Raw genomic sequence first — 71,232 nt, 5'->3', positions numbered from 1 at the left:
AATTTAATGATATAAGTTAAGTTTGAGATATAGTTAAAAAATATTTTTGGCAAAAAACTCTCACTATGTAAGTAGAATGTTTGATATCACCTATCATATTACTCCATTTGTCCAATTTTATGCGACATACTTTTAAAAAAAATGACAAATCTAATCTTAAATAATATATATTTAAGGGTAGATCCAAAATATCTTATATTGTTGTGCAATTTTAGTTCAATAAAAATTAATTTATCATAATTTAATTACGTAAATATTTATGAATCCACAATTGAAAGGAAAAGAATCAAAGATGATGAAAATAATGCTAACAATTAACATGATTTATTCGATTTTTTTTTGTTTTTTTTTAAAGGTAAATAAATTGTGGACTTCTTTTATTTTTTTACTGTAGTAAAGAAGTGAAAGAGATATTAATGAATTCTTTTTAGTTTTGAGCAGAGAAATGTTGATGCTGACATAGTTAGAAGCATATTGCAGAGACTGGATCCTTCTAAGCATCTCTGATTTTCTCCAGTGTATCTACTAATTTATTTTTCCAATTGTGAGACACAAATTATAAATAATTCAAAATTTTATCAGCTCAATTAATTTACAATTTAAATTATAATTCTATTCTTTCATTTTTCATTTTTCCATTCCATTTTTTTTTATGTAATAATACTTTCTCCGTTTAATATAAAAATAACTGTAGTGTCCATTACAAAATAATAAATAAAATATACAATTTATTAAATTATCTTATTTGATAAATATAGATTGGTTGTTTCCTTTTAAGTGCAAGCATTCTCTATTAATCTTAAATCCTTAAAATGATACGTAATTATTATTCTTGAACAATTTTCCAAGCTGAAATGATAGTTAAACTGAGATCGAAGTAGTACTCCTCTATTTATTTAATTTTATTTGTGTCGTTTCACTTTTCGACAGTAAAATATCATAAATTTTAGTTTATATTTTTTCGTCATATAAAAATAAGAAAGAATATTGGAAGTTGTAACTTGTAATATTTCTCATACAGGTTTAAAATATTAACGTTTTAAAACATTGAACGGATTTAGTTCAATTTAGTTTCAAAAATTAGTTAAACAGACTCTCGTAAAAGTGAAATGTAACAAGCAGAAAATGAACTGAGTAATTAATATAATAATATAGAGAAGTATTGAAGACATTCTTAAACTCGGTGCGTATTATTAGTTTCATCTTCGAACTATTGATAGTTTTAAAAACACCTCATAACTTGACTAGCTGAACCTAAACACACCTTTAACTTCACAACACGAGTAAAGTACATTCTAAATTCTCGCCAAATTTTTGAGTTTTTCAACACTCTTCTCAATTTTTCGTTAATTAAAACTTCATAATGCTACAAGAATTTCATATCACTTGATATGTTATGTGATAGATCAGATATGTATCTAAGTATGATTAATCAAATAGAAAATCATTGACGGTTCGAATATTAAAGTAGTAATTTATATCAAATTTTATGAATACTTTCATGTTAAACGAAACACAACAAATAAAAATAAACTAAATATATATAATAATACAAAAAAAAAAAGGAAGAAAAAGAAACAAACAAAAACTAGTGAGTGATGTTGAAGTCTCGTTACGGTTTCGTTTCAAAAAATTAGACACAACTCTCACCTTTTTCTTCTTATCATTAACTCCTCTTCTCCCCTCAACCCCCTTTTTATATTTCATTTCCCCTCTTTATAACCATTCTTCCTCACTCTCAAAACCCAAAAAAAAAAAACTTGAAAATGGAATTTGACCTTGAAAATCCGTTACCATTTTCTCATGATGAAACACATTTTGACACAATTTCACCTCTTTTCAACATTGAAGCTCATCATATGCCTTCAAAAACTTACTTTCAAATTCTCATAAACTCGAATTTTCTCATCAACATTCGTGAAGCAACCATTTCAAAAATCTTACAAATTTCTCAACCCTTTGATAGTCATTTTCTTCCATATCTTGCGATTAATTATCTCGATCGATTCTTATCCTTCCATTCGCTATCGGTATAACTAATTTCATTCAACTTTTTAACAAGTAACGTTACGCAGAAAAAAAAAATGATTATGATTTAATTTTTGTTGCTATAGGATGCGAAGCCGTGGATCTTGAACCTAATTGGGGTTTCTTGTGTTTCGTTAGCATTTAAAATGAAGAAAACAGAGTACTCTGTTACTGACATTCAGGTACATTTTTCGAATAATGCTGAATTGAAACCGTCGATATTTGTATTTATGTACAGACTCTTATTGTTATCAATTATTATTTTTTTACTAGTACAGCAAGATGCTGGTTCGATATTTGATATCGAGACGATAAAGCGAATGGAGCTTTTGATTCTTGGAAGCCTAAAATGGAGAATGCGTTCCATTACTGCATTTGCGTTTATAAATTTCTTCATATCGTCGTTTAAATTTAAAGATCTACCCTTCCAACAAGCTCTCAAAGCTAGAGCTACTGAGATTATTTTCACTTCTCAAAATGGTAAGTCAAATTTGATAATTATTTTTATATTATCGATTTAAAAGTTTTAATTATATTTTAACTTTTTTCTCTTTATTTTAGAGATCAAGATTTTGCAGTTCAAGCCATCTACAATCTCAGCGTCAGCTCTTCTATGTGCTTCTCATGAGCTATTTCCTTTACAATTCTCATGCTATAAAACAGCAATCATAAACTGTTCATATGTACATAAGGTAAACTCAATTTTTTTTTTCTATTTATTTAAGCACATTGATTCCATGCATTTTGTTCTTTTCAGAAAAAAAAAAATAAAGAGGAAAAGACAATAATGGTCATGTTTTTTTTTCACCTAAAAATAAATACTAAAGCAAAGTACATGATAATTATAAGTTGATTGACAATAAATGTTATAATTGTCCATTAACCCTTCCTTCCTTCCATATTAATTGTCATAATTTTTTCTTTTCTTATACTACTCCATACTATGATTAAAAAAAATATTTTAAAATATTAATAAAAAATAATATCATTTAATTTTTTTTAAAAAAATAAATATTAACAATTATTTTGAAACGGGAATTTGTACGTGAAAAATCTAGCGGCAGAGCTTTCCACACTTCACGGGTCAAATTAAGGACTTTACTATAATATTTATATATTAGCTAGTATGGACAAAAGAGTCCAAATAATATTAGTATTCAATAATTTATCGTAACAATAATAATGAGAACAAATTACATTAATGTAATAGTGTAGTTCTAGACAATGAGGTAGTAACTTTTATTTTAAAATTTATAAATAACTTGATTTTTTTTTTCATATACAGGATGATTTGTTAAGTTGTTGTAACGTAATTCAAGAGATAACGAAAAAAGAATATGAATCAATATTAGAGATTGTATCAAGCACAAGCACACCAGTTAACGTGCTTGATGTGCAGATGAGTTGGAGTTCAGATAACGAGCCAATTGAAGAAGATAGTTCAGTTAATGCAATTAGCAGCAGGCAAGACAATTTAACGAAACGTCGAAAGATTATTACTACTATTATTGATGACAACACTTAATTTAGCTGCGTATATAGAACCTTGATATTGATGTTCCATTAAAAAAAAATTAACTTATCTTTATTTTTTTTCTTTTAATGAAAACGAAGCAGTAGTACGTGCCCACTAGAAGGGTTTAAAAAGTACATTAGGAAAAAAAAAAGAAGAAGAACTTAATAAAGCCAAGTTAGTACCCTTTTAATTATTTTTTTTTAATGATTTTTCTTTTTAATTTTGTAGTATTTAAAGTAGAGATATTTATTGAAGTGTTGATCTGATTTTATATATGTTGTGTGGAGAAAATTTAAAAAGTAAAGTAAGTTTTAAAAAAATTGAAAGAATGAGTGTATGTAAATTAATTTAATTTTAAAATGTCTAGCTTATTCTTTAAAGAAATAAATTGCGTCGCACAATTGTTTACTTTTTTTTAAAAAAAATTACATAAAGTAATACATTTTAAAAAATAATTACTGATTTTAGCAATACTTTTTATTTATTACCATTTATAGCAAAATTGTAATAAATCTGTAATATGTATTAAAATTGAATTATATATGAAATATAATAGTTTTTTGAAATATATCATGTTTGTTTGGTTAAAAATTGTCACATTGTATTAAAATGTATGATAAATATACTATTCATCATTAAAATTTGTATTATATGTGAATAATAAATTGGTCTTTATAATATGTATTAAACTTGTATTATAAATGAATTAAAAGTGATCAAGTGAAAAAAATATTGTTACTATAAATGATAAATATTTTTTTATTATAATATATTTAGGTAAGTTTCCCTAAAAATTTTATGTATAATTTCTTAATTTTCCTATGATAAACTTGGTAAAATGTCAAGAATGACATTAGAAAAAAATAATTAAAATTTGATGAATTTATTCAATCTTATCATCTCATAGAGTTGTCTAAATTGCAACCAAACATGAAACAACTTTTAAAAGGTGAAAAAAAAACAATACATATCCATCAGGTCTTTTTGTCTTCCCAATAAAACAAAAGGAAATAAAATGAACTCATTTTGTTCTAATTTTCCCTCTCTACTCTCTTTTTACTTTTTTCAACTCTTTTTCTCCACATTCATACAAACTAAAGTCACCAAACATGAACTCATTTTGCTTCTTTTTTTTCTCCCCTCAATTGCCCTTATAATAGCTATGGCCTTTTTCTTTATCTCTTTCGTTTTTAGTGTTTTTTTTTTTAATTTTCATTTGATATTCGTTATTATATTGGAGTCTGATTAAATTTGAATTCAAATAAAAATATATCTCATATGAAGGAGTAAAGTGCACCCTAACAAAGATTGACTTTATACTTAAGAAGATTCAAATTTAAAATTTCTAATTAAAAATAGAAAAATACTATTTACTCTTACCACAATTCTTGTTTGTCATTTTCATTTGTTTGATGGTGCAAAAAGCTAAGCTAGTGTGACTCTTCAAATGGACCACCACTTATCCGAAAAAGAATGACTTTCTTTTCTTTTTGATTTATTTAAAAAAAGAATGATAACTTTTTTTTAGTAACATTTTAATTTTTTACATTATGTGTTTAAGGCCATAAAATCAAACGATAAATTTATATAATTGACTTAACTTTAATTTAGGACAATTAAATTCAAAAATTTTCTTTATATTCTTAAACTCCACGTCAAGTTAAATCAGATAATTCTTTGTAAAACAAAGAAAGTAACATTTATGTAGTACAATTTAACTCGACATAAAATATTTTTTTAAAAAAACTTAATCGTCAATATTATTTTTAATTTGAATTATATATGTTTTATTAGAAATAACTAAAATATACGCATTCAGATATTATATAACAAATAATATTAATCATTCAATCGTCTGATTTAAATAATACTTTAAATCTTTAAGTGCAAACTTAGATATCTTAATTATAATATGAATAAATAGGACTTCAGAATATGTCTTTAAATTTTTTTGCAATTGATATGTTAAAAGAATATATAATTCTAACCAATATTTTAAGTTTTTATTTTTTATTTTATTGATATGAAAATTTACAATCTATCCTACTTTACTTTTTGTATAATTTCTTAATTGATAAATTTTAATTTAAAATATTAGAATAATTTTATTAAATTTAGCTTCAAAGATAAGTTCACATTATTTCTTGAAAAATGAAATGTGATAAGTATTTTGAGATGAATACAATATATATTTTATGAAAATTGCTTTTAAATATCTTTTATAACTAATACAATAGTGTAAACACTTACTTATATATTGTTAGTTTTTAAAAGCATAACTCAATAATTATTACTTACGTTCATTAATTAATTATTAGTAGTAATAAGTTGAGACTTGAGAAAAGAGAACAATAAGGAAGAAAATCACCACTTATTGCCCACAAAATAAGTCGCTTATTTCAAAGTATTTTCGTTTTAGTTGACCAAATTACTGCTTTTAACGACATTTCCTCATTCTTTTAGTATTTTGTGTTAAGCTTTTAGATGTAAAAAGTCAAGTATTAGCTAGTTTCTTTGCATCTTTTTACTTTTTATTCTATGGTTTCGATTTATACAGTATAATTTAAATATTTTTTAAAAAAAAGATATTATTTGATCATTATTTATGTTCTTTGAATATATTAAATTGTTAATTATGATAACATATAATACTTTTATATATTTTCTTCGTCCAAAAATGTTTGTCATGTTGCGCTTATCAAAATTCAATTTGACTAAGTTTTAAAGATAAATTAGATCACATTAATTTGATATTGTAAACAAAAAAATTAGATATTCTGAAACTATATGAAAAGTACTATAAATTACAATTTTTTCATATTAATATGATGAAAAAAATACATTTTAAAATGTAAGTCAAAATTTTTATAGTTTGACTCTAAAAATAGAAATCATGACAAATAATAACGGACGGAGAGAGTAGTTTATAAACTTCTAAATTATTTTCAAAAACAGTAAAATTTATGTATCCGAATTGACTAGTTAAATTTTTTAAAACTCAACTCTTAAAATTCAAATTCTATCATATAAATTGGGGAATCAAAACATTTATTTTATTTATTTTTCTGGTGGGTGATTTTTCGAAAAGAAATTGAAAGACTGAAAAATCAACATTGCTTGTATAGTTGTATTGAGATAATTTGTCAAAGACATAATTATATTCAAACAACTATTTAAAATTTAGATGATGGTGCGAGTTTCACCGCTCTTATTAAATTATTGTGTAATTTAATATATAAAAATAAATCAGATATCCAGCTGAAGAACATATAAAAAATATAATTAAAAAATATGCTTGGACTATACCAAGTTAAACTTTATATTAGATGGTTACAAATTAAACTTGTACTAACAAGTTTTCAACTATATCTAGAGGGAATTGTACTCTTGTAGCTTTTAGGGCAAAATAATGTTTTTTTTTTTTTTTTTTTGTAAAAGCAGGAAACAACCATTATAGCTAGAATTGGATAGAGCTTAATAATTGAATAAAAAGGAACAGAATTCATAATTTGCTTTAAAAAAGCATTATAGCTAGGACACAATAGTCTTCCAAAGTATAGTCTTTCGTTGAAGGGGATTTAGATGAATTTGATCTCTTTTAACTCTGTGATTCTTAATTTTAGTAAATTGATAATATTTGTTCAATCTTTAACATGTTATAGGTTTTAAAATTCAACATTGAGTATGAAAGTCGACTTAACTAGAGATGATCTTATAGACACTATGAGACTTTGAGTATACATATAATTTAATCGAATTTTAACACGAGTATTGAGTTAGAAAGAGAGAAGAAAACAGTAAAAGAAGTCAATATAAGTATTAGTCAATGAAAAATGTATATCCTGGTTGCCTAAAAGGGTTAATGTATCGTTCTTGTCAGTCACAAGCACTGTGGTGTCTTCATCATTGGATTCTATAGAGAAAGAGTCGGATTTTATGCGTAAAATAGGAATGAAATAGAAGGTCACAATGTCATAAAATAGTTCCCAAGAAAATAAGATAAGGGAAAAACGTAATTTAGTAGCTAAACAACAAAAATCTTATAATAATAATAATTGTGTATTTAGCTGCATACTCCATCCGTTCATTATCTGTTTGTCATAATTTATATTTTTAGAATTGAACTATAAGAATTTTCATTAATATTTTAAAATATATTTTTTTATTATATACTCCCTCCATTTTAAAAAGAGTGACCCAGAGTTTAACTTGACACGGAGTTTAAGAAAATAACGATTTTTTTTTAATCTTGTGGTTCTAAATTAAAGTTATGTCAAATGTACAAAATTACTCTTTAATCTTGTGGCCTTAAACATGTCACTTGGATAGTCAAAATTAAAATGTTATAAAAAAAAAGAGGTCATTCATTTTGAGACAAACTAAAAAGGAACGAGGATTATTCTTTTTGAAATAGAGGAAATATTTTATATTGATATATGAAAAAAATGCAATTTATAGTACTTTACATATAATTTTTGAACACCTAAATTTTTTGCTTAAAAAATAGAATTAACGTAATCTAATTTAACTTTGAAAATTAGTTAAACTAACTTTTAAAAAGCGCAATATGACAAATAAAAGTGAATGGGGAGTAATATTTAATTAATCAGAAGCTTTTCGGCTACAAATTAGATGGGGATTATCGATAAATTTTGTAGTTGTTTAACTGTGTGACCATCTCATATAAAAATTTAAGTTCTTAAAAAGAACATACTTTCATTATTAAATTATATTCTCGACATGCCCCTCACGTGCTGAAATAATTTTTTTCATGAATCAAACACGTGAAAGTTCTTTTTAATATGAATTATGGTGATATTTAATCTCAGAACCTTTTCTACTCTAATATTATATTGAAGTGTGTAGCTGTATCACACACTTTGCTAATTCCATAACTTTTTATTAGCGGCCACCTTCGACTTGAGTTGATTGACAACCTACTATTTTATCGATAAGAATTTGATTTCTGATCGATCTTATATAAAAAAAAAGCATTAGAATGTCATTTTTCACTCTAGTTATACAAACCATGACATTAAAAATATGGGAAACACGACGAGACGACTCACTAAAAAAGAGTAGATGGGGTAATGTGAAGAAGCCAACCAAGCAGCTTTAAAGTTTTTGATTGCTTCGAAATGCCTTTGAACAATGTTCCTTTTTTTTCTTTCTTTTACTATGTAGTGAGTAATAATTATATTTATTGATATTAAGATTGCCCATCTCGTACGTTTTCTCTGTTCATTTATTCATTTATAATTATAAATCTTATAATATTCTATTCATGTTGTAATGTTTTAATTTTATTTTTAATTATTTTTTTCCCTTTTTAACAAAGCAAAAGGATTCCCTTCCCATGCATGGATAAAAGAGAAAGTTTAAAAGAGACCTAACCGCCTTCTCCGGTGTAATGGTCGTATAGTCTATGGTTTTTGTGATTATTAGTATTATTTTAGTTTCATATATATATTTTTTTATTTATAAAAACTATATGATAAAAATAAGGGCTTTGGCAGAAAGCCATCAGAGGGATAGCTTGCACGCTTGAATGATGGTGTTGAAAGATTTTGCAGATTTGTATAATACTTTGACATATGGCTCTCAAAATTTTGACAAATGCAAAAAGTTTTAAAGGCCTACCTAAAATCTTAGGGTTTGTGTAGATGTGTTAATTCTCACTTTAAATATTAAAAATATAATTAATTACTTTTAATATTATTAAAACATACTTGATGAAATTTCATGTAATAGAATCTAGATAGTTACATTGAATACTCATAATCATAGAGTTGATTACACCCCATATGAGGTATATATATATGTAACTATGTATATTGAGAGGCCGATTGATCACTTAAGTTTCCTTGTTCAACTTTTAATATTTTTAGTATTGAGGTAATTGTATTTCCCAAACTATGGTTCACACCTATTATTTAATTTGTTGCAATTTTAGTATCTCTTTAAATACATTTATTTATATCTCACATTAAGTAGTTTCAAATGAGCTAGGTACTTACATGTTGAATCCACCGCTAAATTAATTAGTATATTATCATATAGTCATTAAATGATGAATTAAAACTATAAAATTATTTTTTTGACGTATGATGATAATATAATATGTACTTAAATATAGAAATAAATTTATATAGCAACGGATGAATTTGTCATGAGTAATTATTGTACTACTATGAATTATGCAATCACTAAAACTTGATGGCTTTCTTTAAAGTAAGAATTTGTTGATGCTCAAAGGAAATAATTGCTCTATTTTTTTTCGTACAAGAGGTAGTAAAAGAGGATCGACATGGATAGAGTCGAAATTTTAACTTTATAAATTTGTATTCTATATTACAATTTCATACAAGTGATAATAGCTGTGTTTTAAATTTAATACTTCAATATTTAAATTTTATTTAACAAAATTTTTAATACGAAATATCATCTAAAAGAAACTATTGAATAATTCAGTTAAATTTATATTCAGACTTCTAACTCGACCCCTCAAATTCGAGGGAGGAAAGAAATGCACATGATGAGTGCGTTATTCACGCCATTCCCCCATGCAGAGATAGCACCATCATTGTTGTTTCTGCAAGTATTATTGTAGGGAATGAAAGTGGCCCTTCTATATATATATATACTTATTAAAAATAATATTCTTTTCTTCACTTGGGACAAACCTATAATTTTTACTCCATTATTATTTTATTTTATGTAATGTAATTTTGAACTCATTGCTCAGTGTAGCTGGCCCTGCCTGCTTATGTTATCGTGGGGCAAACCTAGCTTACATGTCCACACATCTTTCCATTAATATTTTCATCCTTCAGCAAACTTTATATATTCATAATATTCACCTTTTCCAATATTATTTCACTTACCTATATGTGGTACTTTAATTAGCTTTTAAATTTGGGATAAAAGTACATGTCACTAGTATAGAAGATTTTTCCATCGCGAATTAATAAAAAAATTGTATTATAAAACATAATTCTCCCACCCAGCTGGCCCAACTCTGATCAAGTCGGAGCTTATCACAATCGAGCTATAGAATATTAGTTGTAATGAAAAATTTTAATCAAATTTTATCAAATGAAATTTAAAATAGATCGCCCAATAAATTAAAATCACCTATATTAACAGTTAGTATATATTATTCATATTTTCAACCTTGTGGTGTACTGACACAATCGCTTGTTTAGTCAATCACATAAGCCATATGATCATATGCATAAGTTTGACCTCAATATTGATCCCCATTATTATTAATAAACCATAGGCTATAGAAAATTATTTTTTTATCTCCGCCGTACGACCAATATATTCCGCACTAATAATCAATTTAAAATCATAACAACATTCTCTAAAAAAAAATGTAAAGAAGAGAACAGAGTAATTCCCTCATGTTTTATTTCAGAGTGTATCTCTATGTGTATATATATAAATAAAATTTTATATTTTGTCTATTCTTTTACTTATCACGTTTCGTTTTATCAAAGTCAATTTGATTTCTTTCAAAACTAAATTAATTTGAAATAATTCATAACTTTAAATTTAAAATATACATACTCTAAAAGTATAAGAAAAATAAGAAGTTAATAAGTGAAATATAACAGGTAAAAGAAATAAAAGTGAATTATTTTTAAAAACCTACACCAACCATATCGGCAAACATCACTATTTTTTTTGGCTTTTGAACACACACTACACCGGCCTAAAGAGCACACGATGTATTGATTAATTAATACAAAGTATAATTAAACATGACGATGAATCAAATGAATGTTCGACTGATAGGCAAGAAAAAATAATGGAGATTTAACTAAGTTGTCACTTGTCAGATAGGGCGTTATAATTATGTCAAATGTCCTAAGTATAATACTTTTGTTATTAAAATTAAATGTGGCAGCCTATGAGTGAATCATAATTATGGTCCGTGCCTATAAGAAACATTAATTAATTACATACATAGCACATAAACTAAACCAAAAAGAAGACCAAATAATTGTAGTACTTAAACTCATAGCAGTCGACCTGTAAAACTACATTAGTCTATAGGAAATCATTAGTGATATCATAAAAGTTTATCACACATAATTAACATCATTAGATTTTGGGAATTATCATGTTAAATATTTGCCAATTATTTCCCCTGAGCCCATCATTGGATGTCATTTATAGGTGGTTGCCTCATTCAAAGAAAATAGAATATTAGGTGATTTTTTTTAATCGAGATTTGGTCGTGGAAGGTTAAAAATATCTCGTAAAATTTAACGAGATCAGTATAAATTTGTTCGAGTACGACAATTATAAAATATGAGTATATATTGAACGACCTCTTGCATTATGATTTATCATCAACCAACCGATGATACACCGAGAGTTGCTCTTAATTACAAGTTGATCGAAATAATTAATTAAATCCAATTATTAAAATCAATTGCATTTCATAATTTGAACCTTGAAGAAGTAATATAGTGGTGAAGGAAATGATCTGAGCTTCAATGAACAATTTTATGCAATTGCGCATATACTTTTTGTATACTTAGATGATGTATATTTTTATAATTCGATTCAAAATATACATTGATTGTGACAGAGTAACTTCGATATGTATACATAAAGATTACCGTATTTATATACATGGGGTAATGACGAGGATACATATACTATTTAATTAGCTAATATAGCTATAGTTTTCACTAATTATCACTCTCAACTTAACTTAAGCTATAATTACGTCGTCTCTCTCCTTTCTTCCTCTCTCTCTCTCCCCTCATTTGTACATATAAAAATACAAATTGTACACATACATATACAATTATATGACAAATATACAAATGCACAATATGAGCTGCGGTGCAATGGTGGAATTGCTCCACCCTTAACCAGAGGTCTGGGGTTCAAGCCCTGAATATTGAGAAAATCTTGATGGGAGTGCCACCTCCGAATGGGTCCTTTGAAGCGCGATCCAGATGTAGTTAGGGCATCAACGGGGCTCCGGAAACCAAGTGGGCAAACTCCAAAAAATAAAATATACAAATACAATTAGCCTTTCTCCACGCTCTTACTTCTATCACTCACCTCTCTCCTCCCTCTCCCAAATTCGCTCGCCATATATACAAATGTATATGTATATCGGTCACATATATACATATACAATTATTGATATACATATACAATTCGCCTCTCTCCTACCTCTCCAAGTCTCACTCGCCTCTCTTCTCCCTTTAACATGTAGCGACGAATCGTAATTAAAAAACTATATTTATTTTATTGGCTATTTGTGAAATTTCCTCTTCATCTATTAATATACATAACATAATGTGACAAGAGTAACTTCGGTGTGTGTATACATAAAAGTTCCTGTGTCTATATACATTTATTAGGATACATAAAGTCTCTCTCGGTTCTTCGAAGTTTGAAAACCACATTTTAACATATAAGCTATATTTCGAGTGAATAATACTGCAAAAGATTTGTATAATAGTGTATAATATTGTAAAATACATTGAGTAGTCTGAATGTGAAACTTAGGTGTTTTGAATGGATCTACGGAATAAGACGAAGAGCGTGCTTGTATAATAGTGTATAATATTATAAAATAAACTGGGCATATAAGCACTTCTTATAATGTTGAATAATATTTGTATATTTGGGGGTATAATATTGTATATAGAGTTTGTAAACATTGTTGTAATTTTTATAATGCTATTTATCGAGTGTATAATAAACTTAAGAGTTTTTTTAAACACTTGGGTAAATTATCCGATTGAAAATATAAAAACTTAGATAGGTAGATATAATGTAGTGTTGTGGGTTGTACCAATTATTCCTTATTTCTTTTCATATATGTAAAAGGTAATTAAAAAAACAAAAGTTATATTACTAATAATTGTACTAGTATAGTAGAAGATGCTTTAAATTTGTATCACTTGAATAACCAAAGGAAGATGATGTAGGAAAGCAGATGACAAAAATTGTACTAATTTCTTAGCTTTGATTTTCTTATGTTGTGATATCTTTCGAAATTTTTAGGGAGAATTACACTTAACTTCAGTGAATATTTACAAAAAATAAATAACATATACTTAAATGAATATTTACAAAACAAATACATATAGCCAAGTGCAACATTCATAAGATTCATTCGAGCAAAAACACATTACTTGATAACTATTTTCATAAACAAGACAATAAAGTAGAATTGAAAAAGTTAGGCAGAAAAACGAAAATAAAAGAATTCAATGATTCATAATTATAATGAAGTAATGAACTTGGGCTGATAAATTTTTTTAGTGGTGGTTGATCCTAACATGTAAAAGATATGAAAGTAATATAGCATTATTTTATATTGATATTTCAAAAATATTTACTGACAAAATCTTAACAAGTAAAACATTAATTAAAAAAATATATAATAAATATTTTTAAAATACACAGCCCGCGAAATGACTTTTAAGGCTTGCGAATTGGCTCTACGAGACCAACAAACTAAATGAAGGTGGGCTAAAAAAGCATCTTTTTCAGTTAGCTAGGTTCCAAATATTTTTGGCTCAATGTGCATGTACAATGCCACAAGGCCTATTGCTCCAAAGACCAAAAACGTAACGCTTGGCAAAGAGAAAGTAGTGAAAGAGCATCGTTTCTTCCGAAAAAACTTGATCAATAAAGCCTCATCTCATCCAACAGCCAAGTTAATGGCTCTAATAGTTACTTCTTCTCCTTTTCCTACTATGGAAATTGATTATAAAAAAGGTGTAAAGTACTTAGTTGAAAATTCAAAGAAGATGAAAATGGTGCCTTCCCAGTTTGTTTTGCCAATTCCAGAAGATGAAAGGCCATCATTGGCCATTGAAGGTTCCACTCCAGTTATAGATTTGAGTGGACTCAATGGAACTGATGAACAAAGACTATCAACTATACATGCCATCTCTTCTGCTTGTGCTCATTGGGGATTCTTTATGGTACGTAATTTTCCAACTCTTTCTCTTTTATAAATTATACTATTGATTTTTAGTGATAATAAATACGCACATTAGGTGAGTAATCATGGTATAAGGACCTCTATCATGGATGAAATGCTTAAAGTGGTAGAAGAGTTTTTCAATCTCCCGTTAGAAGAGAAAATGAGATATTGTTCAGAAAATGTGATGGATCCAGTTATATACGGAACAAGCTTCAACACTACAGGAAAGCATGCCCTTCATTGGAGGGACTTTTTCAGGCACTATGGTGGTCTAGTTCCACAAAGCTATCACTTTTGGCCAGATAATCCTCCCACATACAAGTAAGTTATTTGATGATATACACAAATACATGCAAAGTTTTTCCTAATGAATTTGTACATGTATATGTGTGAAGGCAAGTTGCAAAGGAGTACTTAAAGGAAGTTTGGCAACTAAAGATAAAAATATTTAGAGCAATATCAGAAGGATTAGGGCTTGATCCAGATTTCATAGAGAGATCACTTGGAGATGAAGGGACTCAAATGATAGCTTCAAATTATTATCCAACATGTCCTGAGCCAAACAAGACATTGGGACTTGCTCCACATTCAGATCAGAGTGGTCTCACTATTTTAATGGACAATGGCGTTCCTGGCTTGCAAATTAAACACAATCAAACGTGGTACTCTGTCCCCCATGTCCCTGGCACTTTTGTTGTCAATCTAGGAGATTATTTGGAGGTTAGTCTCATTATTTTTCCTTTCACTTTAACTTATTGATCCTCTCAAAATTAGACAAACTGAGTGAATTATATTCTCAGATATTGAGTAATGGCAAGTACAAGAGCGTAGAGCATCGAGCAGTAGTCAATGCGGAGGCGGCTCGGGTTTCTATAGCAGTGGGTCATGGCCCAGAAATGGACACAATAGTTCAGCCTGCAAGCCCACTTATCAAAGAGAAGAGTGAAAGCAAGTATCGATCCATTGTTTACAAAGACTATGTTAGAGCCCAACAAAGCACTACTAAGAGAGGGAAGGTTACCTTGGATGAGATTATGAACAACAATATATAGACCATAAATTTTGAGGACAAGTCAATCGTTGTAGAGAGATAATGTCGATAAAGACTTTAGCACTGTTGTTAATGTGCATATTATATTTGTGTCCTCTTTCCATTGATGAGATTTTATCAAATTGAACTAAAAAATTTAGTATTTTCATGAAGTAGAGTTTGTTTATTGATGCTAATTCCAAACGCTGAACTCACAATTGAAAGAAAATGATTGAAATATCTAATTGAAAGGTCTCAGGTGTACTTGTTGGCAATGCTAAAAAGAGAAGTATAAAGCTGTTGGGGCTTAGACATCACGGTCACGTGGTCAGACCTTGGATCACTTTCATTTCATCTGGTGGATTCTTTTCAATCATCATTTGGAAAATTCCTTCTTCGAAGCTTCATTTTCAGAAGTAACAATGAACACTCATTTAACTAATCCATGTTTTCTGCTTGAAAGTACTATCTCTGCGCTGTATAAATAAAATGGCCTTACTAGTGTAGTGGCCAACACCAAACCCTAGGGAAAACCCCAATTTAAATTAGTTATTAATTTCAGTAACAGTACTATTATGATTTGCTTACCTCAATAGGCTAAGATGGTAAGCATTAGTTTCCAAGAATTTGAAGGATTCTCAGGTCCATTGTGGTATATAACTCGATAATCAAGTTCACGTATTATTGCTTGATTGTCTATAATGAAGTATCTATATATGAATTTAGTTTTCATGGCTTTAGAAATGGCAAGTCCACCAACGCTATGGCCAACAAGAACTATATTTTTCATCAGCAGAAAGTGAAGTCATGAACTCCAACTCAAGAGCTGTGACATTATGGCCTAGCGTATGAACAAGCACAAAGTGCTTCTTAGCTTTAGATTCGCTAATTTTCTCTACATCTTTTTGCTAGCCGGATCTATGCATGGGTATTATATAATAACAACAATTATTATTGAGTCATACTACACACTGTCTTAAGAAACTATTTCAATTATGTAAAATGTCTCCTCAGAACTAAACAAGTCTGCTCTACAGAAGTAACACAGACAGCAAAATATAATTGCTACAAGACAGGAAGACTAACTATTTAGCTGCTGAGTAAAATTATCTCTTCCTTTTGTAGTAGCAAATACTGAATTTTTTGAAGTGGAAAAGGAAAAAAATTTGTGAGAATACATGTGCTAACAACTTTATCTGGTGAAATCATGTGCAAACTTTATCTTTATCCATAAGAATATGTTGGTGATGCTGAGCATCTTAATATTATTAATAATTTTTATTAAAGTGACTTATCCTAAGTTTTTTTCAAATGTTACATTTTGCTGCATTTTTCATCGACATTGATGACCACATAATGCCTATTATTGTGAGGTAAAATGTGATATTTTATTTTCCGCTCCCAAAGACATTAGAGCCTCATCGTGGGTAGGTTAAAAGAGCATTCAAAACAAAGCGGCCTTTCATTTCCACCCCACCCCACCCCACGGCACCCCCGACTCTGGGGACCAGAGTTTGATAACCACAGATGGTTGTTGCATAAAAGGGTGGTGCCTTGACTCACCACAGGCGGACTCACGGTAGTGTTTTTGGATTTCGATGTACTTCGTTCAAGATCAAAACGAGCTAATAACTCATATAACCATGAATTTTTCATTTCACTCATTATTCTATCTCATTATATGTTGTAATTTATGTAACTCCTATAATATTGATACGACTTTTATTCACTTCACAAACTACCAATTCAGTATAGTCAAAATGCAAAAAAGTTGACAAGTTGCGAAAATTGATTCATTTACAAGACGTCTATCATCTGCAAATTAGATCTACAACTTTAATTTCGGAACTCACACAACTGTATTTCAAATGGAGTAAAGCAACATAAGTGCCACCAACGGCCATGAATAGAGGAAGTAATGACAATGTTCAATGTGGCAATGCAATATTTTTATAATATTAAAATGCCTACACTAACAATCCCCCACTCATATTAATATTAGATAAGAGAGTCTATCAGCTAAAGGAAGACTACTATGCATAATGAAGGTGTGCTCTGCATTGAACCTCCACTTAGTGAAACAATAATTTTTACTCCCGAGTCGTAGTGATCTCAGACTTGAACTATGACTGCTTAAGGGAAATAAAATATCACTGCTCACACATAATAATTAAGGTGTTGACATGAGCTTTAAAGCCAACACGTTATGGTCATATGTTATTCCGGTTTCATGAGTGCTTTTGAGAATTAGCCAAATTCTCATACGAAGTGACCTACTTCCACACATCACATAGGTAAACTCTGTCGAGAATGCTCCTGTAAGCTTAACACTCCACCCATGCGGGCTACATATATTCATTAAGAGTTTTATCAACTCAACATTCACAAACTACAGGAAATAATGCACTCACATCATAGGGAGGGAATAAGAAAATAGTGCATTTTTTCACAACAAGTCATCATATGATTGATTTTTTCCTTTGAACTTGGTTATAGGATCTCGAGTCTTCAGGTTGGATTTCCTCATATATGACTTAAGGATTTATAGGCTTTAATCCCATTCCTTTCGATGTGCTCCAAACCTTTTCTCTTGGTAAGACTTTAGTAAGAGGATCTGCAAGATTATCACAAGATTTGACATAATTAATATTAATGGTACCACTTGTCAAATATGATCTTACATTACTTTGTTTCCTCCTTATAGGTTTGGATTTACCATTTTAATAACGATTTTGAACTCTACCAATAGTAGTGGTGCTATCATAATGAATTAAAATAGGAGGAAATGATTTTTCAAAATAAGGTATTTGAAATAATAAATCTCTTAATCAATTCGCTTTCTCACTAGATGAAGCTAAAACAATTAGTTCAGTCTCCATGGTAGAGTTAACAATTATAGTTTGCTTTTTTAATTTCCAACAAACACCATCACCACCTAAAGTAAAGATATAACCGGTGATAGAACATGATTCACCTAATAAAGTGTTCCAATCTACATCACAAAACCTTTCAATTACATCATGATATTTTTTACAGAACAAATCACAATTTTCTTGTTCCAATTAAATATCTCATAACTCTTGTTACAACATGCCAATGTTCATTACTTTGCTTGCTTGTAAACCTACCAAGTACTCCTACTGCATATGCAATATCAGGCCTAGTGCAATCAGTCACATATCTCAAACTTCCGATTATACTAGCATATTCCTTTTGATTTATTACATCATTTTCACTATTAACAGGAAATAAGTGAACACTTGAATCAAAAGGAGTAGCAACATGCTTACAATCATGAAAGTTATATTTTTTTAAAATTTTCTCAACATAATATGACTGGTCAGGGAAAATTCCATCACATGTTCTTGCTATTTTTATTTCAAAAATAAAATTTGCCTCACCAAGATCTTTCATATCAAAATGGCTTCTAAGAACATTTTTAGCTTCATCAATGACATTATATTAGAGCCAAAGATCAATAAATCATCAACATATAAACAAATAATCACATGTGAATTATTCCAAGACTTGTGATATATGCACTTATCACAGTCATTTGTTTTAAAATCATTTTCAATTATGCAGGAAACAAATTTTTCATACTATTTTTTTGGTGCCTGTTTCAAGCCATATAGGATTTAGTGAGTTTACATACTTTGGTTTCTTGGTTTGTTAATAAAAAATTGCAGCCATAGCAATTAAAAGTCTTATGGATGTAATTCTTGTTACCGGAGAAAAAATGTCAAAAATTTCTAGGCCTTCTAGTTGTTTAAAACTTTTTGCAACTAACCTTGTATTTATCAATAGATCTATCCGGTTTCAACTTTTTTCTTCAGACCCATTTGCAACCAATAGTTTACAATCCGGTGATAAATCAACCAGTTTCCAAGTTTTATTAGAAATTAGTTATTCTATTTCATCATTTAAAGCCTCTTTCCAAAAAATAGAATCATGTGAAGATAATGCTTCTTTTAAAGTGAGAGGGTCCTCTCCAACATTAAACACATAAAAATCACGATCAAAATCTTTTTATACTCTAGCTCTTTTATTTTTTTTATCTCAAAATCATCAACTTCTTTATTTCTCAAAGTAGAAGTAGAAGAACTAGGTAGTGACAAAATATTTTGTTCAATCCTTTGAACCCCACTATTTTTAGAATCAAATGAAAATTTATTTTCATGAAAAATAATTTCACCGAATTCTATTACAATATTATCTTCAAGATTAAAAAAATCTATAAGCTGTATTATTTGAAGAATAACCAAGATAAGCACAAGTAGTAGCTTTCTTATCCAACTTTGTAATCTTGGGATCCATTAGCCTCACAAAGGCTAGATATCCCAAACTTGACTTGTAACCTTTCTATAATTCAAAAGGTGTCAATTTAGACTTTTTATGAGGCACACGATTCAACACATAACAAACAGTTAAAATAGGTTCACCCCAAAAACTTAAAGGTGCATGTAACTCAATAAGCATGACATTAGTCAATTCAACAAAAGTTTTATTTTTTCCTTTCCGCTACTCCATTAGACGAAGGAGAGTAAGGAAGAGTAGTTTCATGAATTATTCCCGATGATCTAACAAAAAAATTAAACTCATTTGATTCATATTCACGGCCTCTTTCACTTCTAATTCTTTTTACTTTTCTTCCAAACCGATTTTCAACTTCACGGAGATAAGCTTTGAAATTTTCAAAAGCATCACTTTTAATTTTCATTAAGTAAACATATGTCAACTTAGAAAAATCATCAATGAAAGTGATAAAATATCTATTACCTCCACGAGTTAGAATTGCATCAAGTTCACAAATATCAGTATGAACTAATTCTAACAAATCATTTTTTTCTTTCAATTTGAAAATGAGGTCTTTTAGTGATTTTAGCTTTACTATAAGCCTCATACTTTTAAAAATTCTTTTTAATCATTGCAATTAATCCTAAGCTACTTATGATTTCAGCATAATGATCATTAATATGACACGAACAAGCATGCTGAAAATTCGTAGAAGAAAACATATAAACATAAGTAAAAATTTTATTCATCTTAACATTCAACTTAAACATTCCATCACATGCATACCCATTCCCTACAAAAATACCCTTCTTCACTATTATATATTTGATTAGATTCAATAATTAGTTTAAAGCCTGCTTTATTAAGCAGAAAACTAGATATCAATTTTTTCTTGTAGGAGTATAAAGTACATCTTTTAAAGTTAATACCCTTAAAACACAATTCGACATCTCCCTTTCCAAGCACTTGAGTAGTATGAGCATCACCAAACATGATGGTTTTGGGCTTTTCAAAATGAGTATATTTTTTAAATCAGTCCTTGTCATAACAGACATGACGGTTTGCACTAGAATCAGTCCACCATCTATCAACATTCTCAACCATGTTTATGTCGGTAATCACCACCACAAAAGGTTCTTCGATAACGTTTGTTTGAGGGTTAGGATCACGTTTTCAGAATTTGCAAAATCGAGCAATATGCCCACTCTTGCCACAAACAAAGCATGGTCCTTTTTCTTGAACTTGGTGATTTTTTGTGCTTGGTTATTTTCACCATTATTTTCTTGGGAGGTCTACTATTCTTTTTCTTGAATTTTTTTTCTTTTTTGGCTTCAAAAAAGTATTTTTGTGAGTTTCAAGAGTAGCACTATTCGAAGTAATTAAATTTACCTTCGTTGTGATGTTGTTCTCTTCTGTTTGTAAAAGTGCATCTTGGCCCCTTGCTTCTTCTTCCATGCAGATTTTCACCATCAAGGTTTCCTTTTGTTTGTGGGACATAGTTTTTTTGAAATTTCTTTCAAGACGGTGGAAGTTTATCCACTATGCCACAAACAATAAGGTTATCTAATTTTTACTTTATCTGACTAAGCTTTCCAACAATCATTATAAAGTCTTGAGCTTGATTCACCACTGATTTGTTGTCCAATATTTGGAAACGAAAAAAAATCTACTAGCTGCATATTTTTTCGCTCCAGCCTCTTCGGTATCATACTTACTCTGCAATACTTTCCAAATTTTCTTTGCACTAGCATAAGTTCTATTATAATAATCATAAAAATTGTCAGATAGACAATTAAAAAGATAATATCGACACTTATAGGAATCACCATCGTATTTTTGCACTTTCTCTCGAAGAGAAATAGTTTCATCATCATTCATAGAAGTGATGTCTTCTTTATAAGGATTCTTCTTAGTTAAAACATAAGAAATATTGAGGAGACTTAAGTAGAAAAATACTTTACCCTTCCATCTCTTAAAATGGTTATCATTGAACCGAAATGGCTTGTTAAGATCTCCCATCTTGACATCCGTAGTTTTTTAATTATAGTCATGATGATTCTCCTTAAAATTGTTAGTGAAAACTCACAAGATGATCAAGTGAAAGAAATGTTATTGCTATAAATGGTAAATATTTCCTTCATATAATATATTTATGTAAGTTTCCCAATATAAATTATACATATACATATACAGTTATATGATAAATACACCAATATGAATTATGGTGCAATGGTGGACTGCTCCACCCTTAACCAAAAATTTGGAGTTCGAGCCCAAGATATTGAGAAAATCCTGTTGTCAGTGCCACCCCCAATGGGCTTTCCAGATGCAGTCTGGGATTTAATGCGGCTCCGAACACCGGGTGGGCAACCCAAAAAAATAAAATATACAAATAAAATTAGCCTCTATGCCCTCTATCTCTTGCCTCCTCCTCCCTCTCCATATCTCCCTTGCCAGATATTCAAATACATATGTATACGAGTTACATATATACAATTACCTGACATATATACATATGCAATTCGAAAAATATACATAGACAATTCAACTTTCTTCATTCTCTGCCCTCTCTTGCACCCCTCTCTCAATCTTGTTTGTCTCTCTCCTCCCTCTCTTAATCTCACTTGCTAGATATAAAAATTCATATGTATACCAGTTACAAATATACAATTATCTGAAAACGTATACAATTCACCTCTCTCCTTTCTCTAACATGTAGCTACGAATCATATTAGTAATTAAAGCTATGGAGCATAAAATAAATTTATTTTAATAGCTATTTGCAAAATTTCCTCATTTATTAATACACATAATGTGACAAGAGTGACTCCGATGTGTATACAAAAAAAGTAAAGTTACTGTGTTTATACACATTTATTAGCATATATAGGGAAATTACAGAAATACACACCTTTTGTTTCACTTATTTCCATTATTCCCTATTACTTTTTGAAATCTCCAAAATTCCTTATTTCTTTAATTTATCTGAGCTACATGTTATGTATTTGAACTAGTTTTTAATGTATCTAAACTAATTTTTAATGTACGCGAGACAATATTTTACTGTATGCGAGCTACATACTCTACAACAAAAACGACATTTGGTGGCATTAAATATTGACACTAATAAAGAGTGCTAAAGTCTTTACCGACATTAGTTAAGTGTCATTAGAACCAATATCGCTAAAGACTTTAGAGACATTTACAAAGAGTGGCAATTGCCGCTAAAAATACATATTTAGCGACAATTAAGAATTAAATGCCTCTAATGATCATTTTTGTTGTAGCGATATTCATGTATCAAGCTTCAATTATTGTATCCAATCTTTTTAATTTTTAAGGGATTAGTGTAATTAGAAACTTATTAGGGATGGACTGTAATTTCATACAAAAGTTATGGTATTTATGTAATTTACACCATATATGCATTGCTACTATATATATTTATTTTAGTGGTTTATACAATCATAAACGTATACATCAAAGTGATATTTCCTATTCATTCAAAAAAGAAATCTGGTCATGCCTTTGATCAGAAATTTTTCATATGTGTTTCTCTGTGATTTCAGTTGAAGAACAAATCTGAAAAAAAAAATATAAATGTAATCTGCGACTCTTCGGTCTGAGGAGCTTGAATTCATTGAACAAAATTTGTTTGAAGCTAAAAAGCATGGTTAACCCATCAATTTAAGGATGATAACGCGAACAAGAAGCAAAATCTTCATAATCAGCTATTGTTCTTCAAAGTTTAAAAACCACATTTTAACAAATAAGCTACATTTCGAGTGAATAATGCTGCAAAAGATTTGTATACTAGTGTAAAATATTGTAAAATAAATTGTATAATATTGTAATATACATCGAGGAGCCTGAATGTGAAACTTAGGTGTTTTGAATGGATCCAAGAATAAAATCAGAGTTTTATATAATGCTATACATCGAGTGTATAATATTGTATACTATGTTTTTAAACGCTTAGGTAAGAAAATAGTGAATTATGCGATTGAAAACATAAAAACTTAGATATGTAGATCTAACATAGTGTTGTGGGTTGTACCAATTATTCCTATTTTCTTTTCATATATCTAAGGTAATCTGATGGACAAAAGTTATATTAATAATAATAATGTGTACAAGTAAACCATAGAGTATATATATCATCCTAACAAGGGCTTATCAATGGATCCTGTGACTACGTTAATCTTCCATAAATTTTTATCTGCATCAAGTGTTTATATCAAAATAATGTAATTTGTTATATTCATACACTGATGCATTTGTTGATTTGAGACGTATTTATTGTTCTTGGCTTTGATTTTCTTATGTTGTAATATCTTTTCGAAATTTCTAGGGAGAATTAACCCATTCACCTAATTGTGGATGAAATTGTTTTTGTCTAAGTTTAAATTTTCAAGTTCGAACTTTGAGTATGAAAATATTTTTGATAGTGATAACTTCCCTCCGAATTGAATTCTACACGATACGAATTCAGAATAATTGAATTTCAATATAGATACTCCGCGAAAAAAAGAAAAACTAGTGAAAGAGCATCGTGACTTGCGTTAGCTAGGTTCCAAAATTTTGGCTTAATCTGCATGTACAATGCCACTAGGCCTATTGCTTTAAAGATCAACAACGCGTGGCAAAGAAAAACTTGATCAAAAACACAAAAAATAAAGCCACATCTCATACAACAGCCGAGTTAATGGCTCTAATTACTTCTTCTCCTTCTTCCTCAATCTCCACTAGCATTTCAACTAATACTATTACTACTCAAATTGATTACAAAAAAGGTGTAAAGTACCTAGTTGACAATTCAAAGAACATGAAAATGGTGCCTTTGGAGTTTGTTTTGCCAATTTCAGAAGGTGAAAGGCCATCGATGGCGATTGATGGTTCAATTCCAATTATAGATATGAGTGGACTCAATGGACCTGATGAACAAAGACTATCAACTATACATGCCATTAGTTCTGCTTGTGCCCATTGGGGATTCTTTAGGGTAACTTTAATTTTCCCAACTCTTTCTTGCATTATATTTTCAATTTTAAGCTTAATGTACCTGTGGATTAATATTGAGTGGAGGATAGTGCAAGAGACGAAACAAACATCCCCACTACCAATATGGGAGAATAAACATCCATGTATTTTCTACGTCTTAAGCGTGGACAATATAACATAGAATAAATGAATCCTTTGTCCAAGCATGTATATGGAATAATATATAGGGCAAAATGTTTACATATTTATTTATGATTAAAATTATTTAATCAAATCTTTTTAAAACATAAATATTTAGTTGCAAATTTTACAGGTGACTAATCATGGAATAAAGAGCTCTATCATGGATGAAATGCTTAAAGTGATAGAAGAATTTTTCAATCTTCCATTAGAAGAGAAAATGAGATATTATTCAGAAAATGTGATGGATCCAGTAAGATATGGTACAAGCTTGAACACAACCAGAAAACATAACCTCCATTGGAGGGACTTTTTGAGGCACTATGGTGGTCTAGTTCCACAAAGCTATCACCTTTGGACAGATAATCCTCCTACCTACAAGTAAGTAATTATATATCACATCATGCTTAATATTTTCCTATGATTTTAAAACGGCTAAGCCTACATTACATGCATGCAATAGTACTTGAAATTACTATCTTTGGCCAATTTAGCTTTTAATACAAGATCATTCAAGTCAAGTATTTTTAATTTTTGGAATAAGTGAATTCTTACAATCAATTTTGTACATGTATATATGCATGTGTGAAGGCACATTGCAAAGGAGTACTTAAAGGAAGTTTGGCAATTTGCTACAAAAATATTTGGTGCAATATCAGAGGGATTAGGGCTTGATCCAAATTACATAGAGAGTTCACTTGGAGATGAAGGGACTCAAATAATAGCTGCAAATTATTATCCAGCATGTCCTGAGCCAAATAAGACATTGGGACTAGCTCCACATTCAGATCATGGTGGTCTCACTATTTTGATGGACAATGGCATTCATGGCTTGCAAATTAAACACAATCATATATGGTATTCTGTCCCTAGTATACCTGGCACTTTTATTGTCAATCTAGGGGATTATTTGGAGGTTAGTGTCATTATTTTTGCTTTCGCCAATTTAACTTATATACTTTGATAGTGAGATAAAATGATTGTCTAGAACGATTTAATTAAAATACGCGAAATTACATCCAATGAACTTAGAAATAAATGATTTTGAGCTTTTGACCCCGCTTGTCTGATTTAGCATAGGCAACAAGTAGGATCAAATGTTCAAGACCACTTGCCTTCAAAATCATTTTGTAGGATACTTGGAATGAGATGAGATGAGTCAAAATGGCTAAATGGGTTATTATAACTCAACCTTGCCACTTCTACTTATAAGTTCCAATTTCTTTACTCTTCTTATAATTTATTTAATTAAAAAGAGACTTTTTTTTAAAAAAATTCTATGGTTCATATAATTTGTGTAAATCAGCCTGCAAGCCCACTTATATATCAAATTTAGACAAATTGACTGAATTATCTTCTCAGGTATTGAGCAATGGGAAATACAAGAGCGTAGAGCATCGAGCAGTAGTCAATGCGGAGGCGGCTCGGATCTCTATAGCAGTGGGTCACGGCCCAGAAATGAATGCGATAGTTCAGCCTGCAAGCCCACTTATCAAAGAAAAGAGTAAAAGCAAGTATCGGCCCATTGTTTACAAAGACTATATTAGAGGCCAACAAAGCACTATTAAAAGAGGGAAGAGTGCCTTGCATGAGATAATGAACAACATGTAAAACTTTTTAGCAGTTTTTGTTAATGTGTATACTTATTGTCGCTAAACGTTGTTTTTGTTATAGTGATTGAGAAGGCTAGACTTGTTCCCTAGCTTCTTGGTTTGCCAAAGTACATCCTACCACATGCATTCCACTAAATGCTACTATCGTCTTGTGTAAGCAGTGCTTAATTTTGTGATTATCTCATCTAACAGTTAAAGTTATCAATATTAACATCTGTATCGTCTTCCCATTGATGAGATTAAATCAAATTGAACTAAAAAATTTCAGTAATTTCAGGAAATAGAGGTTGTTTATTAATACTAATTCCAAAAGCTAAATTACAATGTAAACAAAATGATTGAAATATCAAATTGAGAGGTCTCAGGTATACATACTTGTTGGCAATGTTAAGAAGAGTAGTGTAAAGCCGTTGTGTATAATGCTATATATCGAGTGTATACTGTTGTATACTAAGTTTTTAAACACTTAGGTAAATTCTGTGATTGAAAACATAAAAACTTAGATACGTAGATATAATGTGGTGTTGTGGGATGTACCAATTATTCCTAATTTCTTTTCATATATGTAAAGGTAATTTGATGGACAAAAGTTATATTACTAATAATTGTACTAGTATAGTAGAAGATGCTTTAATTTGTATCACTTTGAATAACCAAAGGAAGATGATGTAGTGGGAAATCAGATGACGAAAATAAAAATTGGAAAGAGGACAGAAATTCCAAGGATAAGTAAACCATAGAGTGTGTATATATATATATATATTATCCTAACAAGGTCTTATCAATGGACCCCGTGACTACGTTGATCTTCTACAAATTTTTATCTGTATCATCAGGTGTTAACATTAAAATGATGTAATTTGTTATATATTCATACATTGATACACTTGACATGCCATGCATTTGTTGATTTGAGACGTATTTATTGTTCTTGGCTTTGATTTTCTTATGTTGTGATATCTTTTCAAAATTTCTAGGTAGACCCCACTTACCTACTTGTGGACATAGCTGTCAAAATGGGTTGATCCAATCCTAACGGGTTAGAAAGTTAAATGGATTGAGATGGACTGACATTTTTAATTAAAGGTTCTATTAAATAACAACCCAACTCAGCCCCCAGCAGGCCACAGGTCTGGACGGTTTGACCCTTCGACTAAAAAACAGACAACATTTTCCTTACAGAAAGGATATGAACGTTGATTTTTGATGAACATGACACCAATACATATATAAATTCATTCACAAATTGCACATATTTCAATGAATATTTACAAAAAAATACATAATAGTCAAGTGCAGCATTCATAAAAATCATCCGAGCAAAAAATCATTACATGATAATAATTTTCATAAACAAGATAATAAAGAGAAATGCAAAAGGATGCAGACATGATGAGTACAAGTATGTGAGTATATCATCAAGACTAAGAGAATGTCCACAAATACAATAAGAAAATTAAAAATAAAATTAAGGAATATAATATCTATACTAACAAATCCACAATGTCCATAGACAGTGACAATACTATTTTATATCAATACGCATACTTAATGAATTGTGAATACTATTCAATTTCAACACGCCTACTATTTTATATCGTTGAATAATTATTGATTTAGTTGGATACCTCTTGTAATCCTCTTAGATTCGACCACTAGAGAGTGATTTTACGGTTTTCAAACATTAAAAGAAATTGGTTAAACAAAAATTCTGAACGATTTAAACAAATAAAAAAATGATTATATGTTATATTCTAGGTGTTTTGATGATCCTCACAAATGCGGAGACCTGATCCCTAACAGAGTGCTCTCGTCCAGATACAAATAGGGTACAACTGTAAAGCTGTCATGGCAGGTGGTAGGTGAAAAAGGCAGTGTCCTACACCAATATTAAGAGTGAATGGGATTGTATATTTCAATATCTCACAAACGCAGGAACCTAGTCCCATGCAGAGTTCGCTCCATCAAGTGCATAATGGGGTACAACTGTAAAATTGTCGTGTCAGAGGTTGGTGAGGCTTCAGCATACCACACCAATTAGAATGGACACATTTGTTTGTTACGGTCAATAACTCTTTATGGTTGACTTAGTCAACATGACAAACAACAATTAAATTCATTTATCCAAAGAAGGAAGTCAGCCAACAAAACTTTTCAAGAACTCACAAAGAAGTTTGCAAGGGACCTGGTCCCTGCTAGACTCGAAAAGGTGACAAGATAGTTGTCAAAAAAGTTGTCACCTCTGATGTGGTAGGTGCACAAATTCTCCAACAGCAGGCTTTCAGCCAATGAGATGATCTCAACGAATTTGTGGTGATTTATATTATCTCTTTTCAACAAACACAAATTCAAGATTTTGCAAATTATACTTGGATTTTTTCTGTGAAAATTCATAAGCTTGAAAAGTGAAGGTCATCTTCAAAGAAGAACGCTGCTCATATCAACAAAGGACCAGATGGAGTGTTAAAGAGTCTTGTTGTATTTACAACTTTGTGTCTATGTGCTTACGTTGTAAATCTGATCCTAATCTATAAAGGATTCAGATCTTGTTTCGGTTTCTAGAAGTCTAAGTCATCTAGAGTTTGGTGATTTAGTGGGCAACATTGTTGTTGCTTAGTCAAAATCTAAATCGTCCAGAGGGTGGTGGTTTAGTGGGCAACATTGTTGTTGTTTAGTCTAAGTCAATCTCGTTTCCCTTTCCCAATCTCACTTGTCATACATAAATTATATTGCATATGTATAATATACAATTATCTAATCAATATACATATACTATTCTTGCTGAGTCAAGGAACCTGGTCCTTGACTGATTGGTGGGTGCATACATTCCCACAATAAACAAACCTAAAAATTGGATAAAAATGCATACCTTAATCTAGTGAATTTTTGTGAATATCTCTAAAGATATATATTTTTTCAATTTATGAAGAAAACAAAATCCGGAAAGAAACGAAGACAGAAGTGGGAGTTGAAAGGTGAAAAATAATTGGAAGAGGAAAATTAGTGAGAGAGAAATACTTTTTTTTTTTTAAAAAAAAACAACACATGTGTGAAAATGAGTTGGAAAACTTTAATTAAGGTGAGGTAAAATAGGAACTAAATTAGAATACATAATAAATTTTGTAAAATATTCACATTTTGACAATTTTATTAATATTTCTAAATTATAGATGTTTAAATAATTATGTTATAATTGTTGACCACTTTCCTAATTTTCCCATAAAAAGGATTTAGTGGACTAGTGATCCTAACAAATAAAAGATATGTAGAAAATATAGTATTATTTTATATTGATATTTTAAAAATATATATTTACAGAACCTAAACAAGTAAAACACTATTTAAAAAATATATATAATAAGTATTTTTAAAATACACAGCCTGTGGGATGACCTTTGAGGCTTGCGAATTGGGCATACGAGGCCAACAGACTAAATGAGGTTGAGCTAAAAAGTCTCGTTTTTAAATGGGTTTAAAAAAGTATAAATTTAAGGAATCCCATAGTGTAATACAATAATTACATTCTGTCCCAATAAATTTAGTATTTACTAATAATCCCTTAAAATTGTTGTGGCGTGATACATTAGTATGTTGTGATACATGGTAAATGATACACAGTAACTTAAAACTGTTAAGACTAAAAGGGGAAAAAAACGGAACATTTAAATTTGTTATCTAAATTATCTTAAATTACGGTAACAATTCATTAATAAGCATTAATTCAGCACGTAATTAAATAACAATTTCAAATTTTGAAAAATCAAGATTATATCATCTAGTTTGAAGACATTTTTATGAACATCCAGTTATTAAACTTATTGACTGATACATGATAACAATTTTCAAAAACTCGTGATACATAGAAAATCATATGATACGCATCAAATCCATGTATCAATGCATCGACACTATAACACACTGAGTCGATATGTATCAACAAACACACTTGATGGCGCAATTATTAAACTTATTGACTGATACATGATAACAATTTTCAAAAACTCTTGATACATAGGAAATCATATGATACACATCTAATTCATGAACCAATGCATCAACTAACACACTATAACACATTGAGTACTTATGTATTAAACTTATTGTGTGATACATGATAACAATTTTCAAAAATTCATGATACATATGGAATTCCTTTACTAAAATTTTTACTAATTTCAACAACAATGGTTGCTGCTTCTTTTCTCCTTTTTTTGGTGTATTTTGTCAACCTTTAATTTAGATTATTCGCCAAAATCTTTGTTTGAATCCTTCCGAACATTCATAGGATCATGCAAAGACTTTTTTCTATTTTGTTTCCAATTTTCATCGTCCGAATCATAAATCCTTCTATTAGTAAAATGATCCATTAATATGATGTAATAAAACAATGAACAAAAACAAAAAAAATGAAAAGAAGAACGGATGATGGAGTAAGAAGAAAAAGAAGACTTAGAGACGGCTGATGTGATATAACAATGAACAAGAAGAAAAAAAAGAAGAAAATAAGAACAGATGATGGATTAAGAAGAAGAAGAAGAACTATAGACGGATGATGGAGTAAGAAGAAGAAGAACCAGAGAACAATGGTCGAAATTTCAAACTTTTTGAATTTTGAAATTCAAAATTTCATATTAAATGTTGTGAAACGTTTTTAATTAAAATTAATAATTGAAAATTCAAAAAGTGATTCAGAAGATTGAGTGTTTTAGTGGAGAAAAAATAGGCATGATATTGGGGAAGTGTGTGTTATAGGAGAGAGAAGGCTATGTATCTCTAATCTTCTACTAAAATTTAAAAAAAAAGAGAATTATGTAATATTTAAAAAAAGAAGGGAAAATTAGAGAATACTAAACTTATAGTTGTGTATTTAAGTTATTTTTCCTTTAAAAAATATATATAATAAGTACTTTTAAAATACACAGCCCGCGGAATGACCTTTGAGGCTTGCCAATCGGGCCTACTAGGCGAACAGACTAAATGAGGCTGGGCTAAAAATTCTCATTTTTAAATGACTTCAAAAAATTGAGTCAAACCCCGTTCAAAGAGCATCTTTTTCTGTTAGCTAGGTTCCAAACATTTTTGGCTTAATGTGCATGTACAATGCCACTAGGCCTATTGCTCCAAAGACCAACAACGTAACGCTTGGCAAAGAGAAAGTAGTGAAAGAGCATCGTTTCTTCCGAAAAACTTGATCAATAAAGCCCCATCTCATCCAACAACCAAGTTAATGGCTCTAATAGTTACTTCTTCTCCTTTTCCTACTATGGAAATTGATTACAAAAAAGGTGCAAAGTACTTAGTTGACAATTCTAAGAAGATGAAAATGGTGCCTTCCCAGCTTGTTTTGCCAATTCCAGAAGGTGAAAAGCCATCGATGGCGATTGATGGTTCAATTCCAGTTATAGATTTGAGTGGACTCTATGGACCTGATGAACAAAGACTATCAACTATACATGCCATTTCTTCTGCTTGTGCTGAATGGGGATTCTTTAGGGTACGTAATTAATTTCCCAACTCTACTCTTTCTCTTTTATAAAAATAATAATACACTAGCATATGCACATTAAAATATTCTACAGGTGACTAATCATGGTATAAAGAGCTCTATCATGGATGAAATGCTAAAAGTGATACAAGAGTTTTTCAATCTCCCATTAGAAGACAAAATGAGATATTGTTCAGAAAATGTGATGGATTCAGTCATATATGGAACAAGCTTCAACGCTACCGGAAAGTATGCCCTTCATTGGAGGGACTTTTTCAGGCACTATGGTGGTCTAGTTCCACAAAGCTATCACTTTTGGCCAGATAATCCTCCCACATACAAGTAAGTTATTTGATGATATGATCAGATACATTTATATAATTGATATTGCAATCATTTTGTATAGGCACGTTACAAAGGAGTACTTAAAGGAAGTTTGGCAACTTGCGATGAAAATATTTGGTGCAATATCACAAGGATTAGGGCTTGATCCAGATTACATAGAGAAATCACTTGGAGATGAAGGGACTCAAATGATGGTTGCAAATTATTATCCAACATGTCCTGAGCCAAACAAGACATTGGGACTTGCTCCCCATTCAGATATGGGTGCTCTCACTATTTTAATGGACAGTGGCATTCCAGGCTTGCAAATTAAACACAATCAAACATGGTACTCTGTCCACCATGTCCCTGGCACTTTTGTTGTCAATCTAGGAGATTTTTTGGAGGTTTGTCTCACATCATTATTTTTCCTTTCACTTTAACTTATAATATACTTTGATATTAAAGGATTATATATTAGCTAAGACGGTTTAAAAATACACCCGATCGATGAATAAACTTGAGCTCTTGACCCCGCTTGTCTCATTGAGCATAGGGCAAGTAGGGTCAAAAGTTCAAGTTCAAGTTCACTCACCTCCAAAAGTCATTTTTTAGGTTACTTAGCTTGAACCAATTAAGATGAGCTAAGTCAAAATTAGACAAACTGAGTGAATTATATTCTCCAGATATTGAGTAATGGCAAGTACAAGAGCGCAGAGCATCGAGTTGTAGTCAATGCGGAGGCGGCTCGGATCTCTATAGCAGTGGGTCATGGCCCAAAAATGAACACAATAGTTCAGCCTGCAAGCCCACTTATCAAAGAGAAGAGTGAAAGCAAGTATCGACCCATTGTTTACAAGGACTATGTTAGAGCCCAACAAAGCACTACTAAGAGAGGGAAGGTTACCTTGGATGAGATTCTGAACAACAATTAATTTTGAGGATATGTCAATCCTTGCAGAGAGATAATGTCGGTAAAAATATTAGCACTGTTTGTTAATGTGCATAGTAGTTAAACTTTGTGATTATTTCATCTAGAAGTTTAAGTTATCAGTATTAACTTATGTATCCTCTTCCCATTGATGAATCAAATTGAACTAAAAAATCAAGTAATTTCAGGAAATAAAGGTTGTTTAATTTTTTTATGCTAATTCCAAACGCTGAAATTACAATCGAAAGAAAATGATTGAAATATCAAATCGAAAGGTCTGAGATGTACTTGTTGACAATGCTAAGAAGAGTAGTATAAAGCTGTTGGGGCTTAGACATCATGGTCGTGTGGTCAGACCCCTAGATCACTTCCATTTCATCTGGTGGATTCTTTTCAATCATTATTTGCAAAAAATTCCTTCTTCAGAGATACATTTTCAGCAGCAACAATGAACACTCGCTTAACTAATCCATATATTTTGATTGAATACTATCTCTGCACTGTATAAATATGTATTGGCCAGCACAAAATCCTAGGGAAAACCCCAATTTAAATCAGTTCCAAATTGGTTATTATTTTCAGTAATAGTACTATTATGATTTGCTTACCTCAGTTGAGCTCAGATGGCAAGCATTAGTTTCCAAGAATTTGGGACCTAGGATGACAGTAGTTGGAGGATTCTCAGGTATTATTCTATAATGAAGTATATATATGTAAATTTAGTTTCAAATATGTAAAATTTCAAAACAAACATAACATATTAGAGTTGAGAATATGGAAAATTGATGGTACCTCAGTGTAGACGAGCCTAATGTTTATACTATCCATGAACTGCCAGAATGTAAAAGGCTCAAGAGTACACTGAGTTAGGCGAGATCAAGATTGACATATTTATTTCATTTTCATTAGTATAAGTTTGTTTGAAGGTGGGTACCGTGGAAGGGTAGGTTTTCTCTGAAAGATTGACTCGGATAGGAATAGAGAATAGAAGCTGACAACAAGCATTCTCCTCCGGGCTTAAGTAGGCTGCAGGAAAGCAGGTAAGACAATGACGAACTCGGACATGAAATGAAGATGCACTGATATTTGGACCACTAAGAAATACAGCAACAGCAATCTTTCCAGGGAAGGTTTCCATGGATTTAGAAATGGAGAGTCCACCAATGCTATTGCAAACAAGAACTATTTTTTCATCAGCAGGAAGTGAAGTCATGAACTCCAAGTCAAGAGCTGTGACATTATGTCCTGAAGATCTTATAATTTTGTACCAGGACCAGGCTCCATGCCTAGCGTATGAACAAGCACAGGGTGCTTCTTAGCATATGTGAAATACTTTATAAAGTGGAGTTTATTGACTTTGATTTTGTACATACATTTGAATTCCTATACTTTTTGCTAAAAGATATAATGTTTATTGCCTTATTGGCAAAGGCTTTGTCATTAAAAATATTCATTTGTATATTGGTTCTCTTTATTCTTAGTATTCTCGATATGTATAATGTTTGTTTTCTAACTCGAGAGTAATTTCTCTCGCTAGGGTATTAATTTGAGGTGATAAATCTATCACTATAATTTATCGAATACTAAACGAAAAATTAAAAGAAAAATCATCATTCTTATTCATTTGTTTTATCCTTTTTTGTTCACTTGATTTTCACAAGAAAAAATCAATAGAACATGGTAATGCCCACAAACATAGCTTATTCAAAAGGGACAAGAATGGAAAAAATATATGTCGTGCAATATTGTTGCTATCTTGAATTGAAGTTACCTTACAACGACTAATTGAAAGAATACTAACACAACTAAAACTTTTGAACAGTTAAAAAGTAACTGATACATTAACAAGAAATGTAAAAAGTAAACTAAAGACTATGCCTAAATTTTAAAGAAACTTAATGTTTTAGCTACAAGACGTGCTTTCGAGTAACAAATTATAAAACGTATTAGACAGTAATGTTTTGATGCTTAAAACGTTACCACCAATAACGTTTCCTTATTTAACGCCGTTAGCGTCAATGTTTTTTTAATAAAATATTTAGCCTAAAACGCTACTCAAAATACATTTATACTAGTTCTGTAAAAAATTTAAGAAATATATTATTTTGATAAATTGATTTAAATAATTACTTACTTGATAAAAAAAATTCAGAGCATCACTTCTGTTAGCTAGGTTCCAAGATTTTGGCTTAATATGCATGTACAATGCCACAAGGCCTATTGTTCTAAAGACCAACAATGCGTGGCAAAGAAAAACTTGATCAAAAACACAAAAAATAAAGCCCCATCTCATCCAACAGCCAAGTAATGGCTCTAATTACTTCATCTCCTTCTCCCTCAATCTCCACAAACAATTTGACTAATAATATTACTAGTGAAATTGATTACAAAAAAGATGTTGAGTACTTAGTTGACAATTCGAAGGACATGGAAAATGGTGCCTTTGGAGTTTGTTTTGCCAATTCCAGAAGGTGAAAGCCCATTGATGGCGATTGATGGTTCGATTCCAGTTATAGATATGAGTGGACTCAATGGATCTGATGAACAAAGACTATCAACTATACATGTCGCTCATTGGGGATTCTTTAGGGTAACTGTTGAATGCCTTGAATCGGACCCGTTACAACAGAAAGGACGTTGTTAGAGCGCAGCTTAGCACTATATATAGACGCTATGGCAAACCCTATTCTGTATTCTGTTTTTGCCTCTCCATAATAAAACTGCTCCCTCTCTTCCCCGTGGACGTAGCCAATTTATTGGTGAACCACGTAAATCTGTTGTCTTGTTTTTCGCGTTTATATTTTCTCGTATTATCTCGAATTCCGCACAACAGTAACTTTAACTTTCTCAACTCTTTCTTGCATTATATTTTCAATTTTAAGCTAAATGTACTTGTTCATTAATACTGAGGGGAGGATAGTCCAAGATCATATAAGGAGATCGAACAATCATCCACAACCAATGTGGGAGAATAAACATCCATGCATCTCAGAACTATACCTCTGAAGCGTGGACAATATAACATAGAGCAGTCAGGATGGACCTGACTTTAATACTTATGGTTTAGAAAATGTATCTTGGGTCCAAGTATGTATATGAAAATCCTTACGTATTTATATATGATTAAAATTATTTAATCAAAATCTTTTTAAAAGATAAATATTTACTAGTTGCAAATTTTACGGGTGACTTATTATGGCATAAAAACCTCTATCATGGATGAAATGCTTAAAGTCATAGAAGAGTTTTTCAACTTGCCATAGGAAGAGAAAATGAGATATGATTAAGAAAATGTAAGATATGGAACAAGCTTGAACACAACCAAAAGCATAACCTCCATTGGAGGGACTTTCTCAGGCACTATCACAAAGGTACCACCTTTGGCCAGATAATTCTCCTACCTACAAGTAAATTAACTATCATCATGCTGAATCATAGTATTTGATATCAGATAGATACGATGAAATTAATTTCAGATACATGAAATTGATATTGTTTACGCAAACACACGAAATTAATATTGCATACACAATAATGTCATATAATAATTACCACCTGAGCAACTCCTCTTATGTTAGCGGAAACGTGTAATTAAAGAACAAGGAAGAACAATAATATTTAACGTGATTCGGATCAAAATGATCCTACGTCCACTAAAGAACAACTGCACTAATATTTATTTCATTCTACAAAGAATACAAGTGAAATATTACATTGAGAGAGAACACAAATGCCTTAAAAGGTGAGAAGGCAAGTGAGAGGATGATATGAAAATGAATTAAGAGCTACATATTTATAGGAATAAATTCATCCTATTGATGTCATCCATGACATCACTATATGTCAAAAATGTCAAGGTAAATCAGCCTGCAAGCCCACTTATATATTTAGACAAATTGAGTGAATTATATCTCAGGTATTGAGCAATGGGAAATACAAGAGCGTAGAGCATCGAGCAATAGTTAATGTGGAGGAGGCTCGGATATCTATAGCAGTTGGTCACGGCCCAAAAATGGACGCAATAGTTCAGCCTGAAATCCCACTTATCAAAGAAAAGAGCGAAAGCAAGTATTGACCCATTGTTTACAAAGACTATATTAGAGCCCAACAAAGCACTACTAAGAGAGGGAAGAGGGCCCTGCATGAGACTATGAACAACAATATATAGATCATTAATTTTGATGATACGTCAATCCTTGTAGAGAGATAATGTCAATCCTTGTAGGGAGATAATGTCGTTAAAGACTTTACCACTTTTTGTTAATGTGAATATTTATAAACCTTAAAAGTTGTTTTTGTTGTAGTGATTGAGAAGGCTAAGCTTGTGTTTTAGCTTCTTGGTTTGCCAAAGTACAACCTCCACTTGATGCTACTATCATCTTGTGTAAGCAGTGTTTAACTTTATGATTATTTCATCTAGAAGTCTAAGTTATCAGTATTAACATTTGTATGCTCTTCCGATTGATGAGATTCAATCAAATTGAACTAAGAATTCAGTAATTTCAGGAAATAAGAGGTTATTTATTGATGCTAATTTCGAACACTGAAATTATAATGTAAAGAAAATGATTGAAATATCAAATTGAAAGGGCTCAGGTATACTTGTTGGCAATGTTGAGAAGAGTAGTATAAAGCTGTTGGGGCTTAGACGTCATGGTCGCATGGTCAGACCCCTCGATTACTTCTATTTCATTTGGTGGATTCTTTTCAATCATCGTTTGGAAAAATTCCTTCTTCACAACTTCATTTTTAGCAGCAAAGATGAACACTCTCTTAACTGATCCATATTTTTTGCTTGAAAGTACTATCTCTTTAGAAACATCTTCCGCACTGTATAAATAAAATGGCCTTACTAGTGTAGTAGCCAGCGCCAAATCCTAGGGAAAACTCCAATTTAAATCAGTTCCAAATTTTGTTATTAATTTCAGTAACAGTACTATTATGATTTGCTTACCTCAATTGGGCTCAGATGGTAAGCATTAGTTTCCAAGAACTTGGGACCTAGGTTGAAGGTCGTTGGAGGATTCTCAGATCCGTTGTGGTATGTAACCCGATTATCAAGTTCACGTATTATTGCATTGATTGCCTATAGTAAAGTATATCTACAAATTTAATTTCAAATATGTAAACAAATATGGAAAATCGATGTTTACCTCAGTATAGACGATTGATGCACTAATATTTGGACCAGGCATTACACCACTAAGAAATACAGCAACAGAAATCTTTTCAGGGAAGGTTTCCATGGCTTTAGAAATGGCGAGTCCACCAACGCTATGGCCAACAAGAACTATTTTTTCATCAACAGGAAGTGAAGTCATGAACTCCATTAGCGGACTCAAGTAATCAGAAAATTTTGGAATTTCGAGGGCCTGTTTCGGGTTGATTCCTGAACCACCCAAGTCTAGAGCTGTGACATTATGTCCTGAACATCTTATGAGTGCTACAATTTTGTACCAGGACCAGGCTCCATGGCCTAGCGTATGAACAAGCACAAAGTGTTTCTTAACTTTAGACGCGCTTTTCTCCATATCAACTATGTAAAATGCTTCCTTAGAACTGAACAAGTCTTCTCTACAAAAGTAACATGTACAACAAAATATAATTACCACAAGACAGGAAAACAAACTATTTGGCTGATGAGTAAATTCTTTGAGAATTCTTCTCTTCCTTTTTATAGTAGCAAATACTGAATTTTTTGTAGTGGAAAAGGAAAACATTTGTGAGAATACGTGTGCTAATTTTATCGAATTACTCTATTGTATTGTATTGTATGGTAGATACAATGTTTGACTAGACTGTATAGATTGTTTTTGTTTAATAACATTTTAATTGTTTGATTTGATCGTATCATACTGTATTGCAATTTATAAATTTACTAAAATATTCTTAATTATTCTAGGGTAGGAGGTTTGATTAGATTTAAATAATTAAGATAAAGGGTAAAGTAGTATTTTGAAATATTATGTAAATATATAATTGGAAAAAAAAGTTAAGTAACAATGGGAACACACCAAATTGGGTGTTTCATAAAATAGGGATTTTCATTGTTACGTAACAATGAAATTTAACAATACAATACAATACAATTTAAGGAACAATCAAAACAAACGTTATAAATATAATAACGATACAATACAATATAATGGATAACAATGATCCAAAGTATGAGTGTTTTTGAATGTTGCATTGTGTTGCATTTTCATCGACGATGATGACCACATGATGCCTATTATTGTGGGGTATAAAGTGGTCTTTTATTTTCCTTACAACTCCTATGGCCTCCCATTTTTCATTTCATGTATTTTTTTACCTTATTATATTTTGTAATTTATGTAACATTTAAGTCATTTATCTAATTTACCTATATAAATAGTGTGGTCTTAATCTTTATTAGATACGAGAAAAAGTGTGTAAGAAAAGATGAGAAGTGTTATATTGTGGATAAACTACTAAAGTCACATAAGAGCTATTATTATACGTGTACGTGAAGCCCCACGCTCAAAATTGAAATGATTACGTATCAAAATGTCTTTATATTGATTATAAAGTTTTTTTTAAACTAAGAAATTTTTATTAAAGAGTACAAGTAAGGGAGGCTAGACCACCGATCCTATTGCAATAATAAAACTCTATTACTTAACAAGCATGAAGAAAAAAAGAGCTAGCGAAAACTAGGTATTTGATGATCATAATAGAGTTTATAGTATTTTCTATAATGATATTACAAATGAAGATACTTTTAAGTCATGCAAGAATCTAAAAGTAAAGAATAAGATTGAGTTATTAGCCTCAAACTTCAATTTATACATGTATGAACTAAAAAACACTTGATAGTTCATCAATTCTTCTTGGATTTATTGGATCTTGTTAAAGTTGTTGACACTGTCATATTCTTCTATGTTAGTCGCATTGGTAGGTGTCTTGGAACAAATTTTTGAGTCACCTTACCATCCCAACTGTGTTGCCTTCCATGTACTTTTTTTTTTTAAAAAAATTGTTGCTTCCACTTCTTTGTTGTCTTGATGAGATATCCCCTTCCTTCGCCACCCAAACAAAGCATATGCTCAACATCTCTTCCTCGTCATACCCATCGGACATGTTTGTTCCCAAGTCAAGATCATAACTTGCAGTTGGACTAATTCCTGAAACTATAACTTTTGGATCATGACTCTCAACCAATACTCCAATATATTTGGTTTTTATGGTCAAACTCTTTTTAAAGCTATCAACGGTCGTTGTCATAGATATTTGCCTTACTTGTAGGAACAAATTCGAGTGCTTGAGGGCTTAACTTCTTGTAGGAACAAATTCGAGTGCTTGAGGGCTTAACTTACTCATAGGAGGTGAAATAAAGTTTACCTCTTCCTCGACTAAATCTGCCCATTTAGAAGCACTCGTTTCCTTTCGTTTTTCTTTAGAAACATTCAAACCATTTTTAGCTTTCTCTGAATTCGATACAACCATGATAGGTGTATTTGAACTGATTTCTTTACCAGTTATCCCCTCAGTAGAAATGAACTCATTTTCATGTGTCAAAACAACTTTTTGATCAACATGCTCTCTATTCTTGTTCAATTCTTGAGAAACAAGACTCAAATTGTTAATGTCTTTGTCAAACTAGGCAAAATTTTGTGTATGTTAAAGTACACTTGTGACAGGTTGGGATTGCCTAAAGTACTTCCAAATTTAGTAGATAAAAATTGTAGCTTCTTCAAAACTATTTACAACAGCTCGATCAATAGTAGCATCCCTGACAACCCCCAAATTATTTCCAGAATCTCTTCCTTCACTAGAATTATCATCAGAGACCAACTGTTGTTCTTCTTCTTTATTGGTTTTGCTTTGAAATTTAGCATTTATAATCTCCCTTTCATCACCTTGATATTGTTTTCACATTCGTACGTTTATCTGTTGCATCATTTTGATTTTTAGCACCGACTTTGTTGAGAAACACACGACAACTATTTTCATCATGCCCTTGTTGTTTATAGTGCATACAATGGGAGATTATCATAAACAAACTCTTGATAATGCTGAATAACTTTGCCCTGAATCTTTGTCCACGAAGAATAACTTTATTTTTTTGGATGCTTATCTAGTAGATCTAGAAGTACTTGGCCTGGTACGTACCTGAGTGGCTTTATCTACAACAACTGATTTTCCAACGTCTGAAGCAATTGATAAAAGTGATTTTTTTTGCAAATAAACTTGGTGGCTGATCTGGAAAAGATATCCATGTCAATGATTTCGATATTCTTCCTAAGGATTGAACCATATAGTCCAAAGAGACGTTCTAAATAGAAACTCTTCACCATTGAATTTGATGCAAGACAAAACTTGAGTCTTCATATAAATCAAACATGATCAATTTATGACAAAACTCAAGTTGTCCAATGTTACAATGACCTTAAATATCGAATTACTCTGAAAAAACCTTGCGCAATTTATGTAAATCTAGTTTTCCGAAAGAAAATTTGAGAATAACGGCTTGATGTAGTCCTTCCTCTATGTAAATTCATTAACTTCATCCATGTGAATTCGATGGTTGGCTCTCCATGAATGAATTTAATTGGTTTCAACTCAGTTTTGGATATAGGCCTAGTAGAAGAATTGGCTTGAAGTTGTGCACCATATGTTGGTTTATGTGTTGATCGAATCAATAGTATTTTGGATATGTTGTGGTGGTGTTTTGTCCCCAGTATGAAGCTGGGACACAACTAGAACAACCAATATTTTATCATCCAGTTGAGCCCTATTTTCTCAGAGTTGAGTTGAACTATGTTTCTTTAGTTGAGTTGGGTTGTAAGTTGAGTGAGTTAAGAAGAGTTAAGTATGTTTCTTTTCCATTACTTCAAGCTTATGTTTATACATCAGAATCTCTCCTTACATGCTCTTACGTTCCATGTATCTTGTCATTTGGCCAGCGTCGTTTCATGATACAAATAAAGGTATTTAGGATCATCAGCAGGTATTTCGTTGAGGTCATAGGATATTCTAGTGGGCTTTGGTGAGCTTTCTTACATTGGGGAAAACTTCATCTTTATCTTACAGTTAGTAATTTTGAGATGTCGTGGGTCTTGTCCCGATATCCTTATATAATAGTAGAGGCTTCATACATATACAAAATTGAGTATCAAAATGTATCTTCCTTTTGAATTGTTTTTACAAAATCTGAGTTATCTATTGAGTATTGTTCAGATTATTTTAAAGTTGAGATTACTAAATTTAGTTTAGTCTTTAAGCTTTTGTATGTTTGAGTCAGTCTTCCACTTGTAGTCAACCCGGATGAAGGTTTGCTTGAGGACCAATAATAATTCTCGAGTGCCGGCCACGTTCAAGGTGTAGATTCGGATTGTAACAAATAGTATTCAAGGGAAAAGTTTTCATCTAAACCCATAAAAAAGAAATGACTCTAATGGAACAGTTAAATGCCACTCTAGCTTTTTTAATTTGTTTTTCAATTTGTATTTGGTCCCTAACATAAACATTATATGTTATTGTAAGAAAGTCGTACACCTAAAGAGGAAGGCATAACAGACAATCAGGGATCATGACAAATTCCAACTGAACAAATTAACATATTTTCAAATTACTGTCATATAAGCTCATTTGGCCTCAAAAGAAAATATGTGTGCGCGCGCACGTGCGTGCGTGCGTGTGTATGTGTTGTGCGTGTGTGTGGTGAAAAGGTTAATTGTAGTATAGGCATTGGATGAGTTTGGATGCTTAAATTTAGGGTGAAAAAGCACAATTTATATGTTTCAAGTTAGCCAATATCTTTGGAAAATATCCACCCCTAATTATTGTTATAGCCCTCAATAAATTACCTGTTTTCCCACTCTACATAAGTTATTTTTATAGCCCTCAATTAATTAAATCTAAGTCATTAATATCAATATTAGACACGTGACAGTTGCCACTCATTCAAGAAATAATTTGGGGAAATAAAGATGATAAGGTAAAATAAAGATAAATATGGATAAAATGTAAATAGTACAACTTAAACAACATATTGTACAATTATGTATTGCAGTGTTAGTCTTTTTTGTTGTTGGCTTATATAACCTAATTTTGAATTGCAGTTGTAGTCAATTTCTTTGTAAAATAGTCACCATTGATTATTGTTATAGCCCTCAATTAATTGTTTATTTCTCCACTCTACATGAATTATTATTATAGCCCTCAATTAATTGTTTATTTCTCCACTCTACATGAATTATTATTATAGCCCTCAGTAAATTAAACCTAAGTCATTGATATCAATATTAGACATGTGATCGTTGACAATCATTCAAGAAATAATTTAGGAAAATACAGATGATAGTTAAATCATTTTCCTATAAATATGCTTCCCCTAACACTATAAGAATTGATTCATGAATTTTGATAACGTAAAATAAAGATAAATGTGGATTAATATAAATAGTACTTCTCACGTAATTAACATATTGTACAATTAAGTAGAGCAGTGTTAGTCCTTTTTGTTGTTGGCTTATGTATAGCCTAATTTTGTATTGCAATTGTAGCCAATTTGAAAATAGCCACCATTGATTATTGTTATAGCCCTCAATTAATTTTCTATTTCACTCTACATAAATTATTTTTATAGCTCTTAATTAATTAAACCTAAGTCATTGATATCAATATTAGACCTGTGACGGTTGACATCATTCAAGAAATATGGTACTCCCAAAAACTTTCTAAGTTAAGATCTGAACATTTTTTATTTATGTATACGATTATGTCGGGTGATTCTTGAATTATAATTAGGTGTTAAGGTCAATTTTTAGCGTGAGAATAGATTTAGAGGTGAATTAAGGTCAGTAGAATCCCCTAGCACAAAATTGAGTTGAAAGTTTTATTACCGATTAATTTTGAACGTAAGATTATACATAGGTCAACTTAAAATGACCATATCTCTTAGAATATAAAGATTTACGTGGACCTTAACCTATAAAATTGGAAGTATTTAATCCTTCTTTCCAACGCAACCAATTTCAAAATAATTTGAGTTTCTAGTAAAAAATTATGACGATTTTAGTAGTTTGATACAGTGTAATGAGACGAATAGTCGATGGATAAAGACTTCAACACTGCTTGTAGAAAGATAATATCGATAAAGACTTCAACACTGTTTGTAGAAAGATAATATCGATAAAGACTTCAACACTGTTTGTTAATGTGCATATTTATAAACCTTAAAAAGTTGTTTTGTTGTGGTGATTGAGAAGGTTATGCTTGTGTTTTAGCTTCTTGGTTTGCCAAAGTACAACCTACCACATGCATTTCACATGATGCTACTATGTCTTGTGTAAGCAATGTTATATTTTGTGATCATTTTATCTAAAAGCTTAAGTTATCAACATTAACATATGTATCCTCTTCCCATTGATGAGATTTAATCAAATTGAACTAAAGAATTCAGTAATTTCAGCAAATAAAGTTTATTTATTGATGCTAATTCCGAACACTGAAATTACAATGTAAAGGAAATAATTGAAACATCAAATTGGAAGGTCTCAGGTATACTTGTTGGCAATGCTGAGAAGAGTATCATAAAGCTGTTGGGGCTTAGACATCATGGTCGCGTGGTCAGACCCCTCGATCACTTCTATTTCATCTGGTGGATTCTTTTCAATCATCATTTGGAAAAATTCCTTCTTCAGAGCTTCATTTTCAGCAGCAACAATGAATACTCGCTTAACTAATCCATATTTTTTGCTTGAAACTACTATCTCCTTAGAAACATCTTCCGCACTGTATAAATAAAATGGCCTTACTAATGTAGTGGCCAGCACCAAATCCTAGGGAAAAACCCCAATTTAAATCAGTTCCAAATTTTGTTATTAATTTCAGTAACAGTACTATTATGATTTGCTTACCTCAATTGGGCTCAGATGGTAAGCATTAGTTTCCAAGAACTTGGGACCTAGGATGAGAGTCGTTGGAGGATTCTCAGGTCCGTTGTGGTATGTAACCCGATTATCAAGCTCACGTATTATTGCATTGATTGTCTATGATGAAGTATCTTATAAATTTAGTTTCAAATATGCAAAAAATGTAAACAAATATGGAAAATCGATGTTTACCTGAGTGTAGACGATTGATGCATTGATATTTGGACCAGGCATTACACCACTAAGAAATACAGCAACAGAAATCTTTTCAGGATAGGTTTCCATGGCTTTAGAGATGGCGAGTCCACCAAGGCTATGGCCTACAAGAACTATTTTTTCATCAGTAGAAAGTGAAGTCATGAACTCCATTAGCGGACTCAAGTAATCAGAAAAATTTGGGATTTCGAGAGCCTGTTTCGCATTGATTCCTGAACCACCCAAGTCTAGAGCTGTGACATTATGTCCTGAACATCTCATCAATGCAACAATCTTGTACCAGGACCAGGCTCCATGGCCTAGGGTATGAACAAGGACAAAGTGCTTCTTAGCTTTAGACTCAATAATTTTGTCCATTTTTATATTTGTTGGTGGCAATATGAGTATATATAATAACAACAATTATATAATTATCATATATTCATACCTAAGTATGAGCAATGCTTGAATTGTGCTAGACACCATTTTAAGAAACTATTTCAGAATTTTTCCTCTATTAAACCAACAAAACACGAAGACAAACTATTTGACTGCTGATTTGGTCTTGTATTCTCTGACAATTCTTCCTTTTATAGTAGCAAATACTTAATTTGATGAAGTAGAAAAAGGAAAATATTTGTGAGAATACAATTGCTAACAACTTTATCTTTGTGAAATCACGTGCAAACTTTATCTTGAGCCAGGGATATGAGTATTTTAATGTAATTACTTTTTATTAAAGTAACTTATCCTAAAGTATTTTTTGATGTTGCATTTTGCACTGACATAATTGGTGACATGTAATGCACCAATGCCTATTATTGTAAGGCATAAGGTGGTCTTTTATTTCCCTTACAACTCATATAACCTCCAACTTTTCATTTTATTTCATTATATCTTTTAATTCAATTTAGATACATTTAAGTCTAATTCTTTTGTCCAATTTTATTTTTATATTCACAGCAAAAAGGAATTACTCACTTACATAAATAGTGTGGTCTTATTCTATATTGAATGTGTGTCCGTGAAGCTCCAAGCTCAAAATTGAAACGATGATATATCAAAATGTAAAAAAGTTGACAAGTTGCAAAAATTATTTCATTATAAGACCGTTCTACCATGTGATTCCATATCTATTACATTAAGTATGTAGGTGAACCGAGTAATTTAGAAGTGAAGCAATACAATATTACTTTAATGCTCTCAGTTCAAAAATTTTGTGATACATAAAATTATTTTTTAGTAAATGAAGAGATTATAGTTACATTCTCATCATTATGTTGAACTAGATAACTTAACCGTGCGGTATATTAGTAGGATTTGAAAATAATCTTCTATAAATTAAGTTCGAAATAAATGAAAGAATTTATTTTGCTTTAGACATGCAACATTTTCACATATCAATATATGATACCAAAAAATAAAATGAAGCATTAAAATAAATTAAAACACCATAGTCAACATATTAATATATGATACCAAAAAATATAATGAAGCATTAAAATAAATTAAAACACCATAGCCAATTGATTGGGGTGAGGATTCTCTTTATGAAGATGAGGAAGACAATATGTTAGATATATGCTTTGACAAAGTGGCTAGAGAAGGAGATATATCACCTAGGCAATAAAGAAGTAGAAGCAACAAAAAAAAGGCACATAGAAGGCAACATAGTTGGAATGGTAAAATTTTGTTCCAAGGCACCTACAGATGCGATGGGCAAAGCAGAACCATCTGACAGTATCAATAGGTTCAAGAAGATTCAACAAAATCCATAAAGAAAGTATGAATTATCAAGTCTTGTTGGATAGATTTGAAGAAGAAGACAAAAGAAAAATACTTCAAGTTACTTTTAATGATCAATTAATCTTTTTTAATTTATGTGCTTTTGAAATAGAAAATTTGAGGCTGATAACTCAACTTTCTTCTGGATTGACATATTTTTATATTATTTAAGCATCCTCATTTGTAATATCATCATGGAATGTATTACAAACTCCGTGGTGATCTGAAAATATTTAGTTCTCTCTATCTATTATTTTCTTCATGCTTGTTAGGTAGCAGAAATTAAGTATTTCATTAGATTTAGTAAGGTTAGGCCTAATCCTCCTTGCCTCTACTTATTCCATTGATATTCTTTTATGTTTAATAAAATGCCGCTAGACACTGTCTAGTGATAAATTTATTTTTAAAAAAAAAGCAAAAACACCATTGAAAATAATCAGAAGAAAAGATATTGACTTTTTTTTTCTCAGGATATGGTATGCATTAAAATTTGATTAAGATTAATTATTGGAAGTGATGAGTTTAATTAAATAGTGCAATCATTCTTACTCGTGGACAATATCAACTAATCTCCATTTTATTCTAATTAATAACTTTTGAAAACAAAAGAACTTAAATTAAGATGCAATATTGTTAATTTCATTTTCTTGACATGTAGTTAATTTAAAATTATCAATTTTAGAATAAAATAGGAGATAGATGATATAGTTGAACACGGTTACCTTCTTTATATTTTTGACATATGAATAATAATCTCATTATTATCTAAACTTATATCAATTTATATAGATGAATGATAGCATGAAACACATTATCTCATTGAATCAGAAAAAATATGTATTTTTTTTAAAATATTCTTTATCTTATTTGGAAAAAAAATATATTATAATGAAAATTCCAAGGACAACTTTCCAACTTGGTATTTTATTTTAAATTATTTTTTTTAATCGCACTTACCGCTTTTAAAAATGTATTTAATCAAGTACATTCAAGTATGCACATTAATATTCCAAAAACTACTTGCAATTAAGTATAACAAAACATATTATGGAGATTTGGGCCTTCTTTTTTATATGTATAATACTATAGTCATTTTGTCCTCCCTGGACAAATAAAGTAATTGTTCTCCTTCTTATCCAAATTGGATAATTTCTTTAAGGAAACGTAAGGAATCTGATCATTTAAGTTTTATATTGCTTTCGTGCATCACATGAGGGTGATTAATTTGCCAGTCTTCTATCAGTTATTATATCACTATAAGAAAACGGTAAATTATATAATATCTTTTTTATAGTGTATATGAAATTAAAAAGATATCCTACTTGATACTTCTTATATGTATAAAAAAGAAAAGGCTAAAAATACCCTTTACTTATTTAAAAAGATTTAAATATACGCCTTATTCATGTACTGAGTTAAAAATATCCTTCAGTCTACCTTTTGGGTTCATTTTTACCCTTAAAATTAACAGTCTTCTTTTAAATTATAAGTGAATATAGATACATGAGCGAGATAATGTTCTTTATGCGTTTTTTGTGATCTTAAGGAAGAACAAGCAAAAATAGTATATTTGATTCACAAATTTAAATTGAAAAATGTTAAACCTTATTTGGGATGTAAAAGTAGTTTTACAAAATGAGAGTTAAAAAAAATGACATGAACAGCCTTTTCTTTAATATCAATAGCATAAATAAGTCAAACTTTAACCGATACATAAATAACTCTTTTCTCAAAATTGTTTGAGCCTTTTCCCCTTTATTTATTACTCCTTTTATTTTAAAAAAGAATCACTCTATTTCCTTTTTAGTCCGTTTGAAAAAGAATAACCTCTTAAAAAGTCTTTTTTTTTCCTTAAATCATTTTAAATTAAACTAGATAAACCTTTTTGAAACGAAAGAAATACGGTTAATAAAGTGCTACTCATCATCCAATATAATACTCCTAAATCCTAATAATTAAAAGTAAAAATAGACATTGGAAGGAGAGAGAACAACGCGGCAGATATTATTACTATTGTTTAGATGCAAAAAAGCTACCTAAACCCACTTTATTTTCCTTTTTCGTCAGGGTACCAATATAGTAACGAAATCTCTTTTCAAATTTGGAATACAAAACTCAAAACTTTAACTTTTTGCACGTTAATGATCCACATATAAACCTTTTATTACATATCTATGCAAAAAGCATATTTGCCCTTAATCATTTTATTCTCCCCATACTTTTGTGTAGAATAATAATGAGGGAAAAGGGTCTGATATACCCTCAACTTTGTCATTTAGAATTGATATACCCTTCGTTATAAAAGTGGCTCATATATACCCCTATTTGTAAAATAAATGGCTCACATATACCCTTTTCCTCTAACGGAAATGAAAAAAATAGTAATTTTAATCTAAATTTTTATTCTTTTTTTTAAAAAAATATAATCCCATATGAGTAAATTTAATCCTTGTCAAACATATTTTTTTGACTTTTTTTTTGTTTTAATGACTAATTTATAATTATTATTTTGATAATCAAATTTATTTATGTTTCACTAATATTCTAGTAAAACTTATTATAGTTGACCAAATTTTTTCTTCGAATACGAAATTAAATTACAATACATACAAAAAAAAAATAGTTTAAATTTTTTTCTTTAAACTAAGGAATGAAAGAAAAAACAAAATAAGAATAAGAAACTCAAATAATTATAATAAAAGAAGTCAAAAAATAATTTATGTTTGAAAAAATTAAAATATACCTTGAACTTTGATAAAAGAATCATATATACCCCTAAATAATTTTTAAAAAAAAATTAGAAGTAACAAATATAAATTTAAACTAATTTTTTAATTTCCATTAAATGAAGGGTATATGTGAGCCATTTTATAACGGCAGGGTATATGTGAGCCGTTTGTATAACGGTAAGGGCATATATGAGCCACTTTTATAACGAGGGGTATATCAGCTCTAAATGACAAAGTTGAGGGGTATAATATTAATAATAATAATAAATAGAAATTAGATCTTTTCTTTGAAAACTATTACAATGGCAAATTTACTTCAACTCAACCGGTGGAACCATCGTATGTTAATGAACATGTACAATCCAAATAGCAACAACATGCGGCAAAGCAAAATTCGGTCAAAAATAGCCTATAAGCAAACCCCAATCTCTTCCAACAGCCCAGTAATGGTTCTAAATAATTGTAATATTGATTACAAAAAAGGTGTGAAGTACCTAGTTGACAATTCAAAGAACATGAAAATGGTGCCTTTGGAGTTTGTTTTGCCAATTCCAGAAGGTGAAAGGCCATCGATGGCGATTGATGGTTCAATTCCAGTTATTGATATGAGTGGACTCAATGGACCTGTTGTTCAGCAAAGACTATCAACTATACATGCCATTAGTTCTGCTTGTGCTGAATGGGGATTCTTTAGGGTAACTATTAACTTTCTCAACTCTTTCTTCAATTATATTTTCAGTTTTAAGTTAAGTGTACTTGTGGATTGATAGTTTCACGCCATTAGATATAATTTATTAACTAGATATGGTCACTTAACCTTGTTTTTTAACTCAAAAGTTATTCAGCGAGAAGGGTGATTAGTAGGGGTGATCGTGGTTCTGTTTGGATCGGATATTGATTAAAATCAAAACCAAACCAATTTAGTCAGTTTTTTAAATTTCTAAAACCAAATCAAACCAAACGAAAAAAATTAACCATCGGTTTTGGTTATTGTCAGTTTGATTTGGTTTGGTTCAGTTTTTCTGGTTTATTCGGTTTGAAAGTAATAATTTTTTTGAGGACGTACATATCTCGATAGACACAAATACCAAGTACATGAACAATCTACAAAAAAACTAATGTCGGTTCAGTCAAGCAATCAAGCAATATTAGAGTTATAATTACACGAACAAAGTAATTTATTTAAGATAAAGTGTGACTATTTTATGTGAAATACAGTAAGTAAAGAATAAAATGGATTTTGATGGACTTGGATTTGAGATTGTTATACCTTGGCTAAAGTGTTAGGCTTGAAAAAATGATAAAGTTAAAACCTTAAACAAAATATTTTTAATTTATTTACGAATGATATATAAATAATTATAAAATTTATATATCTAAACTATCGGTTCGGTTTGGTTATTCTTGCGGTTGTTTTTTAGTAAAACCAAAACCAAACCAAATAGTATCGATTTTCAAAATTTTAAAACCAAACCTAACCAAGCCAAACTAAACCAGATATCAATTTTTTTTAATCGATTTGATTCAGATTGCAATTTGATTTGATTGTTAACCATAACCATGAACAGCCCTAGTAATTAGTATGAAGAAAAATATTTTTCAAATTATCTTTTTCAACCTCACACCTCAAATTTTCACCGATTTCCACTACTAATCCAGGATTTGATTCCTAATTCTCAATTTAGAATCTAACTCCCAACCTCGACTTGTGACCCAACTTTTGTGTCCTTAGTCGGATCAGGTTGGGATCCCCATTTGCGTGAGAGGAAATTTCATTAATGACAAAAAGATTAAACTTAGGGTGTGTTTGGTATGGAGGAAAATGTTTTCCTGGAAAACAAGTAGATTTTGGACTTATGTTCTCATGTTTGGTTGGTGAGTAGAAAATATTTTTCGGAAATGATTTTTAATGTTTGATTTATGAATGAAAAATTTTTTTGAGGAATATTTTTTATTTTTACTAGAATACAAAATAATTTATGAAATTGAAAATATTTTTAAAAATATTTTTTTTTTGGGTGGTGGTGATAAGGGGTGGGGGTAGTGGTGGGGGGGGGGAGCAGAGGGAGGAGGTAGGAAAGAAAAAATAAAAATTTGAAGTTGATAGTATTTTTAAAAAATAAAATTAATTTTTTGGGGTTAGTAGGGGTGGGTAGGGGGGGGGAGGTAGGAGCTTAAAAATAAAAATTTGGAGTTGAAAATATTTTTAAAAAGTAAAATTAATTTTTTGGGGAGGGGGTGGTGTTGGGGCGGGGGGTAGAGGGGGAGGGTGGTCAGAGATCGGTGAAAAAATAAAATTTTGAAATTGAAAATATTTTTTTAAAATTTATGTTTTTCCAAAAAAAAAAATGTAATTTAAAATTGGAGGAGAGCTTTGAAAAATGTTTTCCTTAATTTTTGAAGGGAAGTCATTTTCCTTAATTTTGAGGAAAATGAGTTGATTTGAAAAACATTTTCCAAAACTTTTGCCCCAACCAAACATGAGAAAATTGAAAAATATTTTCCAGAAAATGTTTTCCTTCATACCAAACACACTCTTAATATATCTCTTTAGTTAATTATGATTGCCTAATTACGCAATTTTGTTTGTGGGGGTATTTTGTTTGCATAATTCACTTGCCATCATACAAACATGATAAGTATATATATATATATATATATATATACAAATATTGTATTTATATGTTTAGAAAATTTAGATTTTATACGAATCAAATATATTAACAAGGTAATTATATACAAGCTAGGGTAAGGATATACAAGTTTTAGATTTATACAATTTGGAAGATTTTGGATTTATACAATTAGCAATCAAATTATACAAATTTTGAATTTATACAATTAGCAACCGAATTATATAAATTTTGAATTTATACTATTAGGAACCGAATTATACAAATTTAGAATGTGGGTCACATAATTATGAATGTAAGTTAGTGGCAAATGATAATTTCATCAAACTATAGTTGTGTTAGTTAGTTAACTTGTATATGTTTACTTATCCACGTAATTTTTTCGAGTCAAGATGAAGGTCGGTTCCAAGGTCGGGTGTCGGGGTTGGATCACTAGTCACGTGTCGAGGTGGGGTTTTGACTTAAATGTCAGAGTCATATTATAGGTTGAGAGTCGAGGTCGTATCCCAAGTCAAGTATCAAGTTTGTTTCCAGATTAGTCATAAAAATCAAGTGTTGAGGTTGGATATCGATTAAGAAGTCGGGTTTCTGATTGAAAGTCACGGTCGGATCTCGACTCAAAAATCAGATCTTGGGTTGAGAGTGGGTTCAGATCACAAAGTAAATGAAGTACTTTAAACCCTGACATTGTCACACCTTTGTAAACAAGTAACTCCCTCCATCCAAGAATAGTTGTCCACCATATAAAAAAAATTCAACAATACTTGTCCAATTTAAACAATCAAGAGATAATTTACTTTTTATGTCTATTTTATCCTTACTACTAAATATTAATTATCATCTAACATATTTTTCAAAATATTAAATTTAATAAAGCCAAAAGATAATATAGTAATATTACTCTATTATTTATTTATTTATTGTTTCTTCATAAAAATTTAAGAATTTATTCACATTTTGACAATAAAAAGTTAGAATTTCCACAGGTGACTAATCATGGTATAAAAGAGTCCCTCATGGATGAAATGGTGCAAGTGGTAGAAGAATTTTTCAATCTTCCATTAGAAGAGAAAATGAAGTATGGTTCAGATGATGTGATGGATCCAGTAAGATATGGAACAAGTTTGACCACTACTAGAAAGCATGCCCTTCATTGGAGGGACTTTCTCAGGCACTATGGTGGTCTAACTCCACATACATATCACCTTTGGCCAGCTAATCCTCCTGCCTACAGGTAATTATCATGATATCTACTAAATTTTAACGAATTATTGTGTATCTAAAATAAATTATACCTAATTTAACTCACATATATATTTATCTAGCGAACAAAAGGTGATACAAATTTTAATTTGATAAACTATTATGATCAAACGTAATTATGATCTGAACTAGTGAGATATGTATTATTTAAACAAAAATATACTATAAAGGAAAAATCATTGGTCAATGATGACTCTCCGTAATAATTATACTCCATATGATCTTTAATTAGCTAATTTAGCTCTTATAGGTGATCATCATTCATGTCAAGTATTTTTTGTTACTCCATTAAGAAAGCCGAAAGGTGAATCCTTATAGATCTATTATCCCTTCAAAGAATAGAAAATGATAATTTTTAATCATCTAACTGAAGCAAAAACAAAAAGAACCAAAACGATTATATATGATACCTATGTTTACTAACATAAGATAAAATTTTAAGTTTGGTAAAAGATTACGTATGTACATTCGGGATAACTAATCTCGAGATAAAATGGGTAAATAATAAAAATATCTCTTTAAACCCTTTTTTATAATTTATACATCACTTTTCACTTTCATGAAGGATATTCTTTAAATAAATAACTTGTTCTTAAAATTTATGCGATGGATATTATTTTGAATATAACAAACCAAACGCTGAATAGAAAATAGTGTCAACATAACTTAATCAAACTACTTTGGTTTTAATTCCTTATCATGCCTCATAATCGGAGGTAGATATCAGTAATTACCACCCGAACAACTCCTCATGATTCTAATCAATTCTTACGTGTATATGTGTGAAGGGACGTTGCAAAAGAGTACTTAAAGGAAGTTTGGCAACTTGCGGTAATAATATTTGGTGCAATATCAGAAGGACTAGGACTTGATCCAAATTACATAGAGAGTTCACTTGGAGATGAAGGGACTCAATTGGTAATTTCAAATTATTATCCAGCATGTCCTGAGCCAAACAAGACATTGGGACTTGCTCCACATTCAGATCATGGTGGTCTCACTATTGTGATGGACAATGGCATTCATGGCTTGCAAATTAAACACAATCAAACATGGTACTCTGTCCCTAGTATACCTGGCACTTTCGTTGTCAATCTTGGAGATTTTTTGGAGGTTAGCGTCATTATTTTTGCTTTCAACTTAACTTATATATTTTAATCGTGAGTGTCAATTGATTACGATACTTGAGACGGGTTTAAAATACAAGAATTACACCAAATCAACTTAGAAATGAATGATCTTGAGTTCTTGATCCCACTTGTCTGATTGACAATGGGACAAGTAGAGTCAAAAGTTCATTTTGGTATTATCAAAAAGTTACATGAACTATGATGAGCCGAGTCAAAATGGCTAAATGAGTTATTGTAACTCAACTTATCCACTTTTACTAAGTTTCGATTTCTTTACTTTTTATTCTTGAAGTTCAAGATCTTTTTTGACAATATTTTTATGAGTCAGTTGGGTCACATAGAGAGCATAAATCAGCTCAACTTTCTGTCAATTGAATTGAGTCTGTTAAAATAAATTGAATCGTTATTAAGTCATATCCTCAGGTATTGAGTAATGGAAAGTACAAGAGTATAGAACATCGAGCAATAGTCAACACGGAGGCAGCTCGAATCTCTATAGCAGTGGGTCACGGCCCAAAAATGGACGCAATAGTTCAGCCTGCAAGCCCACTTATCAAAGAGAAGAGTGAAAGCAAGTATCGACCCATTATTTACAAAGACTATATTAGAGCCCAACAAAGCACTATTAAGAGAGGGAAAAGTGCCTTGGATGAGATAATGAACAATAATATATAGACCGCTAAATTTTAGCATACGATCAATCCTCGTACATGGTCATGTTTCTAATAACATGGTCTCGTTTGGTTTGAATTCGATAAGTTATGTTAAAATTATTCATATATCGTCTTTACTAAAAATAGATGGTGCTTAATATTTGTTATTTTATGAAATCAATGCATATATATCTTTCTATTTACCCTTGTGAGTTAGTATTAGTTTTGACTTTTGAAAGTGTTAATTTGATCAACATAGAAAAATTAAATGATTAATTAATGTTCATTGGTCAATTTAATTAATTAAAAATAAATTAATTCATGGTCAATTATATAAAATTTCATTTCTAGGATAGGATATACTCCTTATTTAGTTGTCCACTTTACGAAAAGACACACATATTAAGATAACAATAATTAACATAGTAAAGTTACAATTTTACCCTTATTAAATATGGTTTCAAAAAGAAATGAAATAAAACTTAAAAATTTTCAAAAAGTTTAAATTAGGATATAATAGAAAAAAATTTGTCATTTCTTGATTTGTCAAAATGGACAAATAAATAGGAATATCTAAAAGAAGAAATATGGATAAGTAAACAGGAACAGAGGGAATACTATATTAGAGTACAATAGTAAATTTACATAGTTTCTTAAGGGGCGTAGAAAGCATTGAACATCGAGCAGTAGACCGTAGTCATTGAGAATTTGATATTTGGAGATTAAAATTATATTTGAATTTGTACTCCATTTGAAAAGACGTCAAACTAAATATTGAAACTCGAAAAACTCAAAATTTAATATTTTAAAATTATATAAAAAGTATTATATGTCATAATAATTAATAAATATAAAAATTATAATAAAAATAAATATATTTGAAACTCAATTTAAAAAATGCTAGACCGCAATTACATTTTTATTTATGTTATATTCAGTGAGTAGAAAAAAGTATTTTTGTAAAATATATGTACATATGTATCGCAAAACGAATACATATGTACATATGTATCGCAAAACAAATATATATGTACATATTTACCCTTATAAATAAGGAGTGAGATTAATATAGTGGGAATAAAAAAGAGATACTGGATTAAGAAACAAATAAATTTAATATAAATAATTTATTTAAATTACTTTTGAAATTGATGTTTTTTAATTTTATAGGTGTGTAAATTGAATATTGAAGGGAAAATTATTGTTCCGATAGTAATTGACTAGAAACATGTTATTATTCCGATTATAATTGACTACAAACATGAGTATTCAACTGGTTACACACGAAACGAAACTAGCTTTACTACCTCACGCTATTTTAAATCAAACGGCAGATGACAAAATATAATTCTACTTAGAAATAATGTAATTTTTTTTTTAAAAAAATTAATGAAAGAATTTATAACTATAAAAATATCCATGGTATATAAACCATAAATTATAAAACTTCTCTTTTTATAAAAAAATATCATATGAAACAATGTTTCGTAAATTGAAACTAAATTACATACACTATAAGGATCAAACTCAAATATAAGGCAATCTATTGTTGAGCTACTACTTAATTGCTTACATTATGCATGTCTATCTTCTATATATTATATATATATTGCTGCTTGATCATCAACGTAAGCCATTTTCCTTGTACAAATTAAGATTTGATTGCACGTTATATATGTAAATATCCATAAACGTTCAACTACCAACTACCTAACTAGGTAGTAAATTGCTCATCTTGCAAAGTTGTTATTTAGTGGTGGTTCTATTGCTACATGTTGTGTACGTTCTCGATCTATATCTATCTGAAATGCATTCATATAGTTGTAACAGAATCAAGCTTGCTTTTCACCAAGGGGTTCATCATCTATTACAAATTAATCTTGTATGTACAATATGATTTAACTAACAATATACAGATTGTTGCAAATAGGAAATATAGTACTCATTATAACAAGCTAACCTTCATTGATATGTCAAAAATGTTTTCATTATCAGCTCTATAAGTTACTAAGTCCTTTATTTATATATGGTAACATCTGAAATAATACTTTGTAATCCTAAGATTATAATCTAAAGATTAAAGGGAGTACTCAATGGCTAAATAGTTTTGTACTTCTTGGACCAATAAATCAATAAATTTTGAGTTAGGTTTGTGTAGGGTTAATGAAATAATCTAAATTAAACTTGAACCAGTGAGACAGATGAATTAATTAGTGAATATATATATATATATATATATATATATATATATATATATATATAAAATCAATCAAATAACACTGATTGAATATTGTGCTTTCAAATAACAATACGGGGAACCGATACATATTGCATGGCGTTCACCCATAAGAGGTGTCAATGAGTCTTTAGCTCATTAGTTTATCCTTCTTCTTGAACTCTAACCCTTATAAATAAAAGTGATTTATTTCTTTTGTGAGAACTTCGATTATTAGTGACGTGAATTATGATGATTGCATACCTCTAGGGATGGCAATGGGGCAGGGCGGGATGGGTTTAAGACTATATGGGCGGGGGCAGGTTTAAAGTTGTGTGGGGCGTGTCGCATATTGCAGGACGAGTTTAAAGTGGGTTTTTTAAAAATTATTGTGGGGCGTGATTTTATGTGGTTCAAACTTAATTTTAACTTTTTACTTGTTATAAGAGGGAGAGATCAACATTAGATATTAAGATAATTTCATCAAAGCTACTAAAATATTAAATGAAAATGGTTCAATAAAAAATAACACTATTTCTTACATGTTTTCCAATTGACCTCTAAAAAATAAAATTTTAAGTGACTATCCTATTAATTAAATTAATACAGTGAATTTATTTTTAGTATCAAACATAACTAAAAAAAATTATTTAAAAAGTTATGTGGGGCGAATTCTTGTGGGGCAGGGTGTTGAAAATAGAAAGAGTTGTTGCGGAGCGGGGCGGGTCGAGGCGAATTAAAAATTTTACGGATTAAGCTCAACCTATACCACACCGCCCTATACCGCCTCATTGTCAACCCTACTTATGTAGGAGAAATCTATAAGTTTATTGAACTAGCTAGTATGTCGGACTCCAAATTACTACAAGAAATATTTACTCCTGGAAAGTAAAAATATCTCTACTTTCATAAATGCCTTAAATATAAAAGTAACTCTTCCATGATTTCTTAGTTAGGTAAACCTTCATTTATTTATAAAAGGATAAAAATTGAATGAAAAATAATGATAATATTTTATAGGAAACATCATTTATTTTGAAATAGAAAAAATATGTAGTAAAAACACCATATGTATCAAAGGATAAAAAAATACCCTCTTTTTCATTATTTATTCCACCAAAGAGCTGATAGATTAATCTTATTTCAAATATTAAGAGAACTATATTATATATATTACAACAACTGCAGATTGTTTTGACTTATTTGTCTGAAATTTACAAAACAATCACAAATGCAAATACATACATAAACATGCACAAATCCAAACATATATTCTTCTTCTTTTATTTTTTAATTAAAACACACTTTTTCTCAGCAAACCTTCTGCCGACTCCTTAATCAACTTCCAAGCTGAAATTACATGTCTGTCCTCCGTGAGAGTAGCACCTACTGCAAACCTTAACATGTATATTCCACCAACTATTGTGTGAGTCATGTAAACTAGACCCGTTGAATTAACACTATCAAGTAATTTCTTGTTTAAAAACTCGATATACACCGGTTCATGTTCCTTATTAGGGTTGAACCGGAAGCAGACGAGTGAAAAACGTCGTGGCACGACAACTTCAAACCTCGAATCAGACCTAATGAACCCTTCAAACATTTTGGCCATACGAACATCGGACCTGATGTGACTCTGAAGATTGGCTACGCCATAACTACGCATGACGAGCCATAATCGGAGAGACTTGAACTTTCGTCCCGTACCGATTTGCCAGTCCTTGTAATCCACAACCGAGTCGTATTCGGATCGTTTATTTCGTAGGTACTCAGGATTCGTGCTCAATGCCTTGACTAACACGTTTGGTTCTCTCACCCACATGCAACAACAATCTAAGTAACTTAGTAGCCACTTATGAGGGCTTAGGCTCAATGAGTTAGCTCGTTCAATTCCATCGAGGTATCGTCTAAACTCTGGACATATACATGCGCTCCCTCCATAAGCAGCATCCACGTGAAGCCAAATGTCGAATTCCTCAGCCAGCTGACCCAGCTGGCTGAGAGGATCGACGGCTGTAGTGGAAGTGGTCCCAACAGTAGCACAGAGGAAAAGCGGGACAAGTCTAGCAGCAACATCAGCTTCAATAATTCCACGTAGAACTGCGGGAGATAAAGCGAAATCGCTTTCAATACAAGTTGGCACCGCACGAATATTGCATGGTAAAATACCAGCTACCTTGCAGGCTTTGGTATACGTAGAATGCGTTTGATCAGAACCATAGACTACAAGCTTTCCGATGTTATCAACGCCTATGTTATCGAGTTTACGATCACGTGCAGCAATTAACGTGCATAGGATCGCTTCACTGGTTGTACTTTGAAGTACACCACCACCCGTGCCAGAAAACATGAAGGCTTTTGGTAATTTCAACATATTAGCGAGCCAGTCCATGACTATCATTTCCAACTCCGTCATGGCCGGCGAAGCCAGCCAGTTAAACCCGACGGAGTTGAAACAATTGCAAAGCATTTCACCAATGAACGCTGCGGAACTAACAGTAGCTGGAAAAAATGCGAAGAAATTCGGGCTCAACCAATGGGTCATACCGGGGACAATATGGTTGTGGACATCTTTCATAATTGCCTCGAATGGTTCGGGGCAGTAGGGGGCATTTTCGGGTAATTGAGTACGGAGATAACCCGGTTCGACTTGGCTTAGAACCGGGTAGGTCTCAATATTCTTGTAGTAATCAGCAATGAAGTCCACCATTTGATGGGCTTGGGTCCGGAATTCTTCCGGGTCAAGCGGGTTGAATTTTGGAACGTTGGTTTGGGTTGGAGAGCTGTTATTGGAATCAAGGCTTCCCATGATTTGATTTTTGGAACAATTTAAGGTACGTTAATACAGTGAAAATAATGAGATTGATCACAGAAGAACAAGTATATATTTCGTTACTCTTGTAAGAAATAAATAATGAGTTAGAGAAAAGGGAATTAGAAAGGTACATTTTATAGGAGAAATTAAAAGGTGACGGGGATTGAATTAAATGGGGAAAGAGAAATAAAAGGGAAAAAGGTAGTTAGGAAGAGAGAAATTAGAGTTGAGACAAAAAAGGAGAATTTGGTATTGGTTGTAGTAATAAAAATTCAAAAGCAGCCAATTTTGTTGGGCTTGCGGCCAGGTGCTAATCAGATGGAGTTAAAATTAAACATATTAAACAGATTGGTAATTTGATATAAAAATTAAATTGGGTTATGATCAGTCTTATTTAATCTCTTTAATATCAATAATTTTAACATATCGTTATTTGACTTTTATAATTATAATTTAAATTTCAATTAAAGAAAATCTATAACAAAAATATTACAAATGAATGGATAAATTCAAAAAATAAATACTAGTAATTGATATATTTAAAGGAAAATGCACACGTATCCGCTTAACCTATGCCCGAAATTCCAGAGACACATTTATACTATACTAAGGTTCTATTACCCAATAAACTTATTTTATAAGTAACTTTCTACCCCCTTTCGGCTTACGTGGCACTGGATTTAAAAAAAAAGTTAACCACCGTTAACCTCACAAGATATGTCACGTAGGCCGAAAAGGGATAGAAAATTATTAATAAAATAAGTTCGAGGGGTAATAGAATCTTAATATAGTATAAGTATCTCTGATATTTTGGGCATGTGTTGAGGGGGTACTTGTGCATTATCTCTATATTTAATATAGAAACATGTGTTACGTCAATGCAAATAAAAAATTTTAAAACGAATAAAAATTAAAGATTAAATTGAGCTCAATTTAATATTCACATAAAATGAGTTAAGATTTAAATGAGTTGAGATTTGACTCAATTCAAATTATATTGAGTATAACTCTTAAATTATAAACAGTTTAGGTGGACTACCTATGTTTGAGCTCCATTTTGACACTTTTGGTATGTTGTTGTGTCTTTGAATCATTTCTAATTACCATAATATAGAAGAACCCAATTTTTATTCACAAATTTTGAAAATAATTTTAAATTCTTATTAATAAATTATTTCATTACGTGTAAAATAAATATAAAAAAAACATTATTAATACTAATTAATTTAAAATAACTTTAATTAAATACTTTTTATATCGTAACCACACATGAGGTACTTTTTTGTTTGTAATACTCGTGTTGACACAACACAAGAATGGGTAGAACATATTTAAAGTAACCGATACCATTTAATATAATTTTAATTTTAGGAAGCACATATGTTGACGGTTTTGTGTGTGCTTTATACAGCTGATAGCTCTAAGTGTGACCTGTTAGTCTCATAGAATCCGATAATTTTAATAGTGAAATACTTAATTGACTTGTGACTTGTTGCAGAAAAAAAGTTAAAAAATGAGCCAAGAATATAACATCTAAAGAAGGAAAAAATATGTCCATCAATCAGGACAAAGAAATCAAAAAGAAAAGAAACTAAATCACACTACATCAAGAGTGAAAGTCATGATTTGATGTACGAGACACAAAAGAAAAACAAATATTGCATAAGAAAGATGTCTTGTTCTCTAGAATTAACCAGATTTCAAAATCAATCAAGCATATCATGATTAATCAGGGATTCCAAAAATCAATCAAAATATATTTAAGATTGTAGAATATATTCAAGATTGTATTTACTATTGCAATAAAGATATGTCTTGATCTCTAGAATCAATCAGACCCTAGAATCAATCAAGCAGATCATGATAAATCATAAATTTCATAAATCAATCAAGTATATACAAAATTGCAGAATGTATTCAAGATTGTAGAACAAATCAACTAAGGAAGGAAAGAGATAATGTGCATCAATCAAATGATACTTTCAACACAGCAAGATCAGTTAACATCCAATACTACAAGGAAGAAATCAATGTTAAGAGATGCATTCAAGTTAACTAACAAGATCAGCCAAAGATTCAAAATCACAAGAAGATCATCATACAAAGAAACAAATTGACTTGCTCATGCACATAAATTATATGGACATAAATCAACAAATCAATTCATCCTTCTTGACTTTTACTATTTTTTTATTTTACTAACGTGCGAGTGACTGACTGACTAGAATAAAAAATCGACTAAAGGAAATTTTAATTCACCCCTCTTACTTTTACGACCCACATGTAAAAAGTTATAAATTACAAATGAGGTACTTTTTGTTTGTAACAGAAAATGTTTGACATGACATAACAATTGTACAATATAATTAAATATCAGAGGTCTAAAGTGGGAGGCCTTAAATCACTTGAATTCCCTTAAATCGTGTGTGTTTTATATAATTAAAAAAGAATATGGTGTTCTATTTACTAATGCTGGTTACTAACTTGAGTACTATTTATTACTAGCTCTAATACATTTAGTGGTCCTTTAGTAGGATATACAAGCATAATGTTAAATATTGTATAGTATAATATTACTAATGCTGACATTAATAATATTTGTATTAATTATATATATTGAAATTAATTCTTTAGTGTTTAATTTTTATATTAAAAATAACATGTAGTACAATATTTCTAAAAAAAAAAAACAAATGTTTTTTTTAAAAAAAAGCCTTTCATAAATATGGTGGAACGGATGTTATTATACTGTTAATATAATTAATATCATAGTACCCTTTTTATTATAATTTATATGAAATATATTTTTTCAGAGTCAATTCAATTAACTCTTTGATACTAAATAGAAATATATCAATTTCAGAAACTATAAGAAAGTATTATAACTTATAATTTGGAAATATATTTTTTTAAATATTTAAATTTTCTTCAATACGAAATTATCTTTGTATTCCATTCTCCGTCAAATTTCTCAAAGTAAATTTAAATTAAATCCAGCCTCAATATAAATATCTCAATTAAAAAAATTTAAAAGCATTGTATTATCCGTTAGATCGTTAGAAGGAGACTGTTGTCCAAAACATGTTGCACCGCAAGGAAAAATATTGCATCAGAGTTTTGGATATGAACAATTAGTTGTTGAAGGTTGAGACTGTTCCTAATAGTCAAAGAACTTGAATATTGACAACTATGACATATTAATATTCTCTCAATTTGTTTTTACTTGTTTAGTGTATAAAGAAAATTTCAAATAAATATTTGCTTATTTTATTAAATTTAGAGGTAACTATTTATCTTCTTTAATTCATTTTGCCATTAAGTTATCATTTCTCAAACTTATAATTAAAGTGGCAATAGTCAAAATTAAAATTTCAAAATACAGAAAATACAAGTAGTTTGATAAAATAATATTTTTATCAATTTAAAACTGCATACTTATATTATGTCTCACTACTCACTGGTATGTCATAATTAAATTAATTGTCATGTGTAATGAAATAGTGAACAATAAAAAAACAAATTCATAAATTTGCAAACAAATTTTGCCGCATTCATGATGTCAATACTGATTGGCTGATAAGTGATAAGTAGAAAATTATACTACATAGTATGAAACCATAACGCAGGTCAAAGATCGTAGCAAAATATATATGTCCCTTACGTTTTTTCGATCCATTTTAATTATCGTGTTTATTAAAATTATAGTATAGTAATTATTTTTAAAATAAATAAAATTAATTATTATTTTTTATGATTATCTATATTCAGTAAAGGATAAGTAAAAGAAATGGACTTGAATTTATTTTCTCTATTCCCCTCCAACCCACATATTGTGTCACGTTGGTCATCATTATCCTTCTACACAAGCTGTGCCTTTGACTATTCATTACCTATCCATAATGTTTTTATTAAAAATATACAAATTTTGACAAAACGTTTTGATTCATATTCATTATTAAAAATTATGCAATATATAAAAGTTAAGTGAATTATTATGAATATATATTTAATTTTATGTACAAATATATTTAATATAATTTTATTTTAATTTTTTAAAAATATTCTTCGTTAAATTTTTGCCAGCACTTAAAAATGCATGCATAATAACTAGGGAAGTCAAAGAGGACGTTGCTCCTTTAAAATGGGAAAGGAGCAAAAAACTTCATGCTTGAAACGACCAACTGCACAATTTAAATTTGAAACGGTTTAATCTACCCAAATAAAAATGGAAAATAAATGATCACGTATAAAATTGAGTCATCATGGCGTGTTTTATATTTATCTTTTGCGTTGAATTTTTTTTCTAAATTAATAGTAAATTACTAAATTTGTTTGGGATAGGCACGATTCAGAAAAAAACTTTATTTTATAATGGATTATATTAGGCTTCAAATAATAATGTGTTATTATTAACTCTTCATTTTACTTTAATATTTTGCTATTATCTAATTTGTCATCAGCTGAGGAGTAATCAGTTTTGGAAACACTAAAGTTTTGTATATCGTCCATGTAGGGTTAACTTGTCATCATCTAGAGATTTTAATATAATAAATCTCTATATGTGCATATGTATAATAAATTTAAAACTGTGATATTTGATATAAATATATTTGTCTTCTAATGAATGTCTATTCATAGAGATACTTCGGAGAAAAGTAAGAAATTTTAGTTAGAGAGATCAAGTCAATTTTTCCTATAAATAAAAGGTTTTCTTGTAATGTATTTGTATGAGTATACCTCAAATTATGATATTATTCGGAGAAATAAAAATCTTCTCTCTTCTTCCTATTACTTTCTTTTTATTGATTTATATTGTTCTATATAGTTTCATAACAATATTATCAAAAACCTATTTTTTATTAACCCTAGAATTGAAAATGAAAAATGCTTTGTTTACTCTTGTTCTTTCGATAAAGAATTCAATCATATCATATAATATCTAAAAAATATATACCTCTCAAATAATCTTAAAAGAATATCTCTAAAATAATTGAGTATGCAAAAAATGAGATGTTATTTTTAATAAAATAATTGATCGAGCTAGGCAACTTTTCTCTTTTCCTAACTTGACCAATTCCATAGATATTCTTTTGGTCCTTAGTTTCATATTAATGGTATAAAATGAAACCTCTACGTCTCTCTTTGTAAGAGTAATCACTATCCATTAAAGATTTAAAGTAAAAGAATATGAATAAATCAAGGGGAAAAGGCCAAAAAATCTTTAAAATAGACATTTTTTAACTAAACTATTGGCGGTAAAGGCATATTAGATCAAACTATAAACGAATGACCTTTTTTTTATTTCATTTCATATAATTTAAAGAAATTTTTTAACCCTTATCCTAATTTAAGTGAAATTGGAAAAGAAAACATAAGTAAAAGATTTTAAGAGGATTGTTAATAATGAATATAAGAGAAACTTGGGAATGATCAGATTAAGAATTTAAGTGTAGAATTGATTTTATAGCTCATTCCATAATATTACAAGGTTGTCTTCTGTTTACAAGATGTAGAATAAAAGGGATAATGCACAAGTATCCCCTCAATCAATGCCCGAAATTTCAGAGACATGTTTATATTATACTAAGGTCCTATTATGCCTTGAACTTATTTTATTAATAATTTTTACCCCTTTTTGGTCTACGTAACGCTATCTTGTGAGCTCAACGTTGGTTGATTTTTTTTTCAAGCTGCCACATAGGCTGAAAAGAGGTAGAAAATTACTTACAAAATAAGTTCAGGAAAGTAATAGGACCTTAGTATAATATAAATGTGTCTTTAAAATTTCGAGCATAGATTAAGGGAATACTTGTGCATTTTCCCCAAAAAAAAATATACTCCTTTAATAGCACAAAACATGCACATTTCCTTTCATTTTCCATCATGTCCTCTCGAAACTATATCAATTTTGAAGTAATCCTCATTATACTACACGTAATTAATAAGTATCACTAAGATCATGTAAATATCATATAATAGTTGTACACAACACAAGCATATGTATGTGAAAAAAACAGCTTGTACATTTCTTCCTAATTGGTCCACTTAATTCTTCAACAATCGATCTTGTCATTCCTTTATTATATTAAGCACCTTGTGATTAGTTATCAAAATTAAATTTGCATCTCTAAAAAAATACTTCAGAAAAATGATTGATTTAACAGTCATGAAAGCAAATATCGGACAAATTCATATATAATCAAACATGCATGAAAAGAAAACAACCCTTAGGGCTTAGAATCATTGCAAGATAAACTGTGTGGTAAGAGTGAAACAAAAAAAAATTAAATGAAGACAAGACCACTAGATGTTAATTATACTAAGGGTGGTCATATAAAAATTAAATGAAGAGAAGACCACTAGATGTTAATTATATTAAGGTTGGTCGTATAAAAATTAAATGAAGACAAGACCTTGAATCAAGTCCAATTACATTTCGAAGACTTTGAAAAGCCTAGACCAAGAAATATATTAGACTGAACTTTCATTCTCTTAAAAAAATTACAAACCATACCTGCATTTATTATGGTCCATAATTTTTGCTTCATTGAGATACTATTAGTATCATAGTACTGGTGTCATTTAGGTCGATAATTTTACTTAACTGATTAGTATCATATATTGTATTGGTGTCATTTAGGTTGATAATTTTGCTTAACTGATATTAAATCATAAGTATATATGTATATATGTTGTATGGGTATCATACAATTTTCTTGTTTAGAAATTAACTTATTAGTCAATGATACTATAAGAGTATATGTAATATTATTGTGGTATCATTAAGGTTTCTTGTTCATAAATTAATTATTAGCTAATGATACTATAAGAGTATATGTATATTTATGTAATATCATTAAGGCTTCTTGTTCATAAATTACTAATTAGTCAATGATACTATAAGAGTATATGCATGTATATTGTTGTGGTATCATTAAGGTTTCTTGTTCATTAATTACTCATTAGTTAATGATACTAAGAGTATATGCCGTTGTGGTATCATTAAGATTTCTTGTTTAGAAATTACTCACTAGGCAATGATACTATAAGAATATGTATGTTTTCTATGGTATCATTAACGCTATAGTATCAATAAATAATGAGTAATTTTTAAACACGAAACCTTAATGATACCGATATAATATACATACTTAATACTACTATTAACATTTATCAATTTGCTAATCCACTTTTTACTTCATGAACATCACTTTTACAATTAATATAGCCGGGGATCTCTTGCAATTATTATAATATTGGGGGAGAAAATGAAAATAATCAAGGAACTTATTAAGGAAGAAAAAAAGAAAAGAAAACTTAAGGAGGATTCTCATTGCATAGAGGAAGATGGTTGTGACTTGTGAGGATATATAAAGATTAAGCTATGTATTAAAGTGAGTTATTTCTAGGATTAATGATGGATTTTTATGTTTCAGAAACTGAAAAGAAATAGGGGATAAAGAAGAATAAATAGCGGAGGTGAAATTAAAACTCTTAAATCAATTAAAGTAGACTCTAGTTGTGAGGATATGTATATAAAAAAAAATTCTTTTGTTATGAGATGTGACAAACATAAAAATATCCACAACATAATAAATATATTAACATAAAATGGCGTTCATTGATCACTTAAAAACTCGCATTCGGTGAATTCAAAATTGTTCTTCTACATTTTTTTTGTGCTTAAAAAGTTTTTGAATTGTCACTGAGGATCATTGGTAGTTTTGGTTGTAATGTGACATAGAAAATGTGGGGAAATTATGTTATGTTATTGTCTTCGCTTTAGGTATATCAATGTATCTCTCAAGTGTATATTTGATATATATCATACGTATGTAAAATGAATTATGTATTATATACCTGACATACATATAATATGCTCAGTGATACACACACAAAAGTAACAAACGTGGAATTAATCTGCTTCGGTCTTGATATTATATTTTGTCTTCACAAAATTTGTAACAAATCACTCCAAACTTGAGATATAAGTTCCTTAAAAATTTCCAAGATTTTAATACAACACTAAGTCAATTTACAAATCCAAATTTTAGCTTCAAAACTTCATCAAGAATGATTGATTCTAGTTTTTTACGTTTTGTGCTTGAAAATTTTGACAGAGAAGGTAAGAAGAAAAGGAAGATCCTTAAATTATTAATTCTATGGGTTTTTGTTGGAGATTGTATATATAATGTGAAAAAAAAAATGGTTATATTCTTGAAAGTGAAACAATAACATAAATTTATATATATCTCTATATCAAAAACCACAAAACATTGAGTAACTTTTCTCAAATACAACAAATATGGAAATAGCCCAATCAACTGAAAAGCCTAATGAAGAAATATCTGAAATGAATGTATTGGGCTATTGGCTCTCAAACCCCAACTATGCAAGTGAAAAAAACTATGGAAAAACCTTTTCAGGTGCTTAATAATTTTGGGGTGATCTTTAATTTTTAACCCTCAAATTAGTACGCTTTAGTTTTAGTCATTTCTCATTTGATGAAGATTTATGGATCAAAGTACCCTAACTGTGATCTAATCTTGCAAGGTAGACATTTAGATCTAATTTTTTTTTTTGTCCAACACAAGTTGTTTAGTATGTATCACATAAATATGTTTATAGAACTTTTTCCTTGTCCAACATAGGTTTAGAAAACTTTTATCTATGTTTCTTGTGAATTTTGACTCGCAAATGTTTTTTTCGCCTTGTAAGACATATTTTCCTTAAAATCGAAAGACGAAAATATGATTGTGACACGTGGTTATTAGACACAAATATATAGAGGAAGATATACCCGTGCTTCAGAAAATTAAAAAAAATATGAATAAACCGGACAAATAATTGGTAATTTGGTCTAAATTTGTTTGATAAATGATAATTTTGTTGGATAATGACATAAGTTATATCTTTCCCTATTTGCTAAGCATATACTAAGAAATACAATAAACAACAACAACATATCTATGAGGGTATGTGAAAGATCTAATGTATGTATAAGTTATTGTATTTTTGTAAAAACACAGAGATTGTTTCAGATAAACTCTTGAGTAGAAAGAAAAGGTGTGTGCTGCGCTAATAGTTAATATGTTGTGACAAACATCCAAGCGTGATTCTCTCCTTTAAACATGTGCAACTACTATTTCTTAATTTGAACTATTGTGTGTGTATGTATTATATGTCCACATGTGAGTTGTTTTTTAGATCTAACAAAATAAACTTTTGCCTTGTTCAATGTTACCATTTACTATAACTATACGACCAACATGCCTCAGTCCGCCTAGTTTTGTTCAAACCTTTTTGATTCTCATCGTTTTCTCCATTATAGATTCCCCTCATTTTAATAACCAAGTTATGTTACTTTTTGATCTTTTCGTTTTCCTTTGTTTTATGTGCGTCGATTTATTTTGATAAATAAATTCTTAATCCTTACATTGTATTCTTTATTTCTCAATTCATATCACTACAAAAATGATTCTTTTTGGTTAAGCTTCTTTGGTTATTATATATATTCAAAAACCTCATTGATGGTCATTGTGATAATTAAATATCATTCACTTTTAATTAAAGGTTTCTGGTTCGAATCACTAAGATTATGAAGTATCTTTATCCCGTGGGACATCTAATTTAGTCGGAGCAATAATATGAATTTGTAAGTTTATTAAGGTCTTAAATTATTAAATAAAACAATATCCAAATAATGAATGGTTTCAAAAGTGAAACAAGAGATTCACATAAAAAGATGTTAAAAGGAGATTGTCTTGCAAATAGTAACCTGAATTTACAGTGAGGCAAAAAGACAAAATAACCCCTTTTTCACCCCCCCTCTTCTGATTTTGTCAACTAGCAAATATTTCACGTGAATCCCCCGAAATCACATCACATGAGCAAAATAACAGAGCGATTTCATCATCTCTAATTCAGTAGAATGATTAGGGGCAAAAAAGTAAACAAAATAACAAAACCAGAAACGCCAACGAACGGTGAAGATGAATCCGTTTTATCAAACTGTAGTGAATCGACGGCTAGTGGCATGTTCTCCTGGTCCGGGCTACACTTGGACTCGTGCGGTGGGTGCGCACTGTACATGATAGCGCGCAATACAGCAGAAACCGTCGGTATGTACGCCGTTTTGTTGCGTGCCAGTAACCATGTCAATCCCATCAACTGACAGTCTCTGCTTAACATCTTGCTCACTCTATCCCCGCCGGTTACATCCCATTTGTGCGTTCGATTTTTTCCACCGTCGCCGTTGAGCTAAAAAAACGTAAAATCTAAATCAGAATTTATAGGTTGAGTGGAGAAGAAGACGTATGTTTATGAAGCAGATTTTACGTGACTGTGACTGACCTTATGTAAAGCACCGAGACACCGAGTACAACCGGAATAAGAAGAGTTCCGGCAATTCTTCTCGAGATTTCTGACGGCGGCGGTCGGAGTTGCATTCTTCGAGCCGGTGAGATTGAACGCCGCCGGACAACTAAGGGAGGTAATCTGATGAAGACGAATACCACAGAAACACAAAACGGCGTCAC

General features: G+C 30.3%; 10 protein-coding genes and 1 pseudogene across 11 annotated transcripts in view; 5 read left to right on the top strand and 6 right to left on the bottom strand.

The window, feature by feature from the left end:
• Positions 1–1,639: 1,639 nt before the first annotated feature.
• On the top strand, positions 1,640–3,817 carry LOC101258279 (putative cyclin-D6-1). Its single transcript, XM_004243745.5, has 5 exons — positions 1,640–2,030; positions 2,115–2,210; positions 2,307–2,508; positions 2,590–2,720; positions 3,314–3,817. Exons 1-5 carry the CDS (start codon positions 1,767–1,769, stop codon positions 3,551–3,553), a joined length of 933 nt encoding a protein of 310 aa, XP_004243793.1. The 5' UTR covers positions 1,640–1,766; the 3' UTR covers positions 3,554–3,817.
• Positions 3,818–14,035: 10,218 nt separating this feature from the next.
• Positions 14,036–15,719, top strand: LOC101258572 (protein DOWNY MILDEW RESISTANCE 6-like). Its single transcript, XM_004243746.5, has 4 exons — positions 14,036–14,514; positions 14,590–14,837; positions 14,912–15,236; positions 15,317–15,719. Exons 1-4 carry the CDS (start codon positions 14,107–14,109, stop codon positions 15,566–15,568), a joined length of 1,233 nt encoding a protein of 410 aa, XP_004243794.1. The 5' UTR covers positions 14,036–14,106; the 3' UTR covers positions 15,569–15,719.
• On the bottom strand, positions 15,315–17,211 carry LOC101258877 (methyl jasmonate esterase 1-like; annotated as a pseudogene).
• A 7,311-nt stretch (positions 17,212–24,522) lies between these two features.
• LOC138337147 (protein DOWNY MILDEW RESISTANCE 6-like) lies at positions 24,523–26,744 on the top strand. Its single transcript, XM_069286721.1, has 4 exons — positions 24,523–24,844; positions 25,157–25,404; positions 25,615–25,939; positions 26,386–26,744. The coding sequence occupies exons 1-4, from the start codon at positions 24,548–24,550 to the stop codon at positions 26,632–26,634; spliced, it is 1,119 nt and encodes a 372-aa protein (XP_069142822.1). The 5' UTR covers positions 24,523–24,547; the 3' UTR covers positions 26,635–26,744.
• A 5,003-nt stretch (positions 26,745–31,747) lies between these two features.
• LOC101250032 (protein DOWNY MILDEW RESISTANCE 6) lies at positions 31,748–33,572 on the top strand. Its single transcript, XM_004243246.5, has 4 exons — positions 31,748–32,130; positions 32,216–32,463; positions 32,528–32,852; positions 33,132–33,572. The coding sequence occupies exons 1-4, from the start codon at positions 31,864–31,866 to the stop codon at positions 33,378–33,380; spliced, it is 1,089 nt and encodes a 362-aa protein (XP_004243294.4). The 5' UTR covers positions 31,748–31,863; the 3' UTR covers positions 33,381–33,572.
• Positions 33,573–33,587: 15 nt separating this feature from the next.
• Positions 33,588–34,589, bottom strand: LOC138337561 (methylesterase 2-like). Its single transcript, XM_069287484.1, has 3 exons — positions 34,311–34,589; positions 34,169–34,207; positions 33,588–33,605 (listed from the first exon to the last, which is right to left on the bottom strand). Exons 1-3 carry the CDS (start codon positions 34,587–34,589, stop codon positions 33,588–33,590), a joined length of 336 nt encoding a protein of 111 aa, XP_069143585.1.
• Positions 34,590–37,879: 3,290 nt separating this feature from the next.
• On the bottom strand, positions 37,880–39,040 carry MKS1d (methylketone synthase Id). The gene is made up of 3 exons (NM_001321192.1): positions 38,530–39,040; positions 38,331–38,462; positions 37,880–38,253 (listed from the first exon to the last, which is right to left on the bottom strand). Exons 1-3 carry the CDS (start codon positions 38,905–38,907, stop codon positions 37,969–37,971), a joined length of 795 nt encoding a protein of 264 aa, NP_001308121.1. The 5' UTR covers positions 38,908–39,040; the 3' UTR covers positions 37,880–37,968.
• A 5,759-nt stretch (positions 39,041–44,799) lies between these two features.
• On the bottom strand, positions 44,800–46,130 carry MKS1e (methylketone synthase Ie). Of its 2 annotated transcripts, XM_019214632.3 has the most exons (4): positions 45,920–46,130; positions 45,469–45,791; positions 45,262–45,393; positions 44,808–45,183 (listed from the first exon to the last, which is right to left on the bottom strand). In XM_019214632.3, exons 2-4 carry the CDS (start codon positions 45,751–45,753, stop codon positions 44,899–44,901), a joined length of 702 nt encoding a protein of 233 aa, XP_019070177.1. In that variant the 5' UTR covers positions 45,754–45,791; positions 45,920–46,130; the 3' UTR covers positions 44,808–44,898. The 2 variants fall into 2 exon arrangements, with proteins under 2 accessions (NP_001307243.1, XP_019070177.1); NM_001320314.1 differs by having other exon boundaries at positions 44,800–45,183; positions 45,469–46,128.
• Positions 46,131–50,262: 4,132 nt separating this feature from the next.
• On the top strand, positions 50,263–55,867 carry LOC101251599 (2-oxoglutarate-dependent dioxygenase 19). The gene is made up of 4 exons (XM_004243252.4): positions 50,263–50,680; positions 53,605–53,852; positions 54,670–54,994; positions 55,435–55,867. Exons 1-4 carry the CDS (start codon positions 50,288–50,290, stop codon positions 55,684–55,686), a joined length of 1,218 nt encoding a protein of 405 aa, XP_004243300.1. The 5' UTR covers positions 50,263–50,287; the 3' UTR covers positions 55,687–55,867.
• A 3,082-nt stretch (positions 55,868–58,949) lies between these two features.
• On the bottom strand, positions 58,950–60,828 carry LOC101251901 (tryptophan decarboxylase TDC1). Its single transcript, XM_004243253.5, has one exon. The coding sequence runs from the start codon at positions 60,686–60,688 to the stop codon at positions 59,174–59,176; it is 1,515 nt and encodes a 504-aa protein (XP_004243301.1). The 5' UTR covers positions 60,689–60,828; the 3' UTR covers positions 58,950–59,173.
• Positions 60,829–70,405: 9,577 nt separating this feature from the next.
• The window catches only part of LOC101252410 (uncharacterized GPI-anchored protein At4g28100), a 1,633-nt gene continuing 806 nt past the window's right edge, over positions 70,406–71,232 (bottom strand). The window contains exons 1-2 of the mRNA XM_004243255.5: positions 71,048–71,232; positions 70,406–70,954 (exon numbers count right to left, since the gene is read on the bottom strand). The exon at positions 71,048–71,232 is cut by the window's right edge and continues 806 nt beyond it. Of these exons, the coding sequence (XP_004243303.1) occupies positions 70,613–70,954; positions 71,048–71,232 (527 nt within the window). The 3' untranslated portion in view covers positions 70,406–70,612. The remainder of the gene's footprint in view (positions 70,955–71,047) is intronic.

The sequence above is a fragment of the Solanum lycopersicum genome, chromosome 7 (genome assembly GCF_036512215.1).
Source record: "Solanum lycopersicum chromosome 7, SLM_r2.1".
Taxonomy (NCBI): Eukaryota; Viridiplantae; Streptophyta; class Magnoliopsida; order Solanales; family Solanaceae; genus Solanum; species Solanum lycopersicum.
The sequence above is the reverse complement of the archived record's forward strand: the minus strand, read 5'-3'. Positions and strand labels throughout refer to the sequence as shown.

Excerpts from the sequence above, each read along its gene's own strand:
- LOC101258279 (XM_004243745.5), top strand. The coding sequence starts at position 1,767 with ATGGAATTTGACCTTGAAAATCCGTTACCATTTTCTCATGATGAAACA. Across the intron at positions 2,509-2,589 it reads TATTTTCACTTCTCAAAATG|AGATCAAGATTTTGCAGTTC; the intron begins GTAAGTCAAATT and ends TCTTTATTTTAG. Across the intron at positions 2,721-3,313 it reads ACTGTTCATATGTACATAAG|GATGATTTGTTAAGTTGTTG; the intron begins GTAAACTCAATT and ends TTTCATATACAG.
- LOC101258572 (XM_004243746.5), top strand. The coding sequence starts at position 14,107 with ATGTGCATGTACAATGCCACAAGGCCTATTGCTCCAAAGACCAAAAAC. Across the intron at positions 14,515-14,589 it reads CTCATTGGGGATTCTTTATG|GTGAGTAATCATGGTATAAG; the intron begins GTACGTAATTTT and ends TACGCACATTAG. Across the intron at positions 15,237-15,316 it reads ATCTAGGAGATTATTTGGAG|ATATTGAGTAATGGCAAGTA; the intron begins GTTAGTCTCATT and ends TTATATTCTCAG.
- LOC138337147 (XM_069286721.1), top strand. The coding sequence starts at position 24,548 with ATGGCTCTAATTACTTCTTCTCCTTCTTCCTCAATCTCCACTAGCATT. Across the intron at positions 24,845-25,156 it reads CCCATTGGGGATTCTTTAGG|GTGACTAATCATGGAATAAA; the intron begins GTAACTTTAATT and ends CAAATTTTACAG. Across the intron at positions 25,405-25,614 it reads GATAATCCTCCTACCTACAA|GCACATTGCAAAGGAGTACT; the intron begins GTAAGTAATTAT and ends GCATGTGTGAAG.
- LOC101250032 (XM_004243246.5), top strand. The coding sequence starts at position 31,864 with ATGGCTCTAATAGTTACTTCTTCTCCTTTTCCTACTATGGAAATTGAT. Across the intron at positions 32,131-32,215 it reads CTGAATGGGGATTCTTTAGG|GTGACTAATCATGGTATAAA; the intron begins GTACGTAATTAA and ends AATATTCTACAG. Across the intron at positions 32,464-32,527 it reads GATAATCCTCCCACATACAA|GCACGTTACAAAGGAGTACT; the intron begins GTAAGTTATTTG and ends CATTTTGTATAG.
- LOC138337561 (XM_069287484.1), bottom strand. The coding sequence starts at position 34,589 with ATGACTTCACTTCCTGCTGATGAAAAAATAGTTCTTGTTTGCAATAGC. Across the intron at positions 34,208-34,310 it reads AGAAAACCTACCCTTCCACG|TTCATGGATAGTATAAACAT; the intron begins GTACCCACCTTC and ends ACATTCTGGCAG.
- MKS1d (NM_001321192.1), bottom strand. The coding sequence starts at position 38,907 with ATGGAGAAAAGCGCGTCTAAAGTTAAGAAACACTTTGTGCTTGTTCAT. Across the intron at positions 38,463-38,529 it reads CATCAATCGTCTATACTGAG|GCAATCAATGCAATAATACG; the intron begins GTAAACATCGAT and ends ACTTTACTATAG. Across the intron at positions 38,254-38,330 it reads ACCATCTGAGCCCAATTGAG|GATTTGGCGCTGGCTACTAC; the intron begins GTAAGCAAATCA and ends AGTTTTCCCTAG.
- MKS1e (NM_001320314.1), bottom strand. The coding sequence starts at position 45,849 with ATGGACAAAATTATTGAGTCTAAAGCTAAGAAGCACTTTGTCCTTGTT. Across the intron at positions 45,394-45,468 it reads CATCAATCGTCTACACTCAG|ACAATCAATGCAATAATACG; the intron begins GTAAACATCGAT and ends ACTTCATCATAG. Across the intron at positions 45,184-45,261 it reads ACCATCTGAGCCCAATTGAG|GATTTGGTGCTGGCCACTAC; the intron begins GTAAGCAAATCA and ends GTTTTTCCCTAG.
- LOC101251599 (XM_004243252.4), top strand. The coding sequence starts at position 50,288 with ATGGCAAATTTACTTCAACTCAACCGGTGGAACCATCGTATGTTAATG. Across the intron at positions 50,681-53,604 it reads CTGAATGGGGATTCTTTAGG|GTGACTAATCATGGTATAAA; the intron begins GTAACTATTAAC and ends GAATTTCCACAG. Across the intron at positions 54,995-55,434 it reads ATCTTGGAGATTTTTTGGAG|GTATTGAGTAATGGAAAGTA; the intron begins GTTAGCGTCATT and ends TCATATCCTCAG.
- LOC101251901 (XM_004243253.5), bottom strand. The coding sequence starts at position 60,688 with ATGGGAAGCCTTGATTCCAATAACAGCTCTCCAACCCAAACCAACGTT.